At 37.2% G+C, this 72089-nt stretch overlaps 2 protein-coding genes and 3 long non-coding RNA genes across 20 annotated transcripts; 4 read left to right on the plus strand and 1 right to left on the minus strand.

Moving 5' to 3' along the window:
• Window positions 1-15982: 15982 nt before the first annotated feature.
• On the plus strand, window positions 15983-28274 carry LOC136247494 (uncharacterized). 5 transcript variants are annotated; one of them, XR_010697598.1, is made up of 6 exons: window positions 15983-16118; window positions 16531-16814; window positions 25458-25924; window positions 26018-26155; window positions 26205-27680; window positions 28039-28274. It is a non-coding gene; the product is annotated as an uncharacterized lncRNA (long non-coding RNA). The 5 variants fall into 5 exon arrangements; XR_010697600.1 differs by having other exon boundaries at window positions 16531-16678; window positions 16726-16814; window positions 25458-26155; XR_010697599.1 differs by having other exon boundaries at window positions 16531-16678; window positions 16731-16814; window positions 25458-26155.
• Window positions 28275-29704: 1430 nt separating this feature from the next.
• On the plus strand, window positions 29705-31489 carry LOC136247498 (uncharacterized). The gene is made up of 8 exons (XM_066039221.1): window positions 29705-29924; window positions 29979-30077; window positions 30133-30210; window positions 30271-30607; window positions 30655-30716; window positions 30776-30858; window positions 30917-31014; window positions 31062-31489. Exons 1-8 carry the CDS (start codon window positions 29809-29811, stop codon window positions 31419-31421), a joined length of 1233 nt encoding a protein of 410 aa, XP_065895293.1. The 5' UTR covers window positions 29705-29808; the 3' UTR covers window positions 31422-31489.
• Window positions 31490-31692: 203 nt separating this feature from the next.
• LOC136247499 (uncharacterized) lies at window positions 31693-35372 on the plus strand. 12 transcript variants are annotated; one of them, XR_010697610.1, is made up of 18 exons: window positions 31693-31990; window positions 32028-32230; window positions 32289-32436; window positions 32529-32627; window positions 32680-32749; window positions 32817-32884; window positions 33137-33254; window positions 33322-33478; window positions 33535-33886; window positions 33929-33993; window positions 34045-34100; window positions 34153-34219; window positions 34264-34328; window positions 34380-34443; window positions 34499-34565; window positions 34955-35032; window positions 35080-35164; window positions 35213-35372. It is a non-coding gene; the product is annotated as an uncharacterized lncRNA (long non-coding RNA). The 12 variants fall into 12 exon arrangements; XR_010697606.1 differs by having other exon boundaries at window positions 32036-32230; XR_010697608.1 differs by having other exon boundaries at window positions 31693-31974; window positions 32492-32627.
• Window positions 35373-47297: 11925 nt separating this feature from the next.
• LOC136246069 (probable outer membrane protein pmp20) lies at window positions 47298-53940 on the plus strand. The gene is made up of 2 exons (XM_066037521.1): window positions 47298-52828; window positions 53493-53940. Exons 1-2 carry the CDS (start codon window positions 47427-47429, stop codon window positions 53584-53586), a joined length of 5496 nt encoding a protein of 1831 aa, XP_065893593.1. The 5' UTR covers window positions 47298-47426; the 3' UTR covers window positions 53587-53940.
• A 1104-nt stretch (window positions 53941-55044) lies between these two features.
• Window positions 55045-56794, minus strand: LOC136246079 (uncharacterized). Its single transcript, XR_010696239.1, has 3 exons — window positions 55415-56794; window positions 55228-55366; window positions 55045-55181 (listed from the first exon to the last, which is right to left on the minus strand). It is a non-coding gene; the product is annotated as an uncharacterized lncRNA (long non-coding RNA).
• Window positions 56795-72089: the final 15295 nt, after the last annotated feature.

Consider the following 72089-nt stretch of genomic DNA (forward strand, 5'->3'; position numbering starts at 1 on the left):
AGCATTGGGCTAATTTATTTACTCCATTATAGAATTTTATTATATCACAAGTTATTCTGTAGGGAGTTCAGCTGCAAACAGTTAATCTTATAGACAGTGCAGGAAGAAGCAAGTCACCATGTGGAGAGTTAAGCAAATATATCACTATAGAGATTCAGAACATTACAAGTCACACTGAAGAAAGTTCAGCTATAAACAAGTCATGCACCCTGTAGAGAATTCAGCTACAATTAAGTCACTCTCTAGAGAATTCAGCTACACAGAATTCAGCTACACACAAGTCACTGTGGAGAGAGTTCAGCTACATACAAATTACCCTGTAAAGAGATCAGCTACAAATAAAACACTTTGCAGAGTGTTCAGCTACAACAAATCAACCTTTAGAGTGATCAGCAATGAACAAATCAACACAAATGAGATAAGCTAGAAACAAATCACCCTGTAGAGAGTTCAGCTACAAAAAATCACCCTGTAGAGACATCAACTAGAAACTAGACACAATGTAAGGAGTTCAGCTAAAACAAATCAACCTGCAGAGAGATCAGCTACAAACAAATCAACTTGTAGAGAGATCAGCTACAAACAAATCAACTTGTACAGAGATCACCTATAAAAAAATCACCCTGTAGAGATATCAGCTAGAAACTACACACAATGTAAGGAGTTCAGCTACAAGCAATCACCCTGTAGAGAGTTCAGCTAAAACAAATCAACCTGCAGAGAGATCAGCTACAAACAAATCACCTTATAGAGAGTTCAGCTACAAACAAATTACCCTGTAGAGAGATCAGCTAGAAACTAGACACGATGTAAGGAGTTCAGCTACAAGCAAATCACCCTGTAGATAGTCCAGCTAAAACAAATCAACCTGCAGAGAGATCAGCTGCACACAAATCAACTTGTAGAGAGATCAGCTACAAACAAATCACCCTGTAGAGAGATCAGCTAGAAACTAGACACAATGTAAGGAGTTCAGCTACAAACAAACCAACCTGTAGAGCGATCAGCTAGAAACAAATCACCCTGAAGAGAGGTCAGCTACAAAAAATCACCCTGTAGTGATATCAGCTAGAAACAAATCACCCTGAAGAGAGGTCAGCTACAAAAAATCATCTTGTAGAGAGATCAACTACAAACAAAACACTTTGCAGAGAGTTCAGCTACAAACAAATCAACCTTTAGAGTGATCAGCAACAAATAAATCAACCTGTAGAGAGATCATCTAGAAACAAATCAACCTGCAGAGTGATCAGCTACAAACAAATCAGCTTGTAGAAAGATCAGTTAGTAATACACACAAATCAACCTATAGAGAGATAAGCTAGAAACAAATCACCATGTAGAGAGTTCAGCTAAAACAAATCAATCTGCAGAGAGATCAGCTACAAACAAATCACCTTATAGACAGTTCAACTACAAACAAATTACACTGTAAAGAGAACGGCTACAAATTAATCAACCTGCAGAGAGATCAGCTACACACAAATCAACTTGTAGAGAGATCAGCTACAAACTAGACACAATGCAAGGAGTTCAGCTACAAGCAAATCACCTTTTAGTGAGTTCAGCTACAAACAAATCAACCTGCAGTGAGATCACCCACAAAAACGCACCTTGTACAGAGTTCAATTACAAACAAATTACCCTGTAGAGAGATCAGGTAAAAGAATTCACCTTGTAGAGAGTTCAGCTACAAAGAAACCACCATGTAGAGAGTTCAGCTGCAAACAAATCACCCAGTAGAAAGATCAGCTAGAAGAAGTCACCTTGTAAAGAGTTCAGCTACAAAGAAACCATCATGTACACAGTTCAGCTACAAAGAAACCACCATGTAGAGTGTTTAGCTGCAAAAAATCACCTGTAGAGAGTTCAGCTAGAAACAAATCACCCTGTAGAGAGATCAGCTAGAAGAGGTCATCTTGTAGAGAGTTCAGCTACAAAGAAACCACCACATAAAGAGTTCAGCTGCAAATAAATCACTTGTAGAGAGTTCAGCTACAAATAAATCCCCTGTAGAGGGATCAGCGAGAAGAAGTCACCTTGTAGAGAGTTCAGCTACAAAGAAACCATCATGTAGAGAGTTCAGTTACAAACAAATCACCCTGTAGAGAGATCAGCTAGAAGAAGTTACCTTGTAGATAGTTCAGCTACAAACAATTCACCCTGTAGAAAGATCAGCTAGAAGAATTCACCTTGTAGAGTGTTTAGTTACAAAGAAACCATCACGTAGAGAGTTCAGCTGCAAACAAATCACTCTGTAGAGAGTTCAGCTACAAAGAAATCGCCATGTAGAGAGTTCAGCCTCAAACAAACCACCTTGTAGAGAATTCAACTACAACAAATCACCCTGTAGAGACGAAGTTACCTTGTAGAGAGTTCAGCTACAAAGAAACCACCATGTAGAGAGTTTAGCTGCAAACAAATCACCTGTAGAGAGTTCAGCTAGAAACAAATCACCCCATAGAGAGATCAGCTGGACGAAGTCACCTTGTAGAGAGTTCAGCTACAAAGAAACTATCATGTAGAGAGTTCAGCTGCAAACAAATCACCCTGTAGAGAGTTCAGCTACAAAAAAATCACCCTGTAGAGAGTTCAGCTAGACGAAGTCACCTTATAGAGAGTTCAGCTACAAAGAAACCATCATGTAGAGAGTTCAGCTACAAAGAAAGCACTATGTAGAGAGTTTAGCTGCAAACAAATCACCCTGTAGATAGACCAGCTAGAAGAGGTCACCTTGTAGAGAGTTCAGCTACAAAGAAACCATCCTGTATATAGTTCAGCTACATTTCAAGTCACCCAGTAGTGAGATCAGCTGCAAAAAAATATCCTGTGGGGAATAATGGGCATGTAATAAATATATGTATATAATGTGTATAATTACTAATAAAATCTAAAATAATTGAAGTATTACAAATCTTCTTTAAGTTCTTTTCTTCTTCCTGCATGTGGTAAAGAAAAAAACACATGGGTTAAAAAGGCCCCAAAACCAGCCATAGGCCGGCTTTGCAGTATACAAATACAAAAAGAAGTGATATCTAATCAAAAACAGCCAAGCTGTAAAAAAAGGTGCGGCCCCCAAAATGGCCATGGTGAAAAAAGATGTGAAATCCAAGGTGGCGGCCAAGAAATGGCAGTGATGGTAGGTCAATGGTTACATTTTAATAATGACAATTCAGGTGAATTTTGTGCCACTTGGTCTTGGCACCACATTCACCCGAATTGTCGTTATTAAAATTTAACCATTAACCTACCATCACAGCCATTTCTTGGCCGCCACCTTGGATATCACATCTTTTTTCACCATGGCCTTTTTGGGGGCCGCACCTTTTTTTACAGCTTGGCTGTTTTTGATTAGATACTATGTTACATGACAGATAATAATAATGAAAATTATGATGACCTTACTTGGTCCTAAGTTAGAGTTCTGGTTTATACATATATAGCATTACATGGATTACTGTTGCATGCTATCAGCTTACAATGTTTTGTTAATTTCTGTACCACCATGTAAGTGCCATCCTTTAACTAACCTGAAACCATGTAATTATTGTTAGCCAAGTGAGTCTGACAGTTGCTCTCTTTCAAATGATTGCTAAATATGGTAACGGTGAAAGAGATTATTTGTTGGTCAGAACAATGTAACAAGTTAATAACTGTAGGAGACAATAAGCATCACTATCAGTGATGTTGGTTGATGAGCTAATAAGTACTTCCCCTACAACTTCAGTATAATTCTTTGAATCTTTTCATACATTTTGTTAATACCTTGACAATCTGGTTTCCATTGCCTAAAACATTTATTGCAAAGTTGCATAAATATAATAATAATAATTATATTGTATGGGCACAACGTGGAGTTTTGAAACTGAGCTCCTGATGCTGTAGTGCATAAACACTGCAAGGGCTCTACTAATAGACTGAGGCCTTATAAACACAATGATTACACATTGTGCCTGAATATCTTTAATAGCTTCTTTACAGAAAAGCCATTAGATAAAGTATGTTACCATCTAACTTGAAAAAACTATGACACCAAAATTTATTTTTAAGACATTTTTAAAAAGTTTAAATTGTAGGAGCAAAATTATGCAAAATTTTTGATGAAAAATGAAATGGTAACTCTAATTGTTAGTGATTTTACAGTAGCATAATCAAAAAGTAATGGAATTTTTTCACATGTAATAGCACTATTTCTATGGCAACCATGCATGATCATGTGACACAACTACATGTTAGCACTACTGTATGTACCCAAACCTAGATTCTGTGAATATGTTTTGCTTGGTTAAACACCTACACCATAGTTTAAAAGCACTGACATGGAAACTACTCAAAATCAACCACTACTTGCAATTGATGCTCGATAACAATTTACTTTCAAAACAATTGTTACAATTACACTCACATGTGGTAATTATTGAAGGTGTAGCATTTAACTAAGGAAATAATGGTAATTGTTTTCATGGAATATCTGCTTATAATCTTTCCATGTTTCCAACTTATAACTTCCTAACCCTTAATGTAATCTTCTTAAAACTTGCTGAGCAGTATTTTGCTATGCATGGTCAATAGTCTAACAAATTTTCAATTTGCACCATATTCATAATTATGACAGGTCAAATTGCGCTAAATTGTTGGATAGGCTATAAGATTGCATTGATTTTGTCAGACTGGGTCAGATTTGGTACCAACCCCATAACAACCTCCAGTGTTGGAGTTGAAGCACCAGCACTGCATTAAAATCAGGTATACACTATGATGACCTTATTTGGTCCTTAGTTATAGAGTTCTGGATTATTACAAATTTCATAGTATTAGGTTACAAAACACCTGCTGCATATTATCAGCTTACAATGTTTTTGTTAATAATTACTATACAGCCATGTAAGTGTTATCCATTACTAACCTTAGGTTGCATAATTATTGTTATCCAAGTAAGTCTCACAGTTGGTAGCATTTTCCCTTTCAGAGGATTGCCAAATATGGTAATGGTGAAAGAGATTTCATTTATCTATTGGTTAAATCAATGAAACAAGTTAATAACTGTACAGTGAGCATCACTTTCAGTGTGAATGGCTTAGCTAGTATAATAGGTACTTACCTTACAACTTCAGTTCCAAAATGGTAACTTCCTTTGAATTCTTTCAGACATTCTGCATATTGTTGACTGATAACATTGACATTACATTAGCATATTTTTGAAGTGGTTGTCTTTATCTATGTACAACAGAAGTACTGTATGTTAAGTTATTGATATGAACCAGATGTGAACCCTGGGACAAATGTTAATACAACAATTACAATAATACAATTGCTTTGATTTAATCCCACATGATTGTGACATGAAAGCCCTTATAGTATAATATATTTTTGGCTTAATAACAAGTGTAAAATTGCGGATACTTGTATTTCAATATTAATGTTAATTTTTCTGTGTTTTAATTGCTGTTTGTAATAAAGACTTTCTTAAGGATGATAATTAAACATCTTAATGAGATTGTATGGTAGATGTGTAGTTACTTCCAGGGCAATAGCTATTATACCATACGTAAACTCTTTGCAGTATAAATATAACTAAGAAGTTGTGCAGTGTATTGAAACTTGAACATTGTTAACCTACAATGTTCAGAAGATACATAAGATAAAAGCAATCACTCATTATCATATTCTTATATTCCAGTGATTATAACATTTAAAGCAACCAGGAACAACGTGTTGACAGAAAAAATATGGAATACCATCTTACTGCATTGTGTATGGCTGCACTACACAGATGCACAAACAGGTTTTCTCATTGTGGCTTTCAGATTTTATGGCTTCTGAGACTTTAAATACACCAGCATTGAAGTGGTGGGACACTAGCTAGTTATCATCATGATGTTAAAGATTACAAGTGTCCTTCTGCTAGCTTTGCTTGTAAGGAGTACTGAAGGAGTCACAAACAACACAAACGTTGAGGATACTGTTGTCAATTCAGGATTACCATGTTGCAGTGTTAACAATCATTCTTTTGATTTATTCAATGATGCACTCAGAAATCTCACTAGCAATGCTGTAATCAACATAACAGGAGATGCTTTTCTATCTTCAATTGTGATGCTGACAGGTCTTGATAATATTACAATAATTGGACAAGGGAATCTCACTGTGAATTGCAATGGTACAGGAGCAATTGAGTTTGTCTCATGTAAAAATGTGACAATTCAAGGTATCACCTGGTACAGGTGTGGCTCTAGCAGTAAGTCAGAATATCCTGGAATTATGTTTTATAATTCGTCTAATGTTGTACTTCAATCTTCTTCCTTCAATAATTCCATAGGACAAGCCATTGTATTGTCAAAAATGTCAGGAATTGTTTCTATTGACAATTGTCGGTTCACTCAAAGTAATTATGATACAGGTCATGGTACTGCAATATACTATTCCAAGAGAATTGAAGATGATCTTCATTTACAATTAATCATCCACAACTGTACTTTCTCTCAAAATTCTGCTGTCGGAAGTGTTGTCTATTTTGCTAGTTCAATAAAGGAAACAAATGACTATTTAATCATACAAAATTCTGTGTTCAGTTACAACAAAGCAGTACCAATTTACATCTCCCATAGCACACTTCATCTTAAAGGTGACATGGTGTTTGAACATAATATAGCATTTAAAGGTGGAGCAATATTCAGTATCAACTCAGTTATTGTTTTCAAAGATAATCACCAATCCAAGTTTTACAGCAATTCTGCAATTGTCAATGGAGGAACAGTGTTCCTTAGCCATTCTAAGATGCACATTGGAGAGAGTTCAGTTATTGATTTTAAGAATAATGGTGCAAAATTCAATGGAGGAGTGATATACTCATTAAAGTCTATAATATCATTTGGAAAACACTCAGTAATTGCATTTGAAGGCAACAAAGCTGCTTCTCAAGGAGGGGCTATATGGTGTAAAAACTGTGATAATGTATTTCATGAAAACTTATCTGTTAAGTTTTCCAGTAACATGGCTAAGAATGGAGGAGCTATTTTCACCTCTAATCATTCTGTTTTGTTATTTGATGGAAGGTCAGAAGTGACATTTACTGACAATACAGCTAATTTTGGAGGAGCTGTTTACTCTACAAGGTATTCTGAGTTATTATTTACTGGAAATGCTACTATGACATTTTTAGTTAATTATGCCAACTTCTATGGAGGAGCAGTATTTTCTTATAAACACTCTAGCATCAAGTTCACTGGAAACTCTACAATTAATTTCTATAACAACAGAGCTAAGCATGGAGGAGCCATTGACTCTCTAAAATATTCTGTGGTATTATTTAATGAAAGCACAACAGTTACATTTAGAAATAATTCTGCCATCTTTGGTGGAGGAGCTGTCAACTCATATCAACACTGCAGCATCTTGTTTAATGGAAATGCTACAGTGACTTTCCATGCCAACAGAGGTACGCTTGGAGGAGCTATTTATTCTGATCAATACTCTATCATCATGTACAATGGAAACTCTACAATTAATTTCTATAACAACATTGCTAGGTATGGAGGAGCTGTGTTCTCTTTAAGCTATGCTGGGGTATCATTTAGTAGAAATACAACCGTGAACTTTGGAGGTAATTCTGCCAACAACAGTGGAGGAGCCATCTATTCTCATCAATACTCTAGCATAATGTTCAATAAAAACTCTGCAGTGATGTTTCATCGCAACAGAGCTAGGAATGGAGGAGCTGTGTTCTGTTTAACTTTTTGTGACATATCATTTCATGGAAACACAAAAGTAATATTTAATGATAACAGTGGTACTAATGGAGGAGCATTGTCCTCGCAAAATTATTCTCACGGTAAGTGTAAACCTTATCAACAGTATGAAATTTGAGTGATCTCAACAGCAGTAATGAAGTTGTTGCCACAGATGTATACGATAACAATAGAAGAAAACAAATCATGCGGATAATTCCCCGACTTACAAATGCTGAGAATCTATAAGACATTCTTGCTGACTGGCTGATTATTCCTACAATGATAGTGACAGCTACTGGATGTATGTAATGAATGACTTGTTGATCAATTCCACTCATGTTCTTCACAAAGCAAAGTTGTCCTAGAAATTGTGGAGTAACTTTGGCTGCACTAGACATAATGCTAACAACAGTAAACAGTTCTTGTGATACATACAAATTTTGATCCAGTAAAATATCCAACATACTGTAATAGTACGTAATAACATAGAAATAACCAATCTCAACATGATAGTATGTCACCACAAACACTACTACAACCAAGACTATCCAATAAATAATTGTCAAAATGATCACCAGTGCTGTCTGCCCAGCTGTACATTTGTTGATGCTTACACAATTTGCAGAATCAAATGAGAGAGCATAACCTTCCTCACAACTACCACAAGCAGTACCAGATCTGTGTGAACTACATTGATCAGTTCTCACTGGTGAGAGTTGATAAAATCCATTGGATGTATCACAGCAAGTGAAATTGCAGTAGGTGTTTGGACAAACTGTTACTGTTGCTTTTCCATCAACAATACCAAACCAGTAACCTCTTTTGATAGTTGATGTGCTACCAGAACAAGACACAATGTCACTGTCATCGTAGCATTCACACTTTTGAGTAGAATTATCATAGTGGAAACCATGGTGACACGGTGATAGTTCTGCTATTAGTCCAACAGAAATTTCTACCTCACTATTTGTAAATGATGTGATGGACATTGAGAAATTAGTTTTATCAGAAATCTTTGTACCAACTACACTGATTCCTTCAAATAGAGTACAAGCTATAGGAACAAATTGTGTACCATCAAATTGGTGAGTTTGGCTTTCCCTAGTTACAACAAAGTTAACTCCTTCAGCAGGTTTATTAAAAGCACTTAGTACACAGGCATTGATTTTAATGTTTTGACCAAGCATTATGTTAGATATAAAATAGTTCTGGCATCTACTTGAATTATTGGTAGCATTGGTGCAGGTTGCTGGGTTATATAGAGCTAGATGATGAGGAGGATGATTGTGCGTCACATTTAAACCTACAATATTATTCAGACAAGTTACATCGCATGATGATTCAAGTTGTACATAGAAATTATCCCCTATAAGAGCAGTGTTTTCACTAAAATCAATACTTGTGGAGTTTGACAAGATTTTGCTCTGGTTAGTTTGCTTCAATTCACCATAAATGGCTCCACCAAAACGACTAGCATTGTTGTGATAAAATTCAACATCACATTCATTTTCAAATGTCATAGTGAAATTATTAATCAGGTGTATTCCTCCACCATTTCTAGTTGCTGAATTATAGGCAAATCTTACCAATGAATTCTTAGCACATTCTATGTTTGATTGTTGACCGTTGATAGCTCCACCTTCAATGGCTTTGTTGTTTATAAACTGGATGTTTGAACTATCTGCAAAAAGCAAACGTGAGTGTGTATTAATAAACATGGCACCTCCATTAGATGCTTTATTACCATCAAATATCACAGATGAATTTCTATCAAACATCATGTTGTAATTAGTTTCACAGTTAATACTTCCACCTATTTCATTAGCTATGTTAGCTTCAAATAACACCATTGTGTTGCCAGCAAATATCATGTGAGTGTCACCCAAAGAGAATAGCACTCCACCAAGCTTAGCATCATTGCCGCTGAAATTCACTTTTGAGTCTCCATTAAATACTAAGCTGCAGTTATTTTCAGAAATGATAGCTCCCCCTCTTTCACCAGCACTGTTACCTTCAAATGTCACTGTTGTGTTCCCATTAAATTTGACACTACTACTGTCAACAGAATTAATAGCTGCTCCATGGCCACTAGCACAATTACTATTAAATGTGACATTTGCATTTCCACTAAATAATATATTAGAATAATGTTCACACCACAAAGCTCCCCCATGAGTAGCATTATTGTTATTGAACATCACAACAGAGTTACCGTAAAATATCACACCACAATGTGAACTGGCTACTATGGCACCTGCAAACCCGCCTGTGTTGGCTGTAAATGTCACTTTACATTTTCCATCAAATGATATACTTGAATGACTCTCAATGTACACAATCCCTATACGCTGAGCTCTGTTGTTACTAAATGTCACTTTTGAGTTTCCATGAAAGAAGACATCACAGTAATCATAACAGTTCATAGCACTTCCATCTCTAGCTCTGTTGTCGATGAATTTTACATTGGAATGTTCGGTTAATCTAGCATTTAAGTAGTCATTCAGCAGTAATGCTCCGCCATTCTTTGTAGCATAATTGTTCATAAATGCTACTGTAACATTTCCAGTGAATGATACACTAGAATTACGGCTATAATGTGCAGCACCTCCAGAAATAGCACTGTTGTTCATAAATAACACATTTGTAGCTTCACGATACATTATTTCTGAACTGGATAAACAGGACATAGCTCCTCCTGTGAAAGCATTATTGTCCTCAAATATCACATTTGTGCTTCCCTGAAACAGCACTTCAGATAAAATTCTGGAGACCACTGCTCCTCCAAATAGAACTGCCTTATTGTTGGAAAATTTCACAGTGGATTTTCCATTAAATATAATGTTAGAATGGTCATAACTGGTAACCGCTCCTCCGTATTTTCTGGCAACATTGCTATTAAATATTACAGTAGAGTTTCCATCAAATCTAATACCAGAGAATCTGTCAGAGTATATGGCTCCTCCATATTGAGCATTGTTGATACTAAACATCACATTTGAATATCCATCAAATAATAGGTCACAATGAACACAGCCCACAGCACCTCCATATTTTTCCTGTGTGTCGTTGAATTTAGCACTATTTTTGATAAATTTTACAGTTGAGTTTTTAGTAAAAGAAACTGTTACATTGACATTCAAATTCAATGCTCCTCCACCTCTACTGGCATGATTATCTTCAAAAGTCACCATTGTTTTTCCCATAAATGATATGTTACAATGAGTGACAACGGTTTCTATTATAAAGTAAGAGGAATGATGTGTATTACAAGAATGTTAAGAATACTTACATATACATATTTATAATAATATAAAATTTAATGACTTGAAGTTCTCAGTGCACTGTTAAACTGAAGTGCTATGGTAATACTTAGAGGTACTATTTTTGACAAAATACATCGGTTGTAGGTGCTACCATAGTACATCAGCTTTAACAGTGTACATGTGACTGGATCTGCAAGCATCTGACATTGTTAGCAAACAGATATTATTGAAGCGTCAATGTGTGCACCTTGTCACAGACTAATATGATAGCTAGCAGTTGTTTTCTTTAGCTAGATCTTTTGTTTAATTTATAAAACAATGGCTGCTTGTTGAGCTGCAACTCTATTAGATGATGGCAGTGGGTGGGATATTAATTGCATTCAGAAGTGGAAAAGCAACACATTGAAAGTCAAAAAGCTTAATATCACTTTCCCTAACCACGAGACTCTGATAGTTAAATATACTTTTAAATTCCATAGTGCAGTTATTCACCACTGCTGAGAGTTTAGTGCTGAGTCCACCCACTCAAGTCAGTTGAGAATACATATATTGAAATACCTTAGACCACCATTCAAACATTTGATGACAGTTTTGCACACAAAAAACAACTCTTGCTGTAAAGCATATAAGAACAGTATAAACACTTGCGGTGTGTGCACAGTATCAACTTGTGGCAACCATTGCTTGGGCTGACTAGAGTAATAAGTCAGGCTTTACCAGATTCAGTAATAATCTATAAATGTTTTATTATTGTTAGTATGGTGTTGTTGTTTCTTAGCACAATGAACATCCCCTTAATCAGACAACATGGTACAATATTCCTCAAGATGGCAGTGTTTTAAAAATCGACATCAGCAAAGAGGGTGTCCCTTGTTATGCAAATGAAGTCATCATGTATGCTTATGTACGCAGTGGTTATGCGAAGGATCGTAAACCTGGGCATGTCACTTTCTCTTCAAGTTACACACATGGGACCATGGAAAAGTACATGTATTACTTCACCTATGACCAGTCAGCTATCAGCTTTAATTCTGAAAACATCAGCTTGCCAGTTGCAAAAGAAAGGTGCATTTATGTCAAGATGGATGCACCACCGTCTGATAATTTTGATTCCAAAGTGAAAGTCATAGGGTATAAGATGCAACCATAAATTCTGCAGCTGTGGAACTGTGGAACATTTTACATTAACTTTAGCTGTTGTTAAACCGATGTAGTTGTTGTAGATTATGCATACGTGATTGAGATAGAGTTTATGGATGAGTTTGAAATTTGTTATTCATTATGTAAATAACTTTTCATTTATATTATAGAAGAGGTTATTCAGGTTTTACTGTGTTACAAAATTTATGAGATACACAAATTGTTTTTATTGGTGTTACATGCGATGCATTGCATGGAAACTTGCTACAACAAAATCATTGTTATATAATGTTTTATTATTACTGGTCAGTTGACCCCCACACATATTTTACTGGATTTGTGAAAGGACACTCATTTTTAACTAACTTTTATAGTTTTTAACTGTCGATAATTTTCCATGTGTAAAGCTACAATTAATCACTTCAAAAAGTCATTTGTTACAACAGATTATTTGATGGTAAGTGAAATGTGTAAACAGTACCTTTGTACCTTTATTAGCTCATTTTAGTGATATTATGATATGTATTGCTACTATCTGAAGCATTTTACCATATATAGTATGTTTTATGCATATATGTTCTGTAGTTACATAATTATATGAAGTAATGAAAAAGCACACTGTGTATAATATAAATAACTATTGTTTGAAAAGAGTACAAAATAGTTTTACAGTTTTACTAGTCCTTCAAACTAAGTCAGTTTAGCTAGTTAGATTTGAGGTGCTTGAGCTTATCAGCAACATCAAGGATATTAGGTACCAGGTAATCCAGTATGTTGCCTTCAATCAGACCTTCTCCTTGATTGCCATAATTCTTAGCCTTCCAGCACCACTTGTCTGTCATAACAGAGTCTCTAGCAACTGGTACAGGATCACGACCATTTGAGAATATCAGCATTTCCCGTTTAGTGTCAATGTTGATACCTTTCTTCATAAATTGACCTATGAAAAGATTACAATCTGTTGTACAACTCTGAAATGTTATTCAGCTATGAAATGTAGTGAATTACATGTGTCAAGTTTTATTCATGTCAAAATTGTTTACATGGTAGCATGCTCATTCACTATAAGGCACTAAATCATTGTCATGCATTTTTAGCAGCGAACCAGATTATTAACCGTCAGTAGGATTCATTTTGCTACCAGTACTGTTGAGACTTTTGTGTAGAACTTTTAAAAGGGATTTCCACTGACACTGTCTGGCTGTTCTATTAGAATAGATGACTGCATCATTAGCTTTTCGATTGTTGCACCTAATTATTGTACTAAAATAATTGAAGAGGTCAGTGGAAAAAGAAGACATGCGCCATTTTAGATTTTCCATTTTCTAAAAATTAGAATGGCTTGTTTTAGTCAAGTAAACAACAGAATTTAAAGTTCGTGAAAATTTTTTAACAAATTTAGTATTACAATAATTCATTATGTCCCAAAATTCTGTTTAATGCTCTCTACATGGTCACCTAAATTTTCAAATGGCACTTGTCCCCTTTTCCCACTGGCCCCTTTAATTATACAGCCAACTATATTACTATGATGCAAGTTACCATTTATATAGATTACACTGAAAATTATTTTTCCATGGTAGCTAAATCCCTGATTTAGGTAGCTTAAGATCTTAATGTAGGAACTTTTCTTAATTTCACTGTACGAAATAATTTTGTGTGCCATGTGAGAAAAACGAGTGTTAATGGTGTGTTAATGTTGGTGCTTAATCCGTCCAATCCTAGAGTAATCAGTGCTAATAAGGAAGAATTCGAGTAGATACGAAGAATTCGAAGACGCTTAACGTCTTGGTGTTAAATCCAAATGAATTTAATGGAAACTATTTTCAACAATATGTAGTTCTTAACAAGTTTACCTTTTCTTGTATATAATACACAATGCATACTTGTCTATACTACTCAAGCAGTCTATTATAAGACTGCCGGGCCTATGAAAATAGGGTATGTGGGTAAAAACTACACATCATTACATAACAGGTCATATCTCAGTATTGCAATAGAATATCTGCTTCAGTAACTTGCATTATACCGCCAATTAAATCTTTAATAGGTGATGAAAAAATTACATGTCTCACTGCTTGAAGGTTCTTAGTTTACTAATTTGTTAAGATGCCTTACTGTAGTTATACTGATAGTAAAGTGTCAGTAAACTTAAGTATATGGAACATAATTATTTTACTAAGTTTTAAACTCTCAGTAAAACATCAGTGAATGCGGGTTTACTGAAAAACTACTAAAATAACAAACAATTAACTGTTCCATATACTGGGGATATACCACTGTAGTAAACTAAGATACTTCAAGCAGTGTCTATAGCATAACAAACACTGTGAAAAAAGAGGCATATAAAATGTTATATCCAATGGCCTAAACTATACAAACAATCTTAGTATAGGTTTGTACTATACTAACCATCCTATATTTTAGTATATTCCCCATATTATATTACCAAACTAGATTATATCTAGTTTAATGCCCATGCTATATTTATTGTATATAATACAATATGGCTTCATTTTAGTTAACACATTAAAATTTTTTTTTTTGTGAAATGATTAATAGTTTCAACAGAATGGCAACTTAGCTGAACTACAGTATACCACTCATAGGTTAGACTATGTATGTGCATAAATAGGCTTATGCATGGTGTTTAATTGTATTATTTCTGCAGCATAATACCCACTGATTCTGGATTGGATAGCTTGATGGCCACATGCTGATCTGGCCAGCATACATGATACTGGGCATCAGAAAAGTGGCTGTCGAACATATAGCTATATATTGGTGTAGCACTTTATGATCTATTATGTCGAGCAATCTTATTTTCATGCATGCTCTAATTTACACAGCTATAAATCAACACCAAAGAACTCTTTTGCTATTTTTGTGGTATTACATTGTAGCTATGTATATTGCAGATGCAAAAATGCATGGATTTGACTTTGTACGTAGCTTCCATCACATGTACGTTGAATTGTTTTTAATGTGTATTTATTACTATCTCATTTCTCCTCTTCCAAAAAAAAGCTATGTGGTCTGTGAAAAGGGTGACACCAAAAGGCTAGGCTTGCACAACCCAAAACATAAACATCTAGCTAAATACAAAGGCTACAACAGCACACACAACTTATAAAACACACATTTACAAAACACAGCTCACATAAGCATATAACATATTAAATGGGACCAAAAAAGTAATTCTTAACTGAACAACGAAAAACGTTACACTTAAGACACAGATAGAATGCTAAATATTGTTCCAGAGAAACTGAAGGTGATAAATTAGTAACATCTGTCCTTAAAGGGTACGAATGAAAATAAAGACTGAAAGGGGACTCCTTGGATATTTGTGTGTGGTCAACAATAACCATAGATACTATCTATGCAATAACATGACACACATCTGTGAATATGTTGTGTGACATGCTATCCGGTGAGTACTACAGTGACGAAGGTACTATTTGTTAGGACAAGCAATAAAATTTTATCTGAGTAACGTGTGCACTCAAGCCCATTTTCCTGAGCACCTGCATGCACAGTACGCCGAATAAAAAGTGTTTCTAATTAGCTACGCCCTTACCATATCGACTTTGTCGCTGTATTCCATTAGTGAATGAACCAAGAATTGACCTCTACTTTGGCCCCTTTTCTGTTACACCTTTTCACTGGCTATAAGTCACTAAGTTTAAGTCCTTGCAATTAGGTTAGGCCGGTAATCCAAAGGTTTCAGCACATGTTGCTGTCAGACCATCAGTGCTGGTCACTGCAAAGCGCTAATAACAATAACAAACGTACTCCTCTGATGAGACTCAGTATCCTCGTAGGTATTTATGGTACGATAAAACCCACAATCAATCCAAAGTATATCCAATTAATGAGCAACACGAGCAAAATGTTTGTTAATAGTGTTCCCGTTTGCCGTAAGAATAGCAGTGAGGTAACAGAGTGAGTGTAGTCTCCCTTGGGTGCACGAGACGCTATAACAGTGAGTGTGAACCATACGGTGGGTTGTATTATGTTCTCCGTAATACGTAGGCCATGGATAATGGTAGCTAAGGCATATATTATCTATGCGTAGGCCTACCGGGAACCGTGGCTGAGAAAGTACTATTAGAATATAGTCTAGTGTCCAGGGCAATTTTTTTTTCAAACGACCCATAGATCAGAATGAAAATGACCTGAGGGCACCTAAACACAAAAAGGGAGAAATAGGGCTGGATACTAGACTGTACTTTCATAAGTCAAATTTTTTTTAGAGTGTATGGTCGGGTGTGAATTTCTGGTAATGAACTTTTTGGCAATATTTTACTTTACCCTCTCACCACCACAACTGCCACTTTCTAAGTGCTCTGTAACACCAGTCAAGTGTTTTAGTAGCCCCTGCGCTTCTCCTGTAGCGGCCACAGTGAACGGGAACCTTAAGAGAATGGGAACAGGGATAACTGGTCTTCCACTCATGATGGCATGGTTAGATGATCTCATCATCAACTTCTGAAATGTCAGCATTGTACACAATGATAGTGGCACTAATATTGAAGAGAAACAGTAAGGAGAGGTATTGTATAGGTCAGAGTGGAATGTTGCTACTTAAGTACAGCTCAAACCGGTGACCTCGTGCCTACATGCACATGCGTGCTTGCGAAAACTAGACTTGGGAGTTGATTGCTTTAACTGTAAACAGGTTAGTGATGTTTACTGTGTGATTGCAAACAGTACTAGCCTATAAAGTTGTGAGATTCCGGGTTTGGATTCATTCACTTGGGCCAAATTTTGCTATTTAAAGCTATATAGCGACACTGTGGTTGCTCTTGTGTAAAAAAAAGCAAACTGATAATTAAATTCCTTGTTCTATAATGAATCACTTGATATATAGTATATTTTGTATGTTATAGCAGTTTAGAAGCTACAAATTTGGTGGTGAGGGGGTTAGTACTGTAACAATTTTTTTTGCCTATAAGAATTGCTTTGCTACGGTTGTTTTGTCCCAAGCAGTGTTGCATCATTCATGCTGTTATATCTAGCAGTGTCAATGAATTAGTGGTGGACATTATCAGACAGTCCACACCACTAAAACTAAAACTGTTGTGCAAAGAGGTAGAGGTGGTTATAAAGGTAAACGTGCTCAAGCTATGAACCTGTCTGTGGGGTCTTGTGGTCTATTTCTAGTTAATAAGTTATCAGTATATGAATCATTTTCAAATCATTGCCAAGCACTGAAATAACTACCATGCACGTACGTATTGAAAGCTAGGTCCAAATAAATTCCAGATCCTAAATGAAGGCCATGGGGCTCTACTATTATTATTAAGTCTACCATTTGGGCACTATCATGTGTTGTGGGCTATTACACCTTTTATTGCATGCCCCCAAAATGTATGGGAAAATTTTCTACACCCGGTTAGTTTAGACAATTTTGACACGTTTACATTTCCATTAATTGGACTTCTGGCATCATCATACTCACAGAGAGTTGCTCTACATGTATCAAAACTAAACAGACTTGAGGTAGGCGGTACATGATAATTAATTTAATTTTTAATGGTTTTTTAAATTGAAATGTATAGGACATGACTGTTCCAACATTTTTGTCATGAACAAAAGTATAGCAAATGTCTGCAAACTTCTTGATATGGAACTCTAAAGTTATTTCAATTGACTGATAGGAGTATCATACACAAACCACACAACTCCATAGACAGAAAGACAAATGTATGAATATAATTGACATTATGTGTATTCATGATCACCACCTCACTTATGATTATATTAAAGCTAAACCTATTACCATAAATGGTAAAACTTACAAGCAATGCTGAGAAAATCATAAATTTGTATTGATTTAAAACTACACATCACAGAAATGTATATATATATAGAAGCACAAGGGTTGTGCATTACTATCAACCTTCAGTTGCACAAGTATTGCTACAGATCTAGACCAGACTATAGTATGTTCACGTTGAGCTGAATCCTCAAAAACATTTAATAACTCATGGATGCAATTACACATGATCTTGAAATTTGGCTCATTTGTAGTACTGCTTGACCCGCTAAAAATATTTCAAAATCTTGTTGTTCAAATGTTTGACATAATATTTACGACCAATCAAAATTTTCACAATACATTTCTTATGGGGAAGCCATATAAATACAGTGTACATTACAGCCCTTTTCCAAACTTGTACTGGAGCCAAACCATACGTGTCTGTTGTTGACACCTTGCTGTTACCAATAATCATCTGGTTGGCTGAAATGTTAACTCTGTTGAGAAAAAAATGTTTTCAGGATTCAGCTCAACGTGATCATACTATAGCTAATCTGATAATATTATGGGTTCTGGTGTGCTCATGGTGGTTTCATTGTTGTATGGTTCTATTGTTTCTATAGGTTCTTGAAGGTGTGGGTACTTGAGTCTTGCCTTATATGAAGCATTGACACTTGACATTTAATATTCCTAGGTACAGACCTGCTGGGTGGACTTATATAGCTGGGTATACTGCATGGAGCAATGTAAATAAACTTTGCTGCTCAACAATAACACAGTACTATTAACAGCAACTGGGAATTAGTGATCATAGAACGTGAAACCTCAATGTTATTTGTATCGATCTACACAAAAATCCATATTATACACACACACGTATTATATAAAAATCACTGTACCCTCTTTGTTTCCCAACTCAACACTGAAATCATTTGGGATGACAAAAGCTGTATACGTACATTAAATAGTACAAGTAACTTCAGTAGATAAATATCTAATCTATCCTTCTAACTAGGGGTATGCATACATTAACTTTGTCAATACCATAGTCAAACTGTGTGGATTGTTCTACTATTGCACAATTAGACATTATTCTACTGAGAGGTAAAAAGGTTGCCTCAGATTCTTCAATAAATAGAGTGGAGGATACTACAACAGAGTTTTTAAACCAAAATTTTCTAGGGTGATCGTCATACCATTTTACCTTTGCAAAAATGAATGTTTCATCATCTATGCCATCAATGGTGGGATTGTGCAAAACAAAATATTCAATAAGGCCTGTTCTAACATCCTCTGATAAGCAGTTGTGATCGTGGCTAATGATTTTTCCTATGCAGTTAGGCCATATAGCCATTATGCAAGTTGATTTGTGCGAACGTGACCTTAATGATGTATACCAATGGCCATAAACTTTTACTTGATAAAATTCAGTATACTTCATTGGAACATGTTGAATCACTGATTGTCCCATGGACAGTCAACAGTATGCGTCCTTTAGCTTATTTCTGAGGGATTCAGTAAAGTATTTTTCACGAAAGGGAGGTATGGTATGATGACAGTCTTGTAAGTTAGCAGTTACAGTGGCAGGTGAGCAAAAGAGATTTTTTTCATAGCCAAAATAGGACTTGCTATCAAATATCTCATTCCTGTCATCTATAATTGCATAGTTGTTTGTTACACTGCTAATACATGGTAACAGTTCAGGAGGAGTCAGTTGTGATACATTTGTGACACTCAGGTTTTGCATTAAGATGAATTTCTCCAAAACCTGAATTTCAGGTGCATGCCAACTCTTTTGAAAAGATTCAAGTATGCCATTGTAGCGTTCAAAAGAAAAACACCAGAATGAATATACAGGTCCAAAATCTTCTACACATTTACATAAATGGGCATGTAAATGCATGTTGGGCGTGACACAAGCTTCCCCAAAAAGTCGTTCAAATTTATGGCAAAACTCAAGTACCAGATGGTCTGCGACAGCTACTTCTGTTTCATGAATAAAAGGACGGCATAAAATAGAGCAGAAATTTGAGAACGTGCACCACATATCAAAGTGTTCTGGTGGTAAAAAATCTCGTAGCACAAAAGGTGAATAAACTATAGTCCAGATCATCCACTGTTCAGCTGTAAATCCTGAGAAAGAAGAAGATATTTTACCAGGCAGTCTACCTAATTGTGCAGGAACCTCTATCAAGTCCATTTTGTTTTGTATGGCATTTAATGTTGACTCACATAAAATGCCTCTGGTTTTCCATAAACTAGTAACATTTTTGGCCGTGCCTAAGAATAGATTATGCATGGCATCTATCATATGGCAACGCACTATATCAAAATATTTTAGCTCTAATAATTCGGAATGACGCACTCCAATTTCTTGTTGAATCTTCTCTTGTGCAGCAGCTGTTGTAGCATTTTTTGCCTCTAAAGCCTTGGTTCGATGAGTTTTTATATCACGCAATTGCCATTCATCTCGTTGAAAGCCAGAATAATCTGTTGATTCTTTTGTCAGAAATTCTTTCAAACATTTAGAGCAACCACGTTTTGCTTTGAAGCCATAGAAACCGCATATCTTTCTGGTTGCTGGAATATCAGAACTAATGCAAGCCAGAGCAACACGTATAGTTTTAATTCCCAAGGTGACTTGGCCACTGTTAATATGAATGCCATGATAGAGCTGGTTCAGTTCATCCACTAAAGGCTTTATGTAAGTGTTAACAGTCAACTTAGGCTCGTTAGGTCCTGGTATAGTACCTATGATAATAACATTTTCTGGCTTGAATCGTAAAGTGCGTGGCAAGTTCAGTATCACTAAATATATCACACCAATACTGTATACAGTATGTTTGTATGGTCTAAACCAATCTATGTTAAGCATAAGAAGTAAATTCCCTGGCATTTCTAAAAAATCTTTCCAATCCATCCAGAATTTTGCATCATACACATCAGTCATGTAACCTTCAACATTATTTAATTGCCGCCAGTGTTCACAACTTTTGAAAAAACCTGGACGAGTTGCAAACCTTTCTAAGGATGTTTTTATGCTGTTGTAAAGAAACATTTTCCGAGGATAAAGCTTTTCTTTTCCTTGTACTTTAATTGTTTTCATTAAAGTAGCACCGCATTCAACTCTGTGTACCCTCTGAGGATGATTTATAAATTTTATGTAGTCACAAACACGACTCACTTCTGAGTTTCCAGGCCCTGCTACAACGGCTGATTCTTCCTTGAATAGTTTATGGCATGAGGGGCAAACGCAATATCTTTCAAATTGGAATTCCATTCCATAATTCTTTTTTATAGAGTACAGAGTTTTAGGGATGTCCTCAAATATGGCAGGCTGCATGTTATAGGTTGCAGATATCCAGTTGAAGAGAGAAGAAATTAGGTTAATAATGTGCTGGAGTCCTCTATCAGATACATGGTAACACAGTTGAAAAAATAAAAGAAAATAACTTAATAGATAATTAATGTTTGTGACAGGTTTTGGGTCCTGATCGCTGACCTCATTTTCAAAATCATTTTCCCACACTTCAGGTGCTGAATCAAAGCTCTCATCACTCGATGCTTGAAGGTTGTCATCTCCCTGTATTTCTTCCATACAGTAGTGGTCATCCATAATAGTAGCCTCACACTGAACAACATCAGAAGAGTCACTGCTGGAAATTTCATCTACTTGCTCTACTTGTATGTCACAATCTCCAGTGCTATTAATACAAGACTTTGTCTGCTGGTGCCGGCAATATGCAAAATATGATAATTTTTCTTTGCAAAACGGGCACTGGATTCTGGGACGTTTTGGATTGCTTGCCATATCTATGTAATTTAAAATTTAAAATTTAACTTTATGCATGCTAAAGTAGTCATGCATGATAATGACAACATACAGCAATAGCTATATACAAGGTAAGAGGAGCCTAGACTCAGGGATACACAACTACCTGAAACACACATAGCTGGATCCCTGGCAAAACAAACCCATAAATTACAGCACACACAATTATACAACATGAACTAAAAACAGTGAAAAGTTCCTTAATATCCCACAACTCTCACGAGTGGGCATTGAAGATCCTATAGGAGGATAAGTAGCTAACTACGTATACTGAGCTGCAAGTACGTATAGCTGCAAGTACGTATAGCTGCAATTAGAACTAAAAACGACTGTAAGGCACAAACACAATCAACTCATGTGTTAATGTACGCAAAACTAAACTACCGCTAGCTACGCGTAACATATACAGCTTTAGTCAACGACGCATGGCCTAAGGCTTAAAGTTAGCCAAGCATGTATTCATTGAACATATAGCTAAACAAACAAGGTTATCATACTGGAGCTCAACTCAACCATTTGTTTAATATAGTGCCTATCACGTGGATCTCCATGTTGCAAGCCATGCGGTGTGGTTCCGTGATGAAATGCATGTTCTATATTTAGCTAGCTTGCTATAATATAAATAACGTATAGAATACATACATACAGTTATATACCTCAATAATCTTGAACTTCTGCTTGGAGTAGGCTGTGAAACGCTTCTTACAATTGCAAACTATTGTATGTCACGTGAAACCAAAACTATTGTTCATTAGCTAGCGATATCCTGTTCATCAGTTGCAATACTCGCTTTAGTCTCGCGGCGCCCGACCCCCCAGGAATTTAAATTGTGTGACGTTCGCGAATTATTTGCATATAACTGAAAATGAATCGGATAATTATGCGGTGGTATATGTACTCAACTAGTAGGTGGTTCTGCATGTAGTTCATGGCGTTACCCGCGTGCCTTGCTGTTTGTTACGTGGAGCTGCTTTACCAGAATCTAAATGCAGAAGAAGTGTTTTGTTGAATAAAGGAAATAATATTAAGCGGGTAGTTGAAGATTACGTGCGGAAAGTACTGTGCAGTGGTAGATTAACTCAAGCTAGTGGGATAGGAGCTGATGATTTGGCCACAGCATATTTGAGAAGGTCAACAGTTTTATGTAAGACCAATTGTTAGTGCTATATATATGTATGTACCACTCCGGCTGCGTGGGAAGTTCAAAGGCACCACCAGTGCCATAATTTGTATATTGCATTGCTGCAGACCGCAGTGAGTGCATTATAACTTATAACACACTGGTTGCAGTTTTGTAGACCGCAGTGAGTGCATTATAACGTATAATGCACTGGTTGCAGTTTTGTAGACCACATCAAGTGCATTATAAGTTATAATGCACTGGCTGCGGTTTTGTGCAGCATAGCACAAGTGCCGGTGGCCAAGACCACTACGACACCTCACCTAATAGGTGAAAAGACACTTCACAGATCACTAGAATTCTTTTATAGCCTGACATGTAAAGGTCGATTGTTGGCCATAACGTCACCAATACGTATAATGTTTACAAGCAGCCAATGGCGATCGAAAAAGCCAGCACGGTGGACACAGCTCTAGTCTACACATATATAAACGTACTTATATACTTTACTAGTCTGGTACCATCCGCTTAGCCCAGATTAAACTGTAGTCCACTTCGACAATGACTCAATAAAACTAATTTATTCTAAATAATACTCACCTTTACGTTCAATTGTGGTAACCAGTTTTGTCATGCCACCAGATTCGAGTTTAGCCAGTGTGAATAGTAAGAATTAGACTAGTATCGTTTAGTAGTTAGGTTTTGTTCACTTAAACCGTATATATAGCTGCTTTTTTTCGTTCGAGAGAATCACTATGGCGATTAGTCTATATGGCGATTGAGTGATCACGCTGGCATGCTGAGCACTACATGATGAGAGTCGAATAGTGAATGCAAGTTGGTGATATAACCCATAGCGTACTAGCTTTCAATATCTCAGGTGGCTGCAGTACTGCAGAGGGAACGTCATCGCAATGTTTGGCTTGGTTACCCACAATCAATGTTAGAAACCTGGCCTTTATAAGTGTTTACAGCTGTCTTGTGAGACTCTCCCCACCTATTAGGTGAGTGGTACATAACAGTTATACAACGTGCACTCGTGCTCTGCCTGTATAAACACACTTGCCTACGGGCCTGACGGCCCTCAGGCTCGTGCGTTTATATCAGGCAGAGCACTCGTGGCCATTGTATAACTATATAATATACATATAAATTAATGCATGGTGTTTTGATATACATTGTGCATAAATCCACTTGACGGTTTGCTGCTTCAAAGGTTGCCATAAAGTGGGATTGGTGGAAGTAAAGTCATGTCATGTACTGCATGCATCCCAAGATGTGTACTGATGATGCAAGATGCATGTCTAAGAACCACTGATGTTGAAATTAGCTGTTTTGGGTATATGCATAAAATGATACTCCTTACTAGGGAGTGTATAAACAGTGGAATGGAATGGTGGAATGGATTTTTTAAAAGTTCAATATCAGTTTTTACATCCAAATAACTCCTCCCCTAATAAATAGGATACCCCTTGAGTCAGCTCTTAGCATAATTCACCTCAGCATAATTCACCTCACCATAGACAAAATTTACCAATGTTACCAATGTAATGTACTGCAAAGTCAGTTATGAACATGCACAATGGCAGTTTATTGGGAATATCAAGAAGATTCTTGACTTAACCCTTGTTTCCAAATGATAAAAAGTTACATGTATACATTGTAAAAGTACATTCACTGTATAATGAAGTATTCATTCAACTTTGTCAGTGGATGAACACAGAGGGCAGAGCCTGTACAATGTGTTTACCACTAACCTAGGAGCCTAAGCAACAAATTTTGGGTAAAAGTGAAACGGGACTATCTTGTAAGTGTTTACAGTGAACCTTTCCCACAATAGTATAAAAATTTAAGCCAAAGTTTGTTGTGGCAGTGCCACATTGCACACTGAACCAAGCCTTAAGACAGTTAGTTTCAGACAAGTAATTAAGTATTGAGTTAAAAGTCATACAAGTGTTGTAGTGACGAAAAGTATGCTAAATGACCTGACTTTAAGGGGAATCCTTTTAATTGCTTACCTAAGGGGAGGAGTTATACTTATTTGGATGTATAAAAAAGGATATTGAGCTTTAAAAAATTTCATTCCAGTAGTCCATTCCACTGTTTATACACTCCCTCCTCACTATACTAATGAACAGTGTTGAATAGATGTAATTGGACTGTTCAATTGTGTGGTCAGAGCATAAATCCTTTGACCCATGCAATATCAAAAAGTTAAAGCTTTGTAATAGTTCTGTTATGATATCACACTTTGATTGTCTAAAGTTGTTATGTCTGCTGTGTATATCATGTATTGCTATCTGCATGGGTCGCCATCCTATCTTTGTTTTGTTTGGTATTGTTAAATACACAGTGTTAATAGTTATCATTGTTAAACAATGGATTTGGATGCATGCATGTGCTTGTAGAATCCCTCTGTTCTGGAGACTTTTGGACTCTGGCCAATTTTATGAAGGAGTTAATAGTGTATGGAGTTAATAAGATCTGTTGAAATCAAAATTTCTGTGAAAGAAAAGTTCCTCTGTTATTGTTGCATTGTAGCTAGTGTATAAGACACGTTATTCTATTACTATATACTTAAAGTGCATGGTATACAATTATTATCTAGGTTGTGCAAAAGAACAAGAAAAGGTCCAGAGTAAACCATCTTACTGACTCCTTGAACAAATTGGGAAAATCTGTTGGCAGTCATAATCAGAATTCAATTTCATTTCAAATAATGTAATAATAAGTTAGTCACGCTTGTTGCAGAAAGAATTGGTAAAAGATCCATCATGAATTGGCATCATCTGCAAGTCCCAGTAGCAAGTCTCTGTTTAGAACCAAAATCAAGGGTACTCTTACAACATACCATTGGAAAAGTCTTTGCACCGACCTTCAAAGAACAGCTCCACTATTATCAGCCATCTTGCAGAAGAGTTTAGAAACTATAATGAACAGAATGTCTATAAGCCTGACAAAAATGTTTTAGTGGCAGTTATTGCTGGTGTGATGTTGAGAAATTGTAGTCAGCATGCTAATTTCCTGCTATCTGTAATTTCATTGCTTTTGTATTCTAATCATTGTCCAAAACAGGTTCATAGTTGTAGTTGTAAATTTGGATAGAGGCGTAGCCTATACATCCAAATCTAGTTAATGACATGTGTATAGCCGTTGTGCTTTTTCTAGATATTCAGGCGTTTGCACATAGCATGCCTGTGTTTGTCACATAGAACCACAGTGCAGCTTGTGGATGATTTTGGAAAGCAGCATGATAAGCCTGTCAATATCTGGCGTGATGAAATATTTGAAAGACGATTGCTAAAGGTTTGCAAAAGCATTTTGTTGTGCCAGATTACTGTTTATATCATTGTAGAATGTATCGTGCCAGAATCCTACCACAGATATGCAGTGACACTACCAACCGTTGCACTGTAACTCCTGGTGCTACTACTGTGATAACTATTGAATCCAATGTGATTTGTGATCCAAGGGCTGATGAGACAAATGATGAATGGAACAGTAATGTACAATCATCTCAAGGCAGTAGTTCTGATACTTTTTGTGATGTATTATCTTCTCCCACTGCACCACAGTTTTCACCTGTACTTACAGCTTCTGACACTGCAGAGTCGTCTGGGACAGAAGAGTTTTTTAATTTCTTTGCTCTGAATTGTCCATGTCAACCTTTAAGTTTGTAGCTGATAATGTAGATTTTTACATTAGACTCAGACAGGAAACATTGGACCATCATGCTTATACTCTTTACACTGTACACATATAATGGCAGTTAAAGATAGAGTTGACTGTTCATTCCTAAGTGATATACCTCATTCTGTTGATATTGCATCAGTAAACTTCTGAAACAGTGTTATGGCTTGAAAGAAAATCTGACCATTCTTCTGTCAAGAACCATTAGAGCGCATATGCCATTCTTTTGCAAACATATCAATGTTATAAAGACTAAAGAAGTCCCTCAACACATACAACATCAGTTTTCAAGTGAGATGTCCAACAAGTCGGTGGTGTCTAATCACTGGACTGGACTACTGGACTGACATTTTTTTTGGTTTTGCACATTTTTAAGGGTGGGGTTACTGTACATTTGGGTGACTTGTGACAACATTTCAGCACTGAGTGGTGAATATAATACAAAATGTAGCTAAATGGGTTCAGTTAAGTGTACTGCTTGACAGTATCTACTCTACTGTATAGCAGATATACTGGTGTACCCAAAAGTGTTTCTCTCGCTGAGTATTATGATACAACTTTTTATAACATAGTTACATAGATGGTGTGTGAATACACAAACTAGATCCCATTGCATGATTGGTCATATTTCATTACTGGAATGAAATGTCTGCATTCTGTTAATTGTATTAAGATGCCATTTAGCTGTTAATAGGAGTAGAAGATTGCATGGTCATAGCACAATGGCACACAGTACATAAAAGTTTTAGTAGGTAAATTTTATGTGCCCCCATTACACACAGTTACATACATGTATCATGGACTTCAGTGACTAGTCATCAATTCACAATGTACGTATGTTATAGAGAAGTTGTATCACAGTAATCACGTGTGCCTAAGAGAAACATTTCTGGGTATTAATAATACCTACATGTCAGTATCTGCTATACAGTAGAGTAGATACTAGCAGTGAATATAATACATTTAATTTAACCCATTTGGCTTATCACAACTACTTTTTAGGATCATAATCACCACTCAGTGCTGAAATGTTGTCACAAGTCAACCCAAATATACAGTAATCCCACCCTTAAAAATGTGTAAAACCAAAAAAATGTCAGTCCAGTCCAGTGATTAGACACTACCCAGCATATCTGAGGTGGTAAGAAGTTCATTACTGTGTATGCATATGTATAGGTAATACATGTACAGTATTGCTCATACACATCACCTTGTGAGAGTGCAAGTGATTAAAAAACGTGCTAATCAATGGCACTCTCATGTATTCATCCTGTATTGTTTGAGATGCAAACAAAATTGGTGCCACCCCCTTTGAATTAGTAAGATCGCTCTCTCACAAGACATGTTGCATTTGAGCGGTACATGCTGTACATGTATGTCAGGATGATGATGAATACAGTATATAATTATGTGTGTATGTAGCTATATTATTATTATCATTATAGCACTACTGTACCAAATTAAAATAGATGTGCTTATTCAATAGTTTTGCCATGTAGGTTTCGTTAGGTGTGATGCTCAAGAAGTGATGTCTGCTATTGGTATGTCATCATTAGAAGATTCTGATTATGCCAATAAATCTGAAGGAGAGTGCAAGGATACACATGAACTTAGGGACTGGATGACATATCAACTTCGCAGTATTTTACACTATTGTGTTCAAGACAGTCATTAGTTTGTTGTGTGTGGCAGTTAATATTATATTTATTTTTCATTAATCAAAACCTGTGGTGAACAGTAAGATAATCATTGTAAAATAGATAAGTAAGATATTGTTAACACAAGCCACAACAGCAAGTTGTGGCACAAATATCAAGCACAGGCAGCCTGTTGGTCTACTTCCATCGTACAAGACGAAATCTTGGAAAAGAGTGTGTCACCTACATGGAGATTGTTATGATAGTAATCTTTCATGCTGTCTTCAATGTGCCCTAGTCCAAGATTGTTGGACAAATACAGTACAGCATGAGCTACCTGTCCATCTCGTCCAGTCTCTTGTACATAACTTTCTGCATTGGAGGGTGGTCCCCCAATGTAAATTCTTTAGACAGTAGTGCATCCCCATCCAAAATGCTACTGTATACGTAGCTACTACTATCCTAAGCCTTCCTTCAGGCTATGTAAAAGACTTGACAATGTCTTTTTCACATCAACACTAGTACAAGCTGTAAACATATCCATCAGCCTAAATCGAGAAGTATCAGGGTACCCAATAGGATCCATCATTTCTTTACCTAGCATGCTTTTGAAGAATAGATATATATGATCTGTGTCCTCACATGTCCTACAGAAAATTATTTTGTTGGTGTTTCTGCGATTCTTTCTGAGCTCTTCCACTAGGGAAGCAAAATTAATGTTTCTTCACTATCTGCAATCTTCCTTGTTACTTATACACAACGTTTGGCTTCTCAGGGGATCTTATTGTCATTACTGGCTTTGCCAAATTAAAACCAAGAGATTTAAAGATATCTTTACTTGTTTGTCTAGTGACAGTGGCTGTCATTACCATTACGTAAACAGACGTGTCCAACAATCCTCTCGTTTCACCAAGATTTGAATACTCTTTTGGGAGTTCTTTACCCCTAGAAAATGAGTGGAAACATACACTACATGATACTTCGTCCACAGCTATACCTACTAGGTGATCATGATAGGTCTTTCAATGGAAGATGTCTTAGACTACCCAGCTTTTGTCTCCAAGCAGTAACTCAGGACTTATAAATATTACAGAATAGTCATTTGCACTTAACTATATAGCTAGTTTCGATAGTTTCATCTTCATGCGGACTGTCGAACTTTTATTGAACATAAATGGATTGTACACCCTTCTGTACTAGAGACCAGTGCCTGTAAAGGGCTTACTACAATGGTAATTGAGTATGGACTTTCTTCGTTCTCTTTTAGACACTAAACCCATGGAGGTAAGCTCGAGTACCAGTAGGAAGAGACAACAAATCCTGTCCTAGCACGAAAGACTTAACTGTACTCTGCTGACACGGCTTCAATTCAGTGAATCGGCAAGTCGCTATGCCACTGTAGTAACAACCTTCTATCTGCAATGTATTAAATTTTACAGTTGAACCTCGAAGCCATAAGACCAGCCACGTAAGAATTAGCTGCTAGGTTGCGTCACTAATTATAAATGGAGCGATCTGATTGGAGCCCCCAACATTCCGGTAACGCCAAACTTTTGTACACAGTTTCACCAGATACTTTTTGGGGGTAGGGCGCCGCGAGACTATAATAGTTTATGCTGCGCGCGAATTGACATGATGTTTCTTTCTAGCCATGGTTCTAAATCTAATGTACCACAGAGGAGCTCAACTCCAGCGCCTGTTCAGCGCCACCAAAGGGGCAGCAGGATTTCTGCTACGGAAGTTTTAAGGTTAGTGAAGTGCACTGAGCCAAATTTTCATTTTTGGCGCCTTTTTTTGAACAGTGTCATGGACGATAGTCTACCTTTGCCGCGAAGCAATACCACTTCCTTTTTTTCTACGTCAACTCCTAGAAGATATGGAAGAGAACCTCTTTGCACTATGTGAGTACACACAATTAGCTAGCATTATTTCTAACTGCATGTCCCGGCCTTGAAGGAGTAATCCTGAGAGTCAAAATGTCAGCAGTATCTCTGACAGCAGTCACCTTGCTGACTCCTACGAGATGGATCATAGGTTAGTTTGTTACCGTAAGGTGGTTTCTTTACATGTATCTGCATTGAAAAAAAAAAACAGCTTTAGTGAATGTGGTGATGTTGGCGAGTCATGGACAAGGCAATCATGGGGACCGGGTGAATTGTCGAATTACTCAGGCACATTTTCACACCAAGGCCAAGCCATTGAGTCTTCAGTCTGCCAGCTTTTTCAGCAAATTGAAAGAAGCATGGAATCGGCTTTTCAAGAACTGGACAGATGGATGATAACCATTGAGAAAAAAGTGGCTAACATAGAAGAAAGGCAACAAAGCTCATCTGGATCGCATCAATCATTGTATGATGGGTCATCATCATCATCAGGGACAAGAAGTTGTAGTGGAGCAGGAAGATGTAAAAGAACTCCACCAGATTTACAGGTATTTTATATGAATATATACTAGTATATCTAACATACATTATTTAGTATAAGATACGAGTCCTGCATTCCAACTTTGATGAAACAAATCAGTTTCATTGCCATGAAAGGTATGCTGTATAAATAGCTATAGACATACAGCTTCATTTATATCTTATAAACTTATTAGGATTGATGGTGAGCATAACAATAGGATTGTAAGCATCATGATAAAAGAGCTACACAAGGACTATCCAATACAACAAATAAGAGGTGTGTGGAGCTCCATTATGTTAGCTACTTCTTAAATTTTATAATCTATTAATTTTAGATGGATGTAGAACATACAAAAAGACACTCCAGAGCAAAGAAAAGGACAAGTCAATAGAAACGATGAAAAAGACAAGAATTAGATCTCGTCAACAAAGGGTACAACATTTTGATTCATTGTTACCAAGCATCAAGTTTTTTTTTAGATATATGACCGCCGCAACAAAGTTGTGAAAAACAGTAGGTCATCCCGAATAAAGAAGCTATGGAAGCATGTCACTGCTGAAATGATGACCGAAGAGGAAAGTGATGACGAAGGTGGGTTTGTACGTCATCGACAATCATGGAGGTCAGATGACTTTAATAAACTGATGGATCATCTTGACAAAGGGAGAAAAGAAAGCCTTGCTAAAAACCGCCAAGAAGGTGAGATAGTTGAAAGGGCACCACCACCTAAGGCTAAGACGTGGATGATTACTAATGCCCCCCAATCACTGACTACAGAAAGCAGCAGTGGATGTGGAGATAATGACTACGTAGAGGATGGAATTGAGTCTGATGTTTAAGCATAGATTTTAGACTAGACATTTTTTGTGTGTAGGTTTGTACTCTACAGTATAATGATTGTAGCTATTATGAAAAGGATTGGATGAAGTAGCCAGCTGTAACTAGTTATATAGCTGTGAATAGGTACTCGTGATAGGTTGCAAACAGCACTTTGCACGAAGATCAATCAGTTTCCTAAATGCACTGTGCTTCACTCTGTATTATATTCCGTATCCAGTTGGGCTCGCGCTCAGAATGCACAAACACTATAATGTGGTCCGCGAACTGTTGGACCTGCTTGTGCACATTAGTTTACGGGAGTTGTAGTGGCACTGAAGATGTCGGTGGATACTAATATTTGTCAAGAGAAATAGAAAAGGCGGTATGTAACGAGGCGCAGATGGATTACCAGTTTGCGCGCTCAGTTGTCACAGAGAAGCCTCTATTATCTATGGTTGTTACAACTCCGGCACTTTTGTAGGCCTCAGATCCCAACTCGCGAGCTCTTCTAGTAAACCTTACACAAATAGGCACTGGTTTCCAGAGCACACAACTGATTCTACACATTTATTGGTCCGTTTTGGTCATGGTAGGTGATTGAAATGTACATGATTTTAACTTTGCAGCTGTTTAGCTAGTGGTTGTCTCTCCTGATCCTGTTGGACCATTTAGGACATGGTGGAATGTTTAACAAGCTAAAATGGAGTGAGATTAGGAACAATGAAGAAGTGCAGATGGATTACTACTTTGAGTTTTACCTGTCTCTATATCCAGTTGGTTTGTTAATTGCACAGTTGACCCGTGCACTCATATGCTAGATATCACTTAGGTAGGTGCTAGCTGTAATGTAGCTACCACTAGCATTTTTATTTGTTTTGTTATACTAGATAATTGACATGTACAGTCTTAGCAGTGTACAGATGTGCATAGCTGGTGCACATTGATTCGGATATACAGTGAATTATCAACTGGTTAGCAGTTGTTTTGCTAACTGTTTTGGACCAATGAGGAGATGACTGGGCCACATATCCTGAAGTGAGAAACAGAAATAATGAAAACAGCATGGATGTATTATAGCTTTGTCCATTAGTACCTGTCATTACCTCATTTGAACTTGTTGCTTTTAGCCCTCAAGAGAGCATAGTGGGGCTTAGGAACTTTGTGGAAATTATAGCTCTTCCACTTTACATCACACAATCTTATTGGTTGCCAGCCAAAGCACATAGGTGAGAACTCTATATAATGCACACATTTATTTGTCCATTTTTGTCATACTAGGTAACTTGGCATAGAACTATACAGTAGTGCATTGTTAAAGTTTCAGAGGTGGCACACATGATGATTTACAGTAAGTCATCACTATTAATGTGTGGCTGTTTAATGATTGTTTCTGCTGATCCTGTTGGACAATTTAGGACATTGGGACTACACAATGTAAACAAACTTGAAGGGAGAGTTGCAAGTATATAACGAAGAGGTGCAGGTAAAGGGATCAATGGAAAAAGGGACATGTGCCATTTAGATTTTTTCTATTTCTTAAAAATGGAAATGACTTATTTAAGGCATGCAAAAAAATGTTGTTAGTAAGTTGACAGATTTTTAAGAGTTCTAGATGAATATATTAGAAAAATTACAACAATTCAATTATGGTTTTTAAATGCTATTTGGTGCCCACCACATGGCCACCTTATTTTTAAAATGTCACTTGTCCCCTTTTTCCGGTTACCCCTTTTAGATGGATTACAGCTTTTGTCCATTGGTCACTTTTACATGACCTACCACATTCCACCCGTTTGTGCAGGAGAGCACAGCTGACTCCTACACTCTTCTCACATCATGCAATTTTCCCCTAGGTGAGTGCTACCATAATTATTCAACCATTTTTATTTCACTAGGTGATTGACATGTGTACAATACTAGTCTTGAAGTGTACGGACTTTGAGAGGATGTGCAGCGAGTTACGTACTGGTTTTGGCAACTAAATTTGTTGCTTTGGCCATTGAATTTGACACATAAAAAGATTGGCAGCTGGAGAAACACAAACACAAAATGTAGCAGCTGTTACATAAAAGTTCAGGTACAACTGTAGTAAACAACTCTTCATAAGTGATAATTCATCTGTGCTTGGTTTAGTCATTGGCAATGGATGTGGTCACTCGTGAACAAACTGATTGATTTGCCAACAGATGTCTGTACAACCAGCTTCAATTATGTACCTTCTAGTGTGTCAAGTGTAACTATCCAGGCAAAATATTCATCTCGTAATGAGTGGCTGCTTTCTGGAAGAGAGTTTAATTATGAATTTTTGTGCCAATGCAACAAATTTAATTGCAAATGCCCATTTACATATTATTTTTATTAAACAGTTTCACGGGTGTCTCTGCTGATTATGTTGAACCAATCAGGACATGCATGGTGGTGCCATAAGTGGCAAAATGATGTACGTAATTAAAAAAGCACAGATGGATTACAGCTTTCTCCATTGGTCAGTTTTATTAGTTACCTCATTTAAGATTGCTGTTTTTAGCCTGGCAGGAAGTATGGAATTAGCTTTTCATATCATATCATCTCATTGGTTGCCAGAGCACATAAGTGAGTACTCTCTATAATGCATGGGTATTCATCCTTTTTTTGTCATACTAGGTGATTGTGACATGCAGTCTCTTGCAGACATGCATAATTATGCATGCTGATTTGTGGTAAGTTACCATCATTTGAGGGTGTCTCTGCTGATCCTGTTGAACCGTTTAGTGGAATGTTTACCAGAGTGAGAAAAGAAATAACAAAGAACTGTAGATGGATAACAGCATGTCCATCGGTCAGTTTTTCCTGCCACTGCTTTATTCTAGCTGTTCTATTTAGCCCCGCAGGAGAACACAGCTGACCCACGAATTCATATCACATCATGTAATCTCCAGATTGCATAGGTGAGTGTTGCATATAATGTACAAATATTTGAACATTGTTTGTCACACTAGATGATTGACATGTACCGTCTTTTGAGGTGTATAGATGTGCTGATCTCCATACAAAGAATATACAGTGAGTTATCATTTTATTTCAACTCTTTAACAGCCAATTGTGTCGTACCAATCAGGACATGGCAGGGTCACAAACCTGAAGTGAAAAACAGAAGTGTTGATGGATTACATCTTTGTCTGTTGGTTAGTTTTACCATCCACTACACCATTCCAGCCATTTTATTCAGATTCATGGGCTGTGTAGGAATTAGCTGTTATTTAATTCATATCATGTAATTTTGTTGGTTGCTAGGCATTATTTTGTTGTGTACTGGGATTTTCCAGTCCATATCTTGGCACATGCGTTTGGGTAGTGTGAGGAAACTGGCAGATTTATGTAACTAAGTGTCATGTTACGATGTATAATTGTAAAAATGGTGAAAATATTATGCATCGTGTTCTTTATCACCCGTGAATGGCCCTTCAGCTGTCTCGCTTTTAGTGCATGCGTGACAATGGACTGGAAAATCCTGCTACTTATTATTTTTACTAATTATAAAAGTACTGCACATGTACGCCTGATTTTCATTAAGGTACAATGGTGATGCTGGAATATGATTTTCAGTCAAATGGCATACAAGAAAGATACAGTTGTCTTTTTGATCAAAAATGTAAGCCAAAATATGATAATGTTGCCAGTCTGTAAATCTGTCTGTAGATCATCTCATCTCTAGCTATAGATTCTGTTATTGGAATTTACTGACTGATACCTTTGTAGTCATACTGTAATAGCAACAATACAGGTGATTACTAATGGAGCTTGTGAATTGTATTTACTGTCTTACCTGCAGTTGGAGCATACAGTTGCTGCAAGTAGCCACTAACATGAAAATAACGACGATACTGATTGGATACCATCATGACCCCGGAGACATTGAAACTGTATATATACTCCATGTACTGTACCTGTTGTGGTTTTAAGTTACAGAATTAAATTCATTACAAATATAATTATAGAAATTATTTAATTAAGGTAGCCACAAATTATAGGAAAGTAAAAAAGTACAATAGTATAGTAGCCAATATATGGTTGAAATAGGCTTAGTATAGTCTGATAATACACTGCACTATACTAGTGATTTAATCTCTAGTATATGACTATCTTAAATGTATTCAATAAGCTTGTTATATTAAAGCCCTAATCTAATAATATATGCTGTACTATTTCATTCTAATACTAACATAACAAGACTGTTATAGACCTTATTATTCTGAGCTTTTTTCACAGTGAAAGTGAAAAGTTATGATGCATGAAACATTGAATAAGTAGGCACATTTTATGCACTCAGATGCCCTATTTTTGCAGGCTCAGTCACATATAAGCTTGTAACATACCCATTAGCCCATGGGAATCATGGAACTCATCGTAATTCAAACTCCAGTCCACATTAAGATGATTCTTGTAAAAAATGACATCAAATTTAGCCTGAGGCTTAGCATACATCACGCGTATAATAGGATTACCAATCTGCTTCTTCATTGTTTTACTAAACTTTGCCGTGCCATTCTCAGTGAATGTAATCTGCTTAATTGTTGCAGCATTCAAGCTTCCTTCACCAACAATGGTTACTGCTTGTAGAGTCAAAGACAACAGCATTAGATCTATGGCTGTTTTGTGGAATAACTGCTAATTTCCCAATCCAAGTAGCCTCACTGGTATCTCCTTCAGTATTAACAAACATGGCATTGATAGTGAAGGCATCATTGTAGATCAAGTTGAATGCCAACCCAGAATATCCTTGTATGGAATAACAGAGTCAATCCTTTGACAACAGTGGTACGATGAAATGGGGATCTCCCTCTACAGAAAATGTGGTGTTCACAGTGACTGTAGGCAAATGTAAACATTATTAAATACAAATACTGTCATAGGTGGATCTGAGGCGGAGTCAAGGGGGGCTTTGCCTCCCTAACCCCTCTCTTGCCCCCCTTGAACGTACAGGAACTACATTGGCATCAGAAACAGTAATCAAGTATTCACACTAGTACTGTATTCAGAAGTACAGAAATCCAACAGGCATATAGAAGAAAACTGTGCAATGCACTTTATACTAATAAACTGTACACATGAAGAAAATGAGACAGATAAGTTTGAATTTTTGTACTAAGGATCGAGATACTCTAATAGAGCAGTCACTACTCCAATAGAACAGTCACAATTCTAATGTCATTAACTGACAATTTTTGTACATTATTGTTATACTACCTTATGTTTAGTACACTTTACCATCAACAGGCTTAATCAATTTATATGCCTTGCAAAGCATGCATTTTGTTCGCTAAATAGCTATGAAAAAGCTCCCAAATTCAAACCTAGGAGACCTAATTTTCTCAGAAGATATCCAGTTAGAGTCTTAGAAAGTGTATGCTCTTCATTCATCCAGCTATACCAGACAAAGTTATGTAAATGAATAATTATAACTTGTGCACTAAAGTTTCATTATCTCCTATTAGTGGATTTTATCTTATAACTTCTTGCCCCCCCTCAGCCCCCTCATCAGTGTCTCCTAGATCCACCTATGCATACTGTAATATTATGTATAATCTTTTGTAGTGATAAAAGTATTTGTGAACTCACCAATCATTCCACATGCTGGTAAACACCCAAATCCATTACTGAAAGATTTCCCTCCCTTTTCACAACATTCAGTTGTGCTACTGGCTTGGACAGTCATTCCCCCTCCGCAAAGTTCACTGAGATGACATTGTTTAGCTGTGCGAAAGAGTACTAGTATAAACTGAGTGTTTTGTATTATACAGTACAATAGTGTGTTTATCGTATAGATGAATTTCTGTGGTTGTGACAGAAACCCCTTTTTATTAAGGTGGTCTTACTAGCTTTGTTGTTGCATTAACATTATAGCGTACATGCAATTGCACATCTCTAACAATTACACTTTACTTTTCACCTCCCACTGCATTTAAAATTTATACTACTAGAGTACTGAGCAGTCAAGCAGCTACTCTAATAGAGCAATCAAAGCTACAGCTTAGTCACAATTTTGCCCTTCAGCTTACTTTGGTTGTTAGCTAAAAGGCTAAATCCTATATCAGAGTTTCTAAAACCTCAAATATTTCTGCAGGTATGTCCTTAATCATCTTATTTCTGTTACATTATTTCTAATACTTAATTTTCAGAAACTTTTATCTCTTTTTAAAATCCTAGTTCTGCCACTGTAATACATGTGTATGTGCAATGTAATAGTACTTGTGTATGCATGTACTGTATTGTGCGAACAGATCTGCAAAAAGCAGTCTTTTAGTACAACCTTTCCAATTACTTGGCAACCCATATCTTGAATTGTGAACATGCCACACCCTGAAATTTGGTCATATTACTCTCCTAACATACCACTATGCCATAGTGTAATATGAAGGTGACAGGATAAAAACTCAAGGAGTTATGAGTAGTCAAACTTAGGAATTTGGAAAGGTTATAAGACCCCTTTTTGCAGATGTGGTCACATAAAAAAGTTATAGTATATGTATAGAGTATGTCTTACAGGCAGTATTTTCATTATAAGGTTTGATTAAGCAAACATATTATGTAACATTCACTACTGGATGTGTTAGAACTTTAGCTAACACCTAGAAAAAATAAAAGTCACTGCCACAATCACATTAATTTGTTAACATGTCAGTTAAGTTCTATGTGTGGTGCTATAGTGCATGTTATGACTTTTGATGCATGAACATAGTTATAGTATTTGGTACATATTATATAATGCAAAAAGAAGACACACAAAACAACCAAGTTGACAGCAGCTTGACTATTATTGCGTGAATTGTACTTAGGTTAAATGTGTGTTTTCTTAGGTAACTACAACTTAACAATGTCTGCATGTATGTATATACGTGTATATCACATTATGTGTGCGTATGTAAATGTATTCTAAAAGATATATATATATGTACATGTATACATATGCAAATGTTTTTACACTTACCAGGGCAAACAGTGCATTCTTCAGAAAAGAAAATCCAGATAGGCAGTTCCTCCAGCTGCACAGCATGAACCAAAATCGTCAGAAATAATATCAGGGAAACCGAAACAATCTGACTCCTTATAACAGCCTGTAAGTAACACAAGCATTTGTTGAGAGTATAATATATGGAACCAAAACAGTATTCATCTTGTGGCCTGTTGATTTATGTCTATTATGACCAAATGTGTAAAAAGGAGTCTTACACACGCACACACACACACACACACACACACACACACACACACATACACACACACACACACACACACACAGTGGCGGAGGAAGTAGTTGATATGAGGGGGGGGGGGGGGGCTCCGCTGGGCTGACCCAGACTTATTTCTATAGTTTGGTAAGGTGAGACCAAAAAAAAAAAAAAAAAAAGGTCACAACCAACTGACAAGAGTTTTCCACCTCACCAGCTACCATTTCTAGCTGATAAACTACATAAAAATCCTTACATAGCTCGCTACACACTGACTACTTTATTAGAGTGACTGCTCTATTAGAGTATCTCGATCTTTATCACAGTCTTCAAGAAAGATAATTTCGGTGTGATATCATTCTGAGGGGGGCTAAGCCCCCCTCAGCAGACCGAAGGGGGGCTTTAGCCCCCTAGCCCCCCCTTTCCGCCGCCTATGCACACACACACACACACACACACACACACACACACACACACACACACACACACACACACACACACACACACACACACACACACACACGCACACACATGCACACTCACGCACACACCCAATTGTGAACTTTGAAAGATTAGATCACATTTTTATTGTCAAAGTAACTTATGAATCCATCTATTCAGCTACGCTGTCACTGCTAACCAGATTGAAAGTCATTAGCATATTTCACGCAACAAAATTTTCAAAGTTGATACAACTGATATGTGTGATGTGAAAGACCCCTTCCTGCAAATCCAGTCACACACATCAACAGAAGTACTCACAACACTATGTTACACAAGTGGGTAATAACTAAATAGCTATTATGTGTAGGCCTGAGCCTATTATGCTCAAAATTTTACCTATTATTCTTTCCAGAATTTCCCAAACAATTATCCTATTATTCTTTTTGTTATTCTTGTATCCAGCCTATTGTTCCATAATTATTCTCATTCAGTATATATCTGTGGCTAGTCACTTAGTTTTCAAGATGCTGCTATAAGTAGTTTTGTTCGAAATAATAGCCATATATGAAGCATTCCACTTTACACATCATTTTTCTTTCCATAATAGTTACAGCATACTTAGAATAGCTATCTACAGTAATGATTCAAGTGTATTAATTTTTAATTATTAGTGTATAATAATATGCTGTAACTACCGTATAGCTACTAAATTAGGTAGATAATAATGCTCGAAGACTTGAAGAAGGTATACTGGTATAAAATGTGCAAGTTTCAGAATTGCAGATAATCATGCAGTTAAATCCCTGATGCTGGCTGCAGATTGGTAACATGAATCGATCTGACTGCTCTATTAGAGTATTTGTGCGTTCTATTAGAGTATATCGATCCTTTAGAGGCTTTTCAGCTCCTTTCAGCCAGCACTCCTATCAGCTTTATATCATTTGTAGTAGCTTAACTCTTTCTTCTAGGTAATCAAGAAGAGACACGCCCCCTAATTCCACCGATTATTCCCGTGGTCGTCCGATTATTCTAATATTATGCCTGTAACCATCCTATAATTCCGGAATTATTCTCACGAAATTGGTGACCTAAAATTCTCAAGTTTATTCCGGCATAATAGGCGCAAGCTTAATTATGTGACAGGAGTTTGGGAAAACATTCCAAATTGCACATTAGAAATTTCAAGATAAATGGTTTTAAGAATTCAAGTCAGCGTGATTTGCCAAGGATAGCAAGCACGTGTATGAAATTTACACAAGAAATACATCTGCAGTATTACCTTTCAGACCATTTCTATATAGTACTTTTAGCTGCTTGCAGAGTTTCCCGCCAAGTAAGATAGAAAATCTGAGCAGTTGGATGAGTGAAACAGGGGAAGAGGGTAGGGTGTAAAAGTAGTACAATAATGGTCAGAACTAGTAGTATGTCAGTGTAACTATCAACTGTTATTTTGTGTTTGCCCGATGTGTGATTTGGAAATATGATTGGTTTTGTAAACTCTGGTTTCATATTAATAATAATACTGATGACCATATTTGGTCCTTAATTAGAATTCTGGTTTATTATAAATTTTGTAGTATTAGATTACAAAAAAATTTGCTGCACATTATCAGCTTACAATGTTTTGTTAATTCCTATCCACACAAAAACAGCCAAGCTGTGAAAAAATGGTGCGGCCTCAAAAAACTTGGGTGAAAAAAGTTGTGAAATCAAAGGTGGCGGCCAAGAAATGGCTGCAATGATGTTAATGCTAATAAATTTTAACAATGCACACAGCCATTTATTAATTTTTTTTAGCATTAACATCATTGCAGCCATTTCTTGGCCGCCACCTTTGATTTCACAACTTTTTCACCCAGGTTTTTTAAGGCCACACCATTTTTTCACAGCTTGGCTGTTTTTGTATGGATTTTACTCCTTTTTGTACTTTATAAGGCCCCAAAACCAGCCTATGGCTGACTTTGAGGTTTGTTTTTACTCACATTTCTTCTTTTCTATGTAGGTACAATGATGATTATTGAAGACAGACTTATAAATGTATTTCATTGCATGGTTTAATTCAATATTTGATAATATTATTGTAATACTCTAATAGAGTGCACATTTTTTTTGAAGACTTCTAATAGAAAATACATTGAATGTTCTAGAACAATCTAGAACTTCTATTGGTAGATCTATGAAATTACAAACGTTTGATTATAAGCAGATTTCAACTAGAAATTTCATTTATAAAGCAGACATTAAGTGAGGTGATCAGTCAAGGTAGTAGTCTGGCGGCGCCCGCCCCTTCGCATGGAGTAAGGGTCTGGTTTGCTTAGTATCACCGAGTTGTTCTGGAGGAATTTAATTTGAACGTAATGACGTAACGAAAATGGTCTTAACGGAAGTGCCTCACTCAAAATTGTGGCAGTGATATTGAACTTCCTTCGCCTTTACACAGGCAAAAGTGGATTGGTCTACTTTTATAGAATAGACATGTCTCCCTACCTAGGAAATCAGAGCGTAACCCGGGTTTTTTGCGTATCAAACAAGGGGAAAAGCCCTTCCCGAAATAACACTTCTTCTCTTTGTTCTTTATTAGCTAACTCCTTTTGTCACTGTTAGGGCATTTGATTCATTCTTCTGACGTAACATAAACAAAAATGCGCTGATTAAACGTGGAGCGTTCTGATTGGTTGCACCAGTTTTTGGTAATCCGGTACAACTCCACTATACTAAGCATACCAGACCCTTAGTCTATGCGAAGGGGCGGGCGCCGCCAGACTATCAAGGTAGCAGTGGTTCAGTGGTTAAGGATGCAGGTGTTAGGTATGGAGGTCCCTGGTTCGAACACTGGTAAGTTTTTTTTCGACATTTTTTGCACACCTTTTTAACCCCGTGGTGACTGCTCTATTAGAGTATCTCGATACCGCGATTTTACACTTGCTTAGTTTTTGCTTTATAACTTTGTCTCTATAACTCTATTGCTATTCAAACTATCAAAAGGCACTGCTACGATGATCAGCCTATCTACACACCAATTTTCAAGTTATCTCTATACTTGGTTTACCCTGTAGCCGTGACAGAAGTTTGATCTGTTATTACGTGAATAAACGTCCATAACTCCTTGAATATTACTCAGACTTACAACAAACTTGGTACATGAATCCACCGTTATACGTTCTTCATCTGTGACAAAGATCGAGGCAATCGAGTTACACGTTTGTATTTTATAGCAATTTTTGCAAAGTGTGCGAAAAGAAATTGAAGCCCCCGTAGCCCCCCCGTACGGAATAAGAAGAAAAAAACCAAGAAATTAAAACGAAATTTTGGACGCCTATATCTCGCAAATGGCTGTTGCGAATTTAATCAAATTAGCTGTGTAGCGTACCCTACCTGGGGGATAGCTATAATGCAAAAATGGTGTGCTTTGGAGAAGGGGCCATGGAGCTATGCATGCGTGAAAAAGCTTGTTTTCTTTCTTCCTGTAAATATACTCACGGTGTGGCAGTGGCGTAGCCAAGGATGGGCCTGGGTGGGCACGTGCCCACCCAAATTTCTCTGGGATAGTGGCGCCCGCTTGCTAATTATATTACGGACAAGAAACGAGTAGTGAATACCTTAGCAGCGCCATAGTTTCGTTGCAGATGATATCGAGAAAAGTTCAATAACTACATCACGCGATCTGAATAGCCTCGATGTTTTCTAGTTAATGCACGGCATCACCTGATCCAAATTTTAGGCGGGGAAGAAAAGCACGAGGAAGGAGGGAATCCAGTTTCTTTCACATCTGGAATACTGAGTTGTGAGGAGCAGCACGGATTCTGTTGTTGACGAGGTTATAAGTGACCTGAGTGATAAACGAAAAATTAAATTCTCACGTGTTAGACAAGTAGGGTGGAGATGAAAGATTCAGTGGTGACTGAATTAAGCCATACAACTATCTTAAGAGTCAGGCTGGAGTAGAATGAGTTGCAGATGAGCTAAAAGAGAACAAGGCAAGGAGGTGTAATAAGTTAGTTTTCAGTTCTAGCTTCTATATCATTCAGGCAGTAGTTTAGACTAGTGAAATAAGCTGCAGGAACAGCAGCGTAGCATATTATTAGCTATTATTAGCTATGAAATCAGATTTCAATCATCTGTTTTCATACATTTTAGTAATACTTTGATATGGTGGTTTTCTTTGCGTAAAACATTTATTGCAAAGTTGAATTATTGTAATAATGTTATTGTATCAGAACAATGTGGAACTTTAAAACCTGAATGTCTGAGGTCGCAGTGTACAAACACAGCAAGGGCTCTGCTAATAGACTGAGGGTTTATACATACCATAAAATCCATAAATTAATTATTATGTAAATTATCTTATATTTCACTCACATTAATTACCTCTCTTATAGCTGTTTCTACAGTAGCATAATCACATGTGATAACACTATTTTCCATGGAAACCATGCATGCTCATGTGACACAAGCAAGTGCCATAATTACATCATTACATTTTAGTACTATGTAGTCAACTTCTGTGTATATGTTTTACTAGATTAAAAGCCTAAGGGTTTATTACCTTAGTCCAGAAAATCAACTACTACTTGATGCTCGATAACAATTGTGACCGGGCCTGCGAAAATAGGGCATGTGGGCACAAACTACATCCCATCACAAAACATGTCGTATCTCCGTACTGGAATAGAATATTTCCATTCTGTAACTTGTATTGTGACGCCAACTAAATGTTGAATAAGTGCTGAAAATTTCATGGCTACAGAATCATGGAATACAAAGTTATACATAAACGTTTGAGAAAGTAGGCAATTTTTATGTGCCCACATGTCCTATTTTTGCAGGCCTGGTCACAATTTATAAATCAATTTTAGTACCACCCATGTGATATGGTATAATCAGTACATGGAATGTGTGACACACTCTTGCAAAACCAGTCTTACAGCCTTTCCACATTTTCAACTTTAATAATTCATAACTTCCCAACCCTTTAATTAATCTTGGTCACAGTATTGTGCTATGCATGGTCAATAAACTAACTAATTTCAAATTGTAGTGTATTCACAGGATAAGTTTTCAATTGTAAAATTGTGGTAATTGGAGAGGCCATAGTTAGGTCAGATTTATTTCCAACCCAAAAACAAAATCCAGTGTTTGAGTCAAAGCACCAACACTGCAATAAATATCAGGTCTATACTATGTTACATGGCAGATAATAACAATGAAATAATGATGACCTTATTTGGTCCTAAGTTAGAGTTCTGGTTTATTATACATTTATAACATTACATGAATTACTGTTGCATACTATCATCTTACAATGTTTTGTTAATTTCTCTACCACCATGTAAGTGCCATCCTTTAACTAACCTGAAGTCATGTAATTATTGTTTGCCAAGTGAGTCTGACAGTTGGTCTCTTTCAAACGATTGCTAAATATGGTAATGGTGAAAGAGATTATCTGTTGATCAGAACAATTTAACAAGTTAACAACTGTAGGAGACAATAAGTATCACTATCAGTGATGTTGGTGGATAAGCTAATAAGTACTTACCCTACAACTTCAGTACAATTCTTTGAATCTTTTCATACATTTTGTTAATACCTTGACAATCTGGTTTCCTTTGCCTAAAACATTTATTGTAAAGTTGCATAAATGCAATAATAATGTATATGGGCACAATGTGGAGTTTTGAAACTGAGCACCTGATGCTGTAGTGCACAAACGCAGCAAGGGCTCTACTAATACACTTGGGGCTTATAAACCTTTTATAGCTGCTTTACGGAAAAGCCATTAGGTAAAGTATGTTACCATCTAACTTGAAAAAATATGACACCAAAATTTATAAAAACATTTTTAAAATGTTTAAATTGTATGAGCAAAATTACGCAAAATTTTCGATGAAAAATGAAATGGTAACATACTGTACCTCATTTTTAGTGATTTTACAGTAGCATAATCATAAAGTAATTTCATCTTTTCACATGTAATAACACTATTTCTATGGCAACCATACATGATCACGTGACAAACTGCATGTTAGTACTATGAATATGTTTTACTTGGTTAAACACCTACCTTAGTTTAGAAAACAAACTACTCAAAATCAACCACTACTTGAAATTTATGCTTGATAAAAATTTACTTTCAAAATCAATTGTTACAGTTACACTCATATGTGGTAACTATTGAAGGTGTTGTAGTAGCATTTAACTAAGGAAATAATGTTAATTGTTTCATGGAATATATCTGACCCACTCTGCTTATAATATTTCCATGTTTCCAACTTATAACTTCCTAACCATTTTAGTAATCTTCTTAAAATTTGCGTCACAGCATTTTGTTATGCATGGTCGATAGTCTAACAAATTTTCAATTTGCACCATATTCATAATCATGACAAGTCAAATTGTGCTAAATTATTGGATAGGCTATAAGATTGCATTGATTTTGTCAGACTGGGTCAGATTTGTTACCAACCCCAAGACAGCCTCCACTGTTGGAGTTGAAGCACCAGCACTGCAATAAAATCAGGTATACACTATGATGACCTTATTTGGTCCTTAGTTATAGAGTTCTGGATTATTACAAATTTCATAGTATTAGGTTACAAAACACCTGCTGCATATTATCAACTTACAATGTTATTGTTAATAATTACTATACAGCCATGTAAGTGTTATCCATTACTAACCTTAGGTTACATAATTGTTAACCAAGTAAGTCTCACAGTTGGTAGCGTTATCCTTTTCAGAGGATTGCCAAATATGGTAATGGTGAAAGAGATTTCATTTATCTGTAGGTTAAATCAATGAAACAAGTTAATAACTGTATGATACAGTTAGCATCAGTTTCAGTGTTAATGGCTTAGCTAGTATAATAGGTACTTACCCTACAACTTCAGTTGCAAAATAGTAACTTCCTTTGAATTTTTTTCAGACATTGTGTAAATTATTGACAGATAAAATGGTTGGCTTTACCTACGTACATTTTATCACAGCAGAAGTACTGTATGTTAAGTTATTGACATGAACCTGAGGTGAATCCTGGGACAAGTGTTAATACATTATAAGAATATTCTATACAACTGCTGTAATTTAATACCCACATGATTGTGACATGAAAGACATTTATAGTATAATATATTCTTGACTTAATAACAAGTGTAAAATTGCGAATACTTGTATTTCAATATTAATTTTAAATTTGCAGTGTTTTAATTGCTGTTTGTAATAAAAACTTTCTTTCGAGGATGATAATTAAACACCTTACTGATATTTTATGGTAGATGTGTAGTTATTTCAATAACTATATACCATACGTAAACTCTTTGTAATTTAAATATAACTATGAAGTTGTACAATGCATTGAAACTTGAACATTGTTAACCTACAATGTTCTGAAGATACATAAGATAAAAACAATCACTCATTATCACATTATTATATTCCAGTAATTAAAATTTAAAGCAACCAGGAACAACGTGTTGACAGAACACCATCTTACTGCATTGTGTATGGCTGCACTACATAGATGCACAAACAGGTTTTCTTATTGTGGCTTTCAGATTTTATGGCTTCTGTGGCTTTAAATGCACCAGTGTTGAAGTGGTGGTACACTAGCGAGTTATCATCATGATGTTAAAGATTACAAGTGTTCTTCTGCTAGCTTTGTTTGTAAGGAGTACTGAAGGAGTTGCAAACAGCACAAACGTTGAGGATACTGTTGCCAATTCAGGATTGCCATATTGCAGTGTTAACAATCATTCTTTTGATTTACTCAATGATGCACTCCAAAATCTCACTAGCAATGCTGTAGTCAACATAACAGGAGATGCTTTGCTGTCTTCAATTGTTACACTTACCAGTCTTGATAATATTACAATATTTGGACAAGGGAATCTCACTGTGAATTGCAATGGTACAGGAGCAATTGAGTTTGTCTCATGTAACAATGTGACAATTCAAGATATCACCTGGTACAGTTGTGGCTCTAGCAGTAAGTCAGAATATCCTGGAATTATGTTTTCTAATTCATCTAATGTTTTACTTCAAACTTCTTCCTTCCATAACTCCACAGGACAAGCCATTGTATTGTCAAAAATGTCAGGAATTATTTCTATTGACAATTGTCAGTTCACTCAAAACAGTTGTAATCAAGTTCATGGTGCTGCATTATACTATTCAAAAGGAAGTAATGACAATCTTCATTTACAATTAACCATTCACAACTGTACTTTCTCTCATAACAAAGCTGCTAGAAGTGTTGTCTATTTTGGTAGTTCAATAAATGAAACATATAACTGTGTAATCATACAAAATTCTGTGTTCAGTTACAACCAAGCAGTACCAGTTTACATTTCCAATAATACGCTTCATCTTAAAGGTGACATGGTGTTTGAACACAATATAGCATTTGATGGTGGAGCAATATTTAGCAGCAGTTCACTTATTGTTTTCGAGGGCAATCACCAATTCAAGTTTTACAACAATTCTGCAATTCTCAATGGAGGAACAGTGTTCCTTAATCATTCTAAGATGAACATTGGAGAAAGTTCAATTATTGATTTTAAGAATAATAGTGCAAAATTAGATGGAGGAGTGATATACTCTTTTAAGTCCGTCATATCATTAGGCGAGCACTCAGTAATTTCATTTGAAGGCAACAAAGCTGTTTCTCAAGGTGGAGCTCTATACTGTAAAAACTGTGACACCGTATTTGATGAAACCTCAAAGGTAAGGTTTTCCAAGAATGTGGCTACCAGTGGAGGAGCTATCTATACCTCTAATTATTCTGTTTTATTATTTGATGGAAGGTCAACAGTGACGTTTACTGACAATACAGCTAAGTTTGGAGGAGCTGTTTGCTCTACAAGATATTCTGAGTCAATATTTAATGGAAATGCTACAGTGACATTTAGTGTTAATTCTGCCAGCATCTATGGAGGGGCAGTACTCTCTTTTCAACACTGTAGCATCAATTTCAATGGAAACTCTGCAGTGACTTTTCGTGACAACAGAGCTGAGTATGGAGGAGCTGTGTATTCTATAAGCTATTCTGTGGTATCATTTAATGAAAGCACAACAGTGAATTTTGGAGGTAATTCTGTCAGCATCAATGGAGGAGCAGTCAACTCTTTTCAACACTGCAACATCATGTTCAGTGGAAACTCTACGGTGACATTCCATAGCAACATAGCTGAGTTTGGAGGAGCCATCAGTTCTTATCAATATTCTAGCACCATGTACAATGGAAACTCTACAATTAATTTCCACAACAACACAGCTGAGCATGGTGGAGCTGTCAATTCTTATCAACACTGCAACATCATGTTCAATGGAAATTCTTTGGTGACATTCCAAAGCAACATAGCTGAGTATGGAGGAGGCATCAATTCTTGTGAATATTCTACCATCATGTTCAATGGAAACTCAACAGTTAATTTCTACAGCAACAGAGCTGTGTACGAAGGAGGAGCTGTTGACTCTCTAAGATATTCTGTGGCATCATTTAATGAAAACGCAATAGTGACATTTAGAAATAATTCTGCTATCATCATTGGAGGAGCTGTCAAATCTTATCAACACTGTAGCATCTTGTTTAATGGAAACTCTATGGTGACTTTTCATAGCAACAGAGCTGGGTTTGGAGGAGCTATCGATTCTGATCAATACTGTATCATCATGTGTAATGGAAACTCTACAGTTAATTTCTATAACAGCAGAGCTCTGTTTGGAGGGGCTGTGTTATCTAGAAGCTATTCTGAGATATCATTTAATGAAAACACAACAGTGAACTTTGAAGGTAATTCTGCCAGCAACAATGGAGGAGCCATCCATTCTTCTCAACACTCTAGCATAATGTTCAATGGAAGCTCTGCAGTGACTTTTCATAACAACAGAGCTGGTAAAGGAGGAGCTGTGTATTCTTTAACAGTTTGTGATATACTATTTCATGGAAACACAAAAGTAATATTTAATGATAACAGTGGTACTAACGGAGGAGCATTGACCTCTCAAAATTATTCTAATGTATCATTTAGTGGAAAATCGAGTGTGACTTTTGAAGATAATCATTCCAGTAGAGGTGGAGGAGCATTGAATTTGATTGTCAATGTAACAGTTTCTTTTACTGATAACTCAACTGTAAAATTTATTAAAAATAGTGCTAAATTTAATGACACATATGAAAAATATGGAGGTGCTGTGAGCTGTATCCACTGTGATCTATTATTTGATGGATATTCAAATGTGATGTTTAGCATGAACAATGCTCAATATGGAGGGGCCATGTATGCTGAAAGATACTCTGGTATTAGATTTGATGGAATCTCTGCTGTGATATTTAATAGCAATGCTGCCAGCAAATATGGAGGAGCAGTTACCATTAATGACCATTCTAACATTATATTTAATGGAAAATCAAATGTGAAATTTGACAACAATGAGGCAGCTCTATTTGGAGGAGCACTGGTCTCCGAAATTTATTCTGATGTACTGTTTCAGGGAAGCACAAATGTGATATTTAAGGACAATAATGCTGCTTTAACAGGAGGAGCTATGTCCTGTTTTCTGAGTTCAGAAATAATATTTCATGAAGCTACAAATGTGTTATTTATGAACAACAGTGCTATTTCTGGAGGTGCTGTACATTATAACCGTAATTCTAGTGTATCATTCAATGGAAATGCTACAGTAACATTTACAAGCAATTATGCTACAGAGGCTGGTGGAGCATTACTACTGAATGACTACTTAAATGCTAGTTTCACTGAATATTCCAATGTAAAATTCATCGACAACAAAGCTGAAGATGGAAGTGCTGTGAAATGTGATGATTACTGTAAAGTCTTCTTTCATGGAAACTCAAATGTGACATTTAGTAACAACAGAGCACAGCGTGCAGGGACTGTGTACACTAAGGAACATTCAAGTATATCATTTGATGGAAAGTGTAAAGTGACATTTACAGCAAACACAGGTAGATTTGCTGGTGCCATAGTAGTCGTTTCACATTGCGGTGTGATATTTTATGGTAACTCTGTTGTGATGTTCAATAATAACAGTGTCACACATGGGGGAGCTTTGTGGTGTGAACATTACTCTGTTGTATTATTTAGTGGAAATACAATTGTCACATTTAAACATAATCGTGCTAGTGGCCATGGAGCAGCTGTTAATTCTGTTGACAGTAGTAGTGTCAAATTTAATGGGAACACAACAGTGACATTTGAAGGTAACAGTGCTGGTGAAAGAGGGGGAGCTATCATTTCTGAAAATAACTGCAGCTTAGTATTTAATGGAGACTCAAAAGTGAATTTCAGCGGCAATGATGCTAAGCTTGGTGGAGTGCTATTCTCTTTGGGTGACACTCACATGATATTTGCTGGCAACACAATGGTGTTATTTGAAGCTAACGTAGCTAATGAAACAGGTGGAAGCATTAACTGTGAAACTAATTGCAACATGACATTTGATAGAAATTCAGCTGTGACATTTAATGGCAATAAAGCATCTAATGGAGGTGCCATGTTTTTTAATGGGTACTCACATTTGCTTTTTGCAGATGGCACAAATGTTCAATTTATAAACAACAAAGCCATTGAAGGTGGAGCTATCAACAGTCAGCAATCCAACATAGAATTTGCTAAGAATTCATTCTCAAAATTTGCTTATAATTCAGCAACTAGAAATGGTGGAGGAATATATCTGATTAATAAATTCACTATGACATTTGAAAGTGAATGTGATGTTGAATTTGATCACAACAACGCTAGTCGTTTAGGTGGAGCCATTTATGGTGAATTGAAGCAAACTAACCAGAGCAAAATCTTTTCAAACTCCACAAGTGTTGATTTTAGTGAAAACACTGCTCTTGTAGGGGATGATATTTATGTGCAACTGGAATCATCATGTGATGAAACATGTCTGAACAGTATTGTGGGTTTAAATGTGACACGCAATCATCCTCCTCGTCACCTAGCTTTATATAACCCAGCAATCTGTATTAATACTACCAATAATTCAAGTAAGTGCCAGGACTACTTTATATCTAACATAATGCTTGGCCAAAATATTAGAATCAATGCTTGCGTGCTAAGTTTCTTTAATGAACATGCTGAAGGAGTAAACTTCGTTGTAACTGGTGAAAGCCAGCGTCACACACTTGATGGTACACGGTTTGTGCCTATAGCTTGTACTCTGTTTGAGGGAATCAGTGTAGTTGGTAAAAAGATTTCTGATAAAACTAATTTCTCAATGACCATCACATCATATACTAACAGTGAGGTAGAAATTTCTGTTAGACTAATAGCAGAACTATCACCATGTCACCATGGTTTCCACTATGATAATTCTACTCAAAAGTGTGTATGCTACGATGACAGTGACATTGTGGCTTGTTATGGTAGAACATCAACTATCAAAAGAGGTTACTGGTTTGGAACTGTTGATGGTAAAACTACAGTAACAGTTTGTCCGAATACTTACTGCAATTTCACTTGCTGTGATACATCCAATGGATTTTATCAACTCTCACCAGTGAGAACTGATCAGTGTAGTTCACACAGATCTGGTACAGCTTGTGGTAGTTGTGGGAAAGGATATGCTCTTTCATTTGATTCTGCAAGTTGTGTAAGCATCAACAAATGTAAAGCTGGACAGACAGCACTGGTAATCATTTTGTCCATGATTTATTGGACAGTCTTGGTTGTATTAGTGTTTGTGGTGACATACTATCATGTTGAGATTGGTTATTTCTATGTTATTACATACTATTACAGTATGTTGGATATTTTACTGAATCAAAATTTGTATGTATCACAAGGATTGTTTACTGTTGTTAGCATTATGTCTAGCGCAGCTAAAGTAACTCCACAATTTCTAGGACAGCTTTGTTTTGTGAAGAACATGAGTGGAATTGATCAACAAGTCATTCATTATGTACATCCACTAGCTGTTACCATCATTGTAGGAGTAATCAGTCAGTCAGCAAGAATGTCTTATAGATTCTCAGCATTTGTAAGTCGGGGAATTATTCGCATGATTTGCTTTCTTCTACTGCTGTCGTATACATCTGTGGCAGCAACTTCATTAGTGCTGTTAAGATCACAGAAATTTCATAATGTGGATAAGGTTTACACTTACCTGTCACCTGACATAGAATATTTTCACGGTCGTCATTTACCATATGGAATAATAGCAATATTATGTACACTAGTGATTGTGATTGGTCTACCACTTCTACTTTTGCTCGAGCCATTCCTGAATCGCAAGATCAACTTTTATAGGATAAAGCCATTACTCGATCAGTTTCAAGGATGTTACAAAGACAAATATCGCCCATTTGCTGCTTACTACATGATTTGTCGATTAGTGATCATTATAATAATCATCAGCAATTCTACCAACAATAATACTACCCAGGTATTACTACTTGTCACTACTACACTTCTAGCCTTGATACAGCTACTCATCAAACCATACAAACATAGGATTCTTAATATTTTTGATGTGATTGTTTTACATATAATGATCATTGTTTCTGCCACATCATGTATCAACAGTTTTGGTACAAGAGGTTTACTCTCGGTGATAATTTTTCTGGTAATACTACCCTTACTAATGTTTGCTGCAATGGAACTGATTGTATATAAGGAAAATGTCAAGAAGATTTTGACATACTGCAAACCCAAACCTGTTGCTACCCATGACGACAATGAAGTAACCCCCATAAGTGATATTGGTATCGTTATAGATGATAGTATGAGGAAGAATGCTACCATAGTTGACTTGTAAGTGTGTATTAAATTACATTGTATTCCATACTCAAGCATAATGTGACTGGGCCTGCAAAAATAGGGCATGTAGACACATCAGATTTGCCTATTTTTTATGATTCATAACTTTTTATGCCACTATGCTATGGTCATTCAGTTTTCAGCACTTGTTAAACATTTAGTTTACTTTATTACAGAATGCAAATATTCTCTCCTGTTATGTGATGAGGTGTAGTTTGTGACTACTATTGCAGGCCTGGTCACATATACAGTGCTACGTTTGCATACATCTGTGCATACGTACAGTATTACATATTCAATGCAACCACATAATTGTAACACCGTTTAAACTGATAATATTGTACATATCCTTTGTTAGTACAACTAAATGTACCATTCTTAATTTGTAGGTGTCAGATTTTATTTTCTTGAGATACAGTGTAGTTACTTATTTGCATATTCTTATTATTAGAATCTTACAAAACCATTGTTGAAAAATAATGCTATTTAAAGTGCATATATACTGTAAGGAATGCCTCTATTGTAATTTGCAGATGTGGTCACATTTATTAAATAGAATTGCTTCAACTGTAATACTGTATAGTAGTTCAGTCGATTACACAAAATAATATGTGTTATTATACATACTGTTGATATTTTAATATTATTTCTCATGTAGCAGAAGGAGGGATTCCAATGAGACAATTGTGATTCATGACACCATGATCCACTATCGTGACTCCATTGTGGAGATGATGAATAATGAAGACTAATCATTGGACTTCACAAACAGTAAACAAATTAATGCATGCATACTTTTGTTAAACTTGAACTCATGCAATTTTTCTTACTAAGCACCCACACGTAGGCCTGAGCCTATTATGCTCAAAAATTTACCTATTATTCTTTCCAGAATTTCCCAAAAAATTCTCCTATTATTCTTTTTGTTATTCTTGTATCCAGCCTATTATTCCATAATTATTCTCATTCAGTATATACCTGTAGCTAGTTGCTTAGTTTTCAAGATGCTGCTATAAGTAGTTTTGTCCAAATTATTAATAGCCATATATGAAGCATTCCACCTTACACATCATTTTTCTATCCATAATAATTACAGCAGACTTAGAATAGCTATCTACAGTAATAATTGAAGTGTATTTAATTATTAGTGTATTATAATAATATGCTGTATCTACTCTATAGCTACTAAGTTAGGTAGATAATAATGCTCAACGACTTGAAGAAGATACACTGGTATAAGATGTACAAGTTTCAGAATTGCAGATAATCATGCAGTTAAATCCCTGATGCTGGCTGCAGATTATTAACATGAAAAGATCTGACTGCTCTATTAGAGTATTTGAGCGTTCTATTAGAGTATATCGATCTTTTAGAGGCTTTTCAGCTCCTTTCAGCCAGCACTCCTGTCAGCTTTATATCATTTGTAGTAGCTTAACTCTTTCTTCTAGGTAATCAAGAAGAGACACGCCCCCTAATTCCACCGATTATTCCCATGGTCGTCCGATTATTCTAAAATTATGCCTATAACCATCCTATTATTCCGGAATTATTCTCATGAAATTGGTGACCTATTATTCTCAAGATTATGCCGGCATAATAGGCGCAGGCCTACCCACACGTCACAATCATGCTGCTAGCTGTATTGCATTTATCTTTTGCACAATTTAAATACTGAAGTTTTGTAGTTAGCTAATCCTATGCAAATAATTATGACTTGGCTATTAAAAAGACTATATGCATCAAGGTTGAAGTGACAGGAAGAGCTTACTGTATGTCTGTTACTATAATAGTATATCAGGATTTATTACGTTTATGACTAGCAAAATATTTATGAAGATAATATGTATACCCTTATATAGATTTTGTATTTTACATGCAGTCTTGCTGCATACCCTACTGAAAACATTTGTCTGCTTGCTTATGGCAATAGTCAGTGCAGAGAATTAATGGATCAGACTATGGAAATTATAGTACACTGCACAGAACATGGGAATGCAACAAGACTGCATGTAAAGCAAAATCTTGGATCTTTGTTCATTATAATTGACCCAGTCTTTCCAATGTGAAATATAATCAGGAGTTTTCTGGATTGAAATCGTACCATTAATTTAATGTTGTACTCCATGCATTGCATATTATCATGAAGATTCATAAGTGCTATGGTACCTTGTAGAGACTGCATGGTCTGATATTGAATATCAAGCTTTCTTTCAACATGTAATCATATAAAGGGGTATAATATTCATTCAACATTTTCATCCAAAATTGTTATGAAAGTTTCAAAATTTGGGTCACATTCAGTTGGTTTGCTTTGTCCTCTCCATGTTAGATTTTAGAAATGTCATTGCTATAGTACATACGCATTGAACTGGATCCTCAAACACATTTAATACCTCATAGTTGTAATTACACATGATCTTGAAATTTGGCTCATTTGTAGTACTGCTTGACCAGCTAAAAATATTTCAAAATCTTTTCATTTAAATGTCTGACACAATATTTACTGCCAATCAAAATTTCACCACACATTTCCTATAGGGAAACCATAAAAGTGCTTAACCATTACAGCCCTGTCCCTACCTTGTATTGGAGCCAAATCGTACATGTCTGTTTGCTGTCACCACTAATCATCTGATTGACTGAAATGTTAGCTCTCTTGAGGAAATATCCACTTTAATTTTTAGCTTTTTCAGTTTTCAGGATCCAGCTATACTTACACATACTATAGAGTTTGATAAAATAATAACACCATGCAATAATTCATAATAGTGTTTATTCAATCAAACGTGTTAACAAATTCAATCTCAGAAGCTAATTTAGAAATTTCCCTGTGGGGGCATGTTCACAGACCCCCTAGTTAGAGTATGCTTTGCATACTGACTGTGCTTTGCACACTTGTTGAGTGAGCGGCTTCTACTAATCCCACATGCAAGATCTGCTCCTGTTACCTAAACCTGAAGCTCCCATCTGAAAAATTCTAGATCTGCCAATGGAAAGAGTTCTTGTTCAGCATCACACTCCTTCCTGGCTGAATTTACAAACTATTGAAGCAACTCCTGTATCACTCCATAATTCATATTGTGTGGAGTTCAATTCATTTTAAGCGAGGTCTTAAGAACAGCTAGCCAATTGTTATCACCTGACCATATAGAACAAAATTAATGTAGATTAGGGTCAAGTGTATTTACAAAATTATCAGCAGTAAAACATTATTTTATAAGATCATTTCAAATCAGATGTACCTATGCCACAATATCAGTGACTATAAATGCCATAGCTTCCTAGCAGTTGCCAGCTCTTCCACTCACAGTAAACCCATGTTTTCCACCAATAGCTGAGCTTTAAACAACCAATATCACATGTATGCTATCATCATGTGATGCTGCAATAACAATAACAAAGGTTCTAATACATGTATTAGAAATAATTAGTGACTGATCTAATAGAGTATATCAATCTTGCACATTCTATTGCATGCTTTTCTCCTTGAATTTCCTGTTCAAGGGAGGGGGAAGACCTGGACCTACATGTATGTAGCATCATAATAGCTGAGTGCCTTGATGTTCACCCCTAACGTTGTTCCGGTAGTGGATTTAGGATTTCCCAATGTGGAATAAGGTGGCAATTGGTGGATAGGTACAACTAGTAGCTACCTAATTCCAAAGTATTGCGGTGATCTAGGGTGCCTGGGGAATGCCCACACAGGAAAGTTTGTAAATTTAGCCAACTGAGATTGAATTGACCTTATATAAGCATTGCCAAATGAAATCAAATATTTTCTATATAGCTTGCAGTGGTATAGATAATACTTAGTTAAGGTTACAGAATGTTTTAAACTGTGTGGGCGGAACAAATTACAAAACCTGACGCAGGGATAAATAATTTAAACAACTATGTTGTATTAGCAATACAACTAATTGTGCTTGTTTGTTTTTACTGCAGAACAAGGACTGTTCTGAATGGCGGATCCAAGATGGGGCATTTGGGGCAATCCCCCCCCCCCCCCCCCCCCCCCCCTAGGCGAGAGGAGCCAGCCATACTTCTGATTAAAGTAGCTAGCTACTAAACTTTATGTCAGGCCAAGATCAGTTTATAAACTTCATGCATTTGTTATGTCAGTCATTCATGACCCCACAAAAGGCACAGCTAAGTTAGTATCACTTACTCAGGTAGATTGGCAGGAAAGCACTCATTTTTTGTGGGCCAATATCGGATAAAAAATTTTCACGTTTTTTGAATTAACCATTTTTGGTTGTTATTAGAGTTCAGGCATAGATTACATTCCCCACCGAGGGAATATATAATCTATGGCTAACCATTATCTAATCCTTTTAGTGTACACATGCAGTACTAGTTTCAGTAGTAGGTGTTCTAGAAGCAGTTCTGTTTGGAGCTATATAACATATACCATCATTCTATTGTAATCCAATACTATAGTGCTGCTGTATGGTGAAGCTTTATGTTTACCAAAGGAGACGTGGTGCTGCTAATCATGTATTTGAATAATTGTTATGTGTTTGGCATCGAGATATTTATTGACACAATGAGTGTTAATATTGCTCGTTGACATAGAGATGCACTGATATAGAGCAGATGGCTTGGGAGACACTGGAGCTGAAGGCAAAGATACTGTAGCTGCAGCCTGCAGACATGCTTCAGGGCAGGCATCTGTGAAAGAAGAGCTAAGGAATGAGACAGCTACCGTTAAATAGCCTAGCTTAAGTTTGGGTGGGGCTGATAGTCATGTGAGACAGAGATAGAGTTTAGTGGTTTTCTACAATGTTGCAAGACAACTAAAGTTCAAAAAAATCGTTGCTCCAGTGACTTGTAGCGGTATGAAATGCCTGTGTATGTGATGCCAACAGTTGCCACACCGTCACTTTATAGCAAATTCGAAGAACAAATTGCTAGAGGAAAGGCTGTATATAGTACCAAGATTACATAATTTACATTATGAACTCTTGATACTACCATATCAGATTGGTTTAATTGGCAGTAAACATAATGAATGGTGTTCTTCTCCTTGCTAGTCTAGGCCAAAATTTTCTATTTATTTCCAACAGAGAATTGAAGTCCCCAGCTATGAAATTCTGTTACAAACTGGTGGATCAATGGACTGAAAGGATGACGACAGATAGTGTTCATTGGAGAACCTTTATGCATGCACAAGATCTTTTACAGGATGGATTATTTAATCTCAATGATGACATGCACAAGTAAACCATGTGTATGTGTTGCATGTTTTGTTTAGACTTACTAGGTGACATTTCTTACAATATAATAACATATGTATTCTATGCTAACTCATTTTAAATTGTAATGATCTGAAGTGTGTTTCTGGACTGCTAGTAGACTCACTATAGGTTTGTCCTGTGACCAGACAGTTAAATGGACACGACTGCACTTACTGCAGCACATGCTCACTTGTATGCACCACCAGGTTGCCATGGTGTCATTAGTTTTCTTAACTGATGAAATAGGAACTCTTCACGATGGTAACATCACAACTGCAGCTTGCGAGACGATGCTCATTTGGGTAATCATGGTAACAATAATAGTTGTGTGGATGTGGTTGGTGCTAACCTATCCGGCAGCAGCTTGGTGTATGTTATAGTCAATAAATGCTTCCCTCATCCCTTTGGCAATACAGCCATTCTGAGGCTGGAGAAGCACATAGCCATCTCCTAAGGAAGTTCACCCTACTGCATGTGTTTACTCATACCAAGATGGTAACAACACATCACAACACCTTCCTTTATGGTCTGTGCTGCCACTCCCACTGGGCTCCATAGCAAGGCTTCAATTGTGCTAATTTGGTAGGCCTGTTGTTACAATGGCAGAAATGTGATAGAGTAGTATGCTGTTGTCATCCAAACCTTGTGTTGCAACAACTATTGCTATGGCAACATGTCACATAAATCAGGTAGCCACATTTCGTGCTGGTATTAGTTAACCTTACCTAACAACAGATTGGCACAAATAATTATGTGAAGTCACACAATTTATCATACCAGTGTCTCAGAAGTTGCCATCATGGTGTAGTATAGCGCCATACAATTCATCTCATCATGGAACACCACAGTCAACACCTGTGAAAAGATCATATGGCCTCACAAGAAAATATACAAGTAATGGTCATCATATATCACATTTATTTGGCTGCACAAAATGATTTGCTAGATAAATGGGTTTGTTAGCTTACAGTATAGTTGAAGACACCCTCAAAAAAAATCTTTTTATCATAACCCAGGCCCATAGCCAGGGGGGTTCCGAGGAACCTCCCTCTTGGAAAAAAAGGTCTACATTTTAGTATAATAGTCGTATCAAAAGTCCATTAGCTACAGTTTACTAAATACCACTAACGAGGAATTAAGTGCTCCAAATAGCTGGCTTGTTCAGCACTTGTAATGCAATGCGAGATCGAGATACTCTAATAAAGCAGTCAAACAGTCACTCTAATAGAACAGTCACAATTTAAAAGCTGTAGTTATCTAACTAGAACTTTCATAATATAAAAAGTTTAGTGGGCAAGCCCTCCCATACATGCAGAGCCCATAAAATAGCATCCATGCTTCAACGCATGATCCGACACTTTCCCATTCTTATTCACCGTGACATTCCAATATAGTGTATTATATTTAGACAAATGCATGAACAGATTGTATAATTACAGTAACAGCAGAGATATATCTCCCAGATTTTATCCAAATAGTTGGTCTTGAGCTTATCTATGAATTTGTTATTTTTATTGACTAAAATGCCACTAAATTTGGCATGCCCCCAGACCCCCTAGTTTCAGCATGCTTTGCATGCTGGATGTTTCGTACACCATGATAACGTAATCTGCATCATGCCATATAAAAAGATTGTCTTGAAAAAGGTCCACTTTTTCTGAAAAGCTACTCAGATAAAAGTCCTATAACTTTCCCAAATAGCACTACTAACAAACCAACTACCGCCACAACAAAATGTATCATAGGAATACATGAGTTTTTCTATAGTTGACATGGTCACTAATGTATATCAAGGTGGTCTTAAAAATGAGGTCATGAAGTACATCTCAGTTGTGTTTAGGACCTATATACTTCACAAGTTCACTATAATGAAGTGGTCTTACAACTCTTGGCCTAGTGACATGACCGTAATTATTACAGCCACACAACACTCAAAACACTACAGCAGAACCCCTCTATACAAGATACGTGTAAGAACAATTATACTTTACAGTTATAGTTTACACCAGCACGAAAGACGAGAAGTCCTATATCACACAGAAATGATAAGATCATGTACCTCTTCTTGCTGTCTCATTCATGTCATCGTCTTTTGTACCTGACTAGCTCTCCCTAACAAACAATCAGAATAGTTTGAAGTTTAAAATCGTCAATGCTAATTATTACCATTTTCTTTTGAGCTTCTTCCAGTTATTGTAGCAGATTGATATTGTCTTCTAGTTCATGTGATGATGTCATATAAGCTCATGTGATGTCACATGACAGCAGAGTACACACCTTATCTGTGTCCCCTTGTGTGATGACCACTTTTACTGCTGTCCATTGTTTGTGCACCTCTCACGTACCCTGTGGAAAATGAAGTGTGGCTTGCATAACATAACTACCCACTTAAAGTCCACAAATTTTGAGCCAAAAAATCAATGTCCATTTGCCAAACACTACACTGTAGTGAGGCTAGCCAGTTAAGTTACAACAACAGATCATAGTAGCTGCTACATAGTGACACTCAATAACTGGCCACTTCTAATTGTTACTTCAGTGATGCATTCCCCTGCACAGCAACAACAACAAAGACAATTTCACACCGCTACAAGTCGCAGGATGCTCTGGGAGCAACAATGTTTGTGAGCTTTAGTTGTCTTGCAACATTGTAGAAAACCGCTAAACTCTATCTCTGTCTCACATGACTATCAGCCCCACCCAAACTTAAGCTAGGCTATTTAACGGTAGCTGTCTCATTCCTTAGCTCTTCTTTCACAGATTCCTGCCCTGAAGCATGTCTGCAGGCTGCAGCTACAGTATCTTTGCCTTCAGCTCCAGTGTCTCCCAAGCCATCTGCTCTATATCAGTGCATCCCTATGACAATGAGCAATATTAACACTTATAGTGTCATTAAATATCTCGATGCCAAACACATAACAATTATTCAAATACATGATTAGCAGCACCACGTCTCCTTTGGTAAACATAAAGCTTCACCATACAGCAGCACTATAGTATTGGATTACAATAGAATGATGGTATATGTTATATAGCTCCAAACGGAACTGCTTCTAGAACACCTACTACTGAAACTAGTACTGCAAGTGCACACTAAAAGGATTAGAAAATGGTTAGCCATAGATTATATATTCCCTAGGTGGGGAATGTAATCTATGCCTGAACTCTGTAATAACAAACAAAAACGGTTACACAAAACGTGAAAATTTTTTATCCGAAATTGGCCCACAAAAAAATTAGCGCTTTCCTGCCAATCTACCTGAGTAAATGATGCTAAATTAGCTGCGCTTTTGGTGGGGTCATGAATGACTGACATAACAAATGCATGAAGATACTCCTCGTGTAGTCGCAGCAATACAACTATTAAAAGCAACAATCACACTATCATAGCTACCACATATATATATATAGAAATGATCAGTGTTCACTATTTCATGTTCTCTCCACTCTCTGTAAGTTCAGTTATGGCGAATCTGTTCGTTCAGTCACCTCGTGTGTTGTGAGATGGCAAGAAATCTTCGACTAGCTGGGTTGAGTAGAGGGTTTTTCCCCGAGATTCACCAACACTCTGTGTAATAATGTGACTTTCCGTAAAACAAACAAAAACGGTCAGTTCACAAGACTAGAAAAAGTTTCTAAGTCAGAAGTGGGTCCCAAAAAATTCGCCCAGCCCGGGAGCCAGCCCCACTGAGTGATCTGGTCTAGCATAGATCCTTTGTACCCTATGGTCTAGGGACGAAAGCTATTATGCATTAGCTACGATACTGTTTATGTAGTCTCGCATGGCCACGCGAGACTAACTGTTTATGCGCTAGCTTTTCCTGGGAAATAAGACAGCTTTCGTTATTTCCTGAGGAAATAAGAGCGCTCTTATTTTCGGCGGAAATAACACATTTGTTATTTCCGCCGCAAATCAGCACCCACCCTGGGTTTTACTCTTTTCACCACCTTTAATAACCCTTACGTAATATTCAGCTCAAAAGCGTCCAGACTTCCTACTGTAGTTGTTGCTCTCTCTCTTCGACTTTAGGGCACGCATCTAGTAGTTGCCGCAAGTAGTCGACTTTAGGGGATGCGTCCAGTAGTTGCCGCGAGTAGTAGACTTTAGGGGAAGCATCCAGTAGTTGCCACGAGTAGTAGACTTTAGGGGAAGCGTCTAGTAGTGTTAGCGATAGGGTTAGGGTTAGAGTTCAGCTTTGGTTTCTTCTTCACCTTTAGGGTTAGGTTCTTCTTACTATATACAGCTTATTTTGTTAGTCACATTTATAAGATACAAAAGAAGGGAATCAAGGGAGCTAGCAGCGGTAGCATAATCAGTAGCACACTGGACCATCACACTGGGATCCTGGGTTCGATCCCCCTTCAAGACTGCAATTCTTTTTCGCCTTTTTGGTTCACCGTTTTTTGTCTAAGTTCTGTAGGGTTATGAAATAGGGTGAAAAGAGTGATACCCAAATAAGCTTATTTGCGGAGGAAATAAAAGCAGATTTTTGTTACAAACAGCGTTCCATACGTCCGAAGCGATGGTGGTCGACCATTGGTGGCTTAGGCCAATGAAATTTGATTATAAGTTTCGCATCATCGCCCGCATGCTTTTGATACACCCGCATGGAATTTCATTATTGGTATTTCACATCGAAATACTCTAATAGAGCAGTCACTTTTATTCTAATAGAGCAGATCACTCCAATCACTCAGATCACTCCAATCACTCAGATCACTCAGATCACTCCAATCACTCAGATCACTCCAATGAATTAACTGCCTAACTGTGTAATGCTACTGAAAATGTGCATCATTTAGAGTACAGTAGTATACAGTAATATCCTAACTCTGTGTTATGAAAACTTCCTCTCCCTAATGGTATGTCTCTAATAGAGCAGTCACTTTTATTCTAATAGAGCAATCAGAGGATATTACTGTGTACTACTGTACTCTAAATGATGCACATTTTCAGTAGCATTACACAGTTAGGCGGTTAACTCATTGGAGTGATCTGAGTGATTGGAGTGATCTGAGTGATTGGAGTGATCGGAGTGATTGGAGTGATCTGAGTGATTGGAGTGATCTGAGTGATTGGAGTGATCTGAGTGATGGCAGTGATCTGAGTGATCGGAGTGATTGGGGTGATTGGAGTGATCTGAGTGATTGGAGTATTCTGAGTGATTGGAGTGATCTGAGTGATTGGAGTGATCTGCGTGATTGGAGTGATCTGAGTGATTGGAGTGATCTGAGTGATTGGAGTGATCTGAGTGATTGCAGTGATCTGAGTGATTGGAGTGATCTGAGTGATTGGAGTTATCTAAGTGATTGGAGTGATTGGAGTGATTGCAGTGATCTGAATGATTGGAGTGATCTGAGTGATTGGAGTGATCTGAGTGATTGGAGTGATCTGACTGATTGGAGTGATCTGAGTGATTAGAGTGATCTGAGTGATTGGAGTGATCTGAGTGATTGGAGTGATTGGAGTGATTAGAGTGATCTGAGTGATTGGAGTAATCTGAGTGATTGGAGTGATCTGAGTGATTGGAGTGATCTGAGTGATTCTAGTGATCTGAGTGATTCAAGTAATCTGAGTGATCTGAGTGATTGGAGTGATCCGAGTGATTCGAGTGATCTGAGTGATTGGAGTGATCTGAGTGATCTGAGTGATTGGAGTGATCTGAGTGATTGGAGTGATTCAAGTGATCTGAGTGATTGGAGTGATCTGAGTGATCAGGGTGATTGGAGTGATCTGAGTGATTGGAGTAATCTGAGTGATTGGAGTGATCTGAGTGATTGGAGTGATCTGAGTGATTGGAGTGATCTGAGTGATTGGAGTGATCTGAGTGATTGCAGTGACCTGAGTGATTGGAGTGATTGGAATGATCTGAGTGATTGGAGTGATCTGAGTGATTGGAGTGATCTGAGTGATTGGAGTGATTCAAGTGATCTGAGTGATTGGAGTGATCTGAGTGATCGGGGTGATTGGAGTGATCTGAGTGATTGGAGTAATCTGAGTGATTGGAGTGATCTGAGTGATTGGAGTGATCTGAGTGATTGGAGTGATCTGAGTGATTCTAGTGATCTGAGTGATTCAAGTAATCTGAGTGATCTGAGTGATTGGAGTGATCCGAGTGATTCGAGTGATCTGAGTAATTGGAGTGATCTGAGTGATTGGAGTGATTGGAATGATCTGAGTGATTGGAGTGATCTGAGTGATTGGAGTGATCTGAGTGATTGGAGTGATCTGAGTGATTGCAGTGATCTGAGTGATTGGAGTGATTGGAATGATCTGAGTGATTGCAGTGATCTGAGTGATTGGAGTGATCTGAGTGATTGGAGTGATTCAAGTGATCTGAGTGATTGGAGTGATCTGAGTGATCGGGGTGATTGGAGTGATCTGAGTGATTGGAGTAATCTGAGTGATTGGAGTGATCTGAGTGATTGGAGTGATCTGAGTGATTGGAGTGATCTGAGTAATTGGAGTGATCTGAGTGATTGCAGTGATCTGAGTGATTGGAGTGATTGGAATGATCTGAGTGATTGGAGTGATCTGAGTGATTGGAGTGATCTGAGTGATTGGAGTGATCGGAGTGATTTGAGTGATCTGAGTGATCGGAGTGATTGGAGTGGTCTGAGTGATTGCAGTGATCTGAGTGATTGGAGTGATTGGAATGATCTGAGTGATTGCAGTGATCTGAGTGATTGGAGTGATCTGAGTGATTGGAGTGATTCAAGTGATCTGAGTGATTGGAGTGATCTGAGTGATCTGAGTGATTGGAGTGATCTGACTGATTGGAGTGATCTGAGTGATTAGAGTGATCTGAGTGATTGGAGTGATCTGAGTGATTGGAGTGATTGGAGTGATTAGAGTGATCTGAGTGATTGGAGTAATCTGAGTGATTGGAGTGATCTGAGTGATTGGAGTGATCTGAGTGATTCTAGTGATCTGAGTGATTCAAGTAATCTGAGTGATCTGAGTGATTGGAGTGATCCGAGTGATTCGAGTGATCTGAGTGATTGGAGTGATCTGAGTGATTGGAGTGATCTGAGTGATTGGAGTGATTCAAGTGATCTGAGTGATTGGAGTGATCTGAGTGATCAGGGTGATTGGAGTGATCTGAGTGATTGGAGTAATCTGAGTGATTGGAGTGATCTGAGTGATTGGAGTGATCTGAGTGATTGGAGTGATCTGAGTGATTGGAGTGATCTGAGTGATTGCAGTGACCTGAGTGATTGGAGTGATTGCAATGATCTGAGTGATTGGAGTGATCTGAGTGATTGGAGTGATCTGAGTGATTGGAGTGATTCAAGTGATCTGAGTGATTGGAGTGATCTGAGTGATCGGGGTGATTGGAGTGATCTGAGTGATTGGAGTAATCTGAGTGATTGGAGTGATCTGAGTGATTGGAGTGATCTGAGTGATTGGAGTGATCTGAGTGATTCTAGTGATCTGAGTGATTCAAGTAATCTGAGTGATCTGAGTGATTGGAGTGATCCGAGTGATTCGAGTGATCTGAGTAATTGGAGTGATCTGAGTGATTGGAGTGATTGGAATGATCTGAGTGATTGGAGTGATCTGAGTGATTGGAGTGATCTGAGTGATTGGAGTGATCTGAGTGATTGCAGTGATCTGAGTGATTGGAGTGATTGGAATGATCTGAGTGATTGCAGTGATCTGAGTGATTGGAGTGATCTGAGTGATTGGAGTGATTCAAGTGATCTGAGTGATTGGAGTGATCTGAGTGATCGGGGTGATTGGAGTGATCTGAGTGATTGGAGTAATCTGAGTGATTGGAGTGATCTGAGTGATTGGAGTGATCTGAGTGATTGGAGTGATCTGAGTGATTGGAGTGATCTGAGTAATTGGAGTGATCTGAGTGATTGCAGTGATCTGAGTGATTGGAGTGATTGGAATGATCTGAGTGATTGGAGTGATCTGAGTGATTGGAGTGATCTGAGTGATTGGAGTGATCGGAGTGATTTGAGTGATCTGAGTGATCGGAGTGATTGGAGTGGTCTGAGTGATTGGAGAGATCTGAGTGATTGGAGTGATCTGAGTGATTGGAGTGATTGTAGTGATCTGAGTGATTGGAGTGATCTGAGTGATTGGAGTGATCTGAGTGATTGGAGTGATCTGAGTGATTGCAGTGATCTGAGTGATTCGAGTCATTTGAGCGATGGGAGTGATCTGGGCGATTGGAGTGATTGGAGTGATCTGAGTGATCTGAGTGATGGGAGTGATCTGAGTGATTGGAGTGATCTGAGTGATTGGAGTGATCTGAGTGATCTGAGTGATTGGAGTGATCTGAGTGATTGGAGTGATCTGAGTGATTGCAGTGATCTGAGTGATTGGAGTCATTTGAGCGATGGGAGTGATCTGAGCGATTGGAGTGATTGGAGTGATCTGAGTGATATGAGTGATCTGAGTGATGGGAGTGATCTGAGTGATTGGAGTGATCTGAGTGATTGGAGTGATCTGAGTGATTGGAGTGATCGGGAGTGATTGGAGTGATCTGAGTGATTGGAGTGATCTGAGTGATTGGAGTGATTGGAGTGATCTGAGTGATAGGAGTGATCTGAGTGATCGGAGTGATTGGAGTGATTGGAATGATCTGAGTTATTGGAGTGATCTGAGTGATTGGAGTGATTGGAGTGATCTGAGTGATTGGAGTGATCTGAGTGATTGGAGTGATTGGGGTGATTGCAGTGATCGGGGTGATTGCAGTGATCTGAGTGATTGCAGTGATCTGAATGATTGCAGTGATCTGAGTGATTGGAGTGATTGGAGTGATCTGAGTGATTGAAGTGATCTGAGTGATTAGAGTGATTGGAGTGATCTGAGTGATTGCAGTGATCTGAATGATTGGAGTGATCTGAGTGATTAGAGTGATCTGAGTGATTGGAGTGATCGGAGTGATCTGAGTGATTGGAGTGATCTGAGTGATTGGAGTGATTAGAGTGATCTGAGTGATTGGAGTAATCTGAGTGATTGGAGTGATCTGAGTGATTGGAGTGATTGGAGTGATCTGAGTGATTGGAGTGATTAGAGTGATTGGAATGATCTGAGTTATTGGAGTGATCTGAGTGATTGGAGTGATTAGAGTGATTGGAATGATCTGAGTTATTGAAGTGATCTGAGCGATTGGAGTGATTGGAGTGATCTGAGTGATATGAGTGATCTGAGTGATGGGAGTGATCTGAGTGATTGGAGTGATCTGAGTGATTGGAGTGATCTGAGTGATTGGAGTGATCGGGAGTGATTGGAGTGATCTGAGTGATTGGAGTGATCTGAGTGATTGGAGTGATCTGAGTGATAGGAGTGATCGGAGTGATTGGAGTGATTGGAATGATCTGAGTTATTGGAGTGATCTGAGTGATTGGAGTGATTGGAGTGATCTGAGTGATTGCAGTGATCTGAGTGATCTGAGTGATTGGAGTGATCTGAGTGATTGGAGTGATTGGAGTGATTGGGGTGATCTGAGTGATTGGAGTGATCTGAGTGATTGGAGTGATTGGAGTGATCTGAGTGATCTGAGTGATTGGAGTGATCTGAGTGATTGGAGTGATCTGAGTGACGGAAGTGATCTGAGTGATCGGAGTGATTGGAGTGATCTGAGTGATTGGAGTGATCGGAGTGATCTGAGTGATCTGAGTGATCGGAGTGATCACTCCAATCACTAAGATCACTCAGATCACTCTAATCACTCAGATCACTCCAATCACTCAGATCACTCCAATTACACAGATCACTCTAATCACTCAGATCACTCCAATTACTCAGATCACTCTAATCACTCCAATCACTCAGATCATTCCAATGAGTTAACCGCCTAACTGTGTAATGCTACTGAAAATGTGCATCATTTAGAGTACAGTAGTACACAGTAATATCCTAACTCCGTGTTATGGAAACTTCCTCTCCCTAATGGTATGTCTAGTAACGTACACCAAACAGTACTTTAGCTAATGCAAGAGTAGTCAATGTAGATCTCACTGTTTTTTGGCAGAAATCTTCATGTTTGGATGTGTGTTGTGCATAATGAACAATGAATAATAACCACCCGCCCGCATCAAATTTTCAAAAATCTGAGCGAGAAACTGGTAATCAAGTTTCATTGGCCTTACTCTACGCGTACGGGCTGGCTTACTTGTGTTGCTACAACAAATTGTAGTGTTCCACCTGTAATAAACTACACTGTAGCTACATAAAAGCATTAAATATGAAGGGCTTCACCTTCATTGTAAACTTTTCATGATGCTAGACTGGTTTTATGGGCTTCTCAAAAAGTTTCGATAGGCATTCAAAATTTTGAATGATTGCCCGTGACTATACCGTTACCTTAAAGGGCACAGCATAAATGCTGCAAAATATGGTTGGAACTCAAGGTTGATTATAGGCACCGGCCGATTATGCCAGCATAATTTAAAGCATAATAGGTGGCCAAAAGCATCAAGCATAATGCCAGCATAATAGGGACGATGTTTGAAAAATTAATTAAATGCGCAATACGCGTGCCTGAAAGAAAGCAAATATTCACTGCCAATTGTATTATTAGTGCATTTTATAATCAAAAACACGTAATACAACTTATTAAACCGTTTCTTTGTTGGTTATTCACACTTTGCAGAAATAAGATCGAGATACTCTAATAGAGCAGTCAGGAAAGGCTGATATACTCTAATAAAACAGTCACTTCTAGAGCATAAATTTGATTTTGAAAGCATAATTTTGAGCATAATAGGCTTAATTTTTGAGCAATGCTCAAAAGCATAATAGGTAAAATTTCGGGCATAATAGGCCGGTGCCTAGTTGATTATGACTTACAGTACTGCATACAGGTGTATGGTAATTACAATAGGGGGTACAGTACTGAAGGTCTGCTAGCTCTGGGCTAGCTTCCATTACAAGAAAAAAATTACATTACTTAGCTACTTATAAAAATTACTTAAGGTAGCGATTCCGGAATTCCGTAAATTTTGCATAAAATTTTCTCCGTGAATCCTCCATTGGAGAGTTGGCACAATCATCTCGCTGCCATATGGACAATTAATCAAACAATTGGATCGTTTCTAGGGTTTCTGGGGGCAAAGAATACAATGGTGCAGTTAGTTTCCTGCTACAAATATGTTTGTATGGAGTTTTATGCCAATTATAAGATTATTTTGCAATATAGCCACCACAATGTTATGTTCTGTTTGCAAGAAACAACCCAGCACATGTTAGTTACATCAAGGTGAGCATTTTTGTTCATGTGGTTTTCAATGTTACTATGCTAAAAGTCAGCAAATTTGCACCACAAATAGCTCATCTCTTTGATGCACCATTTTGGTAGCTGTCAAGGAGCTGTACATTGAGAGACAAAATAATCATATAAGCAGCTATAAATCAACAATACAACTCCTTGCTTTGCATGCACATTGTCTTTTTGAGTGGAGGTGACTGGTACAGAGTGTTTACACTTCATCATGTGTATGCTGTTTTGCCATCTGCAAGATGCTAAATGCATGCAACTATTTAGTGGCTTTCTATGGAGGTGACGTTTATTCAGAGGGTCTTACAAGTGAGGTTACACTGTGGTCCATGTATTAGGCACCGGCCTATTATGCTCAAAATTTTGCCTATTATGCTTTTGAGCAGTGCTCAAAAAAATAGCCCATTATGCCCAATATTATGCTCATAAATATCAATTATGCCACAGTACAAGTATAAAATTTATGGATATAATTAAGTTAGTACTAATACATTAGCATACTGATATGTAGCACACTTCAGTAGTTCTATTTGTAATTGTATTGCAGCATGAGGGATGCTTCGATGTAATCTTGCTGTGTATTGAAAGTGTCAGTCAAAATTGAGAATACCCTTTCAACAGCACCTGATGAAGGCTGAATAAGAGCTACCATCTTTGCAGCAGCTGACCAATGTGGTAATTCATCTGAATGTTCAACCCACCAAGACACTACATCTACTTCTGGTGATGTTTCTGCAGCTTTTGCTATGTACTGTGGAAGCTCAGACTTCAGATTGTTCAATATTGTTTGGTCATTGAGAAATGCTATTTCTGATAGTGAAGTAACCATGCTAACATTTGGTGCCATTTCTTTCACTTTAGATGGAGCAAAGACACGAGCTGCTTTAAAAATTGATAGGCTAGTAGACAGCTCATTCGAAAATTTGGATTTTAAATACTGGACAACAGGTTTAACCCTATCTTTTCCATAGCTCATAAATCTGTCAAGCAAAGAATGCACACTACCTGACAACTTTTTGGCTATAGCACAAAGATTGGGATACTGCTGTAATTCGACAGCAGTAAGCAAGCTGGTGTAAATCTCATAACATTTGAATGCCAAAGCTCCGTCTCCCTCTAAGTTGTAAGTAGCCTTGACAAATGGTTCACCTGCATCAATGACCACAGCTAATTCAAGCTGCAGATATTCATACTTTTGCCGATCAGAAAATAATTGTAGCAATTTGACTGTGGTTGTATGTGATGCTTCCGTTTTCTGTAAGAATGGAACTATATCACCAAAATATTTAAAAACCTGGTGCAATACTTCCCATCTACTCCACCACCTTGTGCAGCTATGAGGCTTTACAGAAATCCCTGTTGTTGTCCGCCAGTTCATTTTTGCACGTGAGCTGTGAGCAAACAGGCTAATCCACAGACGAAAGAATTCATCTAGTACTGGGACATCAAACTTTTCTCCTGCCAAGTCAATGGTATGGGAATAGCATCCAACATCAACAAGTGATGGAAACACTACTTTTATAGTTCGCATGGCAGCACCATTAACAGATGCCCTGTCATGCGCTGATTTGAGTTGATTCCATATGTAACTTGTAAAACACTAATCACTTCACGAGCTAGTTCATCAGCATTCATAGGCTTTGCAAGCATTTGAAGCTTTACCAACCTCTGCACAATTTTTCCCTCTAATACAAAGTGTAATACAATAGCAAATGCCTCACCAAGCCGGGTGGTGCCATCAAAGATAACAGATACTGACTTTTCGGAAAGTTCTTCCTTAATCTTACTTTCTTCCTTGGTACGAACAAATGGCACAAGGTCACACATACCTCTTGCATCAGTCAACCTGTATCCACCACATTCCAGAACTTCCCTAAGTCCATCAACCTTTTGTAGTGGTATTCCTGACTTCAAAAATGCTGTGACTACTTTTATTCTATAGAGCTTATGTGATTCAGGTAGAGTTTCTCCTCTGGGACTGGCTTCATTTTCATATACTTGCAGCTGCTGGGCTAAAGTTTTATCCCTTACTTTTCTCTTCGCTTCTTTTTCCTTGCTCATTTTGTGTTTATTAGAATCAGTGTGATTTTTTATGCTGCTAAGTTTAAGTGACACTTCTTCTCTACAGCATCCACAAAAGAGCTTTCCGCTAGGCACAGTAAAGTATTCTTTAGAAAACTGATTACACCTATCTCTTGGGCTCACTGCTTTCAGATTGTAAGATAAAGCAGTAGACACTTTTCGTTTCTTTCCCTTTGGTGGTAGATTGTTACGAATTATTCTTTTTCGACTTAAATCTGATGTCTTAGCTTGCTGTAATACTGACAATAAAGAAGATGGAGCTTTCTTTGAGGTGGAGTCTATAGTTGTGCTACTACTACTATCTCCATCATATAATCTCCTAGCTTCTCTCGTTGACTTTGTCTTTGACGTCGAGCAGGTCGAGGTAGAACCTGTCCCTGAAGTAGACGAAATGATACTAACGGTATCATCAATTTCGTCATCCTGTTCATCACTGGATGAACTAGAAGCTTCACTAAGCTGTGTTAAAACACCAGTAGCAGAATTGCTTGAGCCAGCTGCCATTGCACTTGGTTACTAGCGCTACAACAATAAAAATTATTGTATTTGTATTATGATAGCGCCACATAATGGCTGTCTCTGCGGGACAAATCGTCTAATCAATCTAGTGCATTCTTACCTTCAGAGCTTTGGCACTCGAAGAATAATGGAATGGTAAGTTCTGAGGTTTGGCTAAGGTTGAACAATAATATGCCGGTGTAT

The sequence above is a fragment of the Dysidea avara genome, chromosome 2 (genome assembly GCF_963678975.1).
Source record: "Dysidea avara chromosome 2, odDysAvar1.4, whole genome shotgun sequence".
In the NCBI taxonomy this organism is placed as follows: domain Eukaryota; kingdom Metazoa; phylum Porifera; class Demospongiae; order Dictyoceratida; family Dysideidae; genus Dysidea; species Dysidea avara.

Excerpts from the sequence above, each read along its gene's own strand:
- LOC136247498 (XM_066039221.1), top strand. The coding sequence starts at position 29,809 with ATGATGTTTCTTTCTAGCCATGGTTCTAAATCTAATGTACCACAGAGG. Across the intron at positions 29,925-29,978 it reads TCTGCTACGGAAGTTTTAAG|TGTCATGGACGATAGTCTAC; the intron begins GTTAGTGAAGTG and ends TTTTTTGAACAG. Across the intron at positions 30,211-30,270 it reads TCCTACGAGATGGATCATAG|CTTTAGTGAATGTGGTGATG; the intron begins GTTAGTTTGTTA and ends AAAAAAAAACAG.
- LOC136246069 (XM_066037521.1), top strand. The coding sequence starts at position 47,427 with ATGGTGTTTGAACACAATATAGCATTTGATGGTGGAGCAATATTTAGC. Across the intron at positions 52,829-53,492 it reads AATGCTACCATAGTTGACTT|CAGAAGGAGGGATTCCAATG; the intron begins GTAAGTGTGTAT and ends TTTCTCATGTAG.